The 72,089-nt window shown below is 30.1% G+C and overlaps 2 protein-coding genes across 7 annotated transcripts in view; one reads left to right on the top strand and one right to left on the bottom strand.

Annotated features, from left to right (window-relative positions):
- Positions 1-7,518, top strand: part of LOC107454330 (alpha-tocopherol transfer protein-like) — a 62,815-nt gene extending 55,297 nt beyond the window's left edge. For all 6 annotated transcript variants that reach the window (XM_016071516.4, XM_016071491.4, XM_016071499.4 and 3 more), the window contains exons 4-6: positions 1,672-1,865; positions 3,825-3,935; positions 7,189-7,518. In XM_016071516.4, the coding sequence (XP_015927002.1) occupies positions 1,672-1,865; positions 3,825-3,935; positions 7,189-7,362 (479 nt within the window). In that variant the 3' untranslated portion in view covers positions 7,363-7,518. The remainder of the gene's footprint in view (positions 1-1,671; positions 1,866-3,824; positions 3,936-7,188) is intronic.
- A 5,748-nt stretch (positions 7,519-13,266) lies between these two features.
- LOC107454352 (alpha-tocopherol transfer protein-like) lies at positions 13,267-47,961 on the bottom strand. The gene is made up of 6 exons (XM_016071528.4): positions 47,694-47,961; positions 26,361-26,543; positions 24,048-24,290; positions 22,301-22,491; positions 20,073-20,183; positions 13,267-14,844 (listed from the first exon to the last, which is right to left on the bottom strand). Exons 2-6 carry the CDS (start codon positions 26,539-26,541, stop codon positions 14,632-14,634), a joined length of 939 nt encoding a protein of 312 aa, XP_015927014.1. The 5' UTR covers positions 26,542-26,543; positions 47,694-47,961; the 3' UTR covers positions 13,267-14,631.
- Positions 47,962-72,089: the final 24,128 nt, after the last annotated feature.

Raw genomic sequence — 72,089 nt, 5'->3', positions numbered from 1 at the left:
AAAATAATATAAGTTTCAATAATATAATAAATAATTTATAATATAATATAATTTCAAATAATATAATAAAAACGATATAGTATAATAATATAAGTTAAAATAATATAATATATTTCAAAAATCCTTTTTTGATATAATCATGAAATTTTCTTTGTAGTAAACGATTCGAATAATTGACAGTATGACGTTTTCGATTTTCACAGTTTGTGAAAATATAACCGAAAAATGCAGAAAAATAATAATAAAAAAATATTTAATCCATTCAAATAAAAAAATATTTAATCCATTCAAATAAAAAAATACTTAATCCATTCAAATAAAAAAATATTTAATCCATTTAATCCATCCAAAATATATTGAGTTTTCTGTAATTACTGTAATTAAGTTTAGAATCCTTGTCGAAAAGTGGAGCAATAAAATATAATCATTAAGGGTCATAAATTAATATTTAAGCGAAAAAGAAACAATAGTGTGGAATGTTTGAGGAAAAATGTCAAAACCTGTTTGATTCTTTTATGAAACTTAAAATATTTCTAATAATAGCCTTTAAACACCAATCTGTTTTTCCACCAATATAACAGGTTTTCTTGTTTATTTTCTCCCCTTTCAGTAGAAATTTTTTTAGAGTTTAATAGCGTTTTAGTATTTTCCTAACCTAAATATAAATTTGTAAATCCATAATGTGTATATGCTTTTTGGCGGATTTTCCACAAGAGCTCTAAAAATATATATTAAGGGTGGTTATAATGGAACATTCTTTTTAAGATAAACCGCATTTTTCGTGTTTAGTTCGTAACTAAATTAATAATTAACACAATATTTTTAACTCTTCGTCGATGAGTTTTTAAATTTGGACAGAGCTCGACAATGGACAAAGCTCTAAAACGTGTGTTTAAGAAAATGGACAAAGTTCAAAATGCACGTTTGTAAAAATGTTCAAAGCTAATAATGCGTGTTTTAAAAAATAGATGCAGATATTTACGAAAATAAACATAGTGATTTTCAAACTTCTTTTTTGAGCATTTTTTTCTTTTGTTTAGGAATAAACTAATAAATCCAATTAGATTCGTAATGTAATCTCGTCCATTTGCTTAAATCTCTTGGTACACTTTCTAAAATTAGTCTTTTTTTTCTTCAAGATTTTTAAAGTCAACAGTTGTTTTAAAAAGGTTGTAACTTTATTATAATGATTATAAATATACGCTATAGGAATTAAGAATAGTAAGACTCACTTTTATCGTTTAGAATTTTGAATACAAGAACATCACCAGAAAAATTACATCCGTAATGTATGAAATAAGTAATGAATCAAGTATCATGTATGAAATAAGTAAGGAAAGGTAAACACGCAATTTCCTGTTTAGCTGTTAAATTTGAGTTAAAAACTTAAAAGGAGTAGTTTTTGCAGTATCCATTTTCATAAATACGTATTTCGAGAGTTGTCCATTCTCGTAAACACGCATTTCGAACTACGTCCAGATATAAAAAACTCATCGACTATATCCTACATGGACTTCTTGAACTATCACGATGGCAATTGAATACTTTGAAAAATCCAATCAGTAAATCAAAAGTTATTCGAATTGTATAATTTTTTTTTTCTCTTTCTAGTTTTGTAAATTATTTTTTTTATGTAATATTGTTATTTTATTTCTGATATTACTTTCTAAGGTTTATGGAATCCTGATTCTGATAACCTTGAACAACTATTTAGAGCTATTGCTGCTATTCTAATTCATTCCATACAGTTTCCCGCTTCACAAGTTTGTGGATATCGAATGATTTTTGATGCCCGGGGACTTTCTTGGTCGCAAATGAAAATGTGCACTCCAGCTAATATTCTTCTCCTTATCCATTCCACACAGGTAGAGTAAAACGAATATCATATGTTATGTATCAAGATATAGTAATTGTTATTGTATTATTGTAATTATTTTTTTTAAAGAATACGAACTGAAATTGAACAAAGGGGGTGCGCAAAATAAACCTACGACTTGAAAAATTAGTTTAAGAAAAATAGAAGAAGATAGAGATTTAAAATGCTTAGGAAGCCAACTATTTATTTTAACCTAGCATCAAAATTAGTTACAAATCTCTGCAATGCTTAGAAAAGTTGCAAATCTCTGCAATGTTTGAAAAATTAGTTTAAGAAAAGTAGTAGAAGACAGAGATTTAAAATGCGTAGGAAGCCAACTATTTATTTTAACCTAACATCAAAATTAATTACAAATCTCTGCAACAGATGGTGCTGTTAACTGAGAAAACTGTAAAACAATGTTTTAAAATAACCACCTTTTGCTGCAACAGCGTGGAACAGTCTGAATACAAAAACAACCAGCATTGTAAATATTTTCTAGTCAGTAGCCATTGGTTGACGAAATTCATAATTACTTATGAAATTCGAAAGAAATAGCAGTAGTACTTTATCTACGTTGTACTAGTACTGCATAATGGGCCACTGGCGACGTTCCACGAAATGATGATGATTCGAAGTTGAGGAAAATACAAACCTGACTTTCCTAAAACATGCATTTCTACATCTCTTTTCTAATCTGTGTTTCAAATCATTGGTGATATTTTGTGTAGCCGACATTTTACTTTGTTACTGTGATTTAATCGAGTTAGACTAGGACAATGTATTAACATTTAGTGTTAGTAATATATAAAAGGTCTTGCTCAAGAATGGGAAAGGTCGGGTGGATAGGGAATTTGTTTTTGGTGCAGATTGTTCTTTTTTGTACACGGCTGTCTACGGGTATACGGATTAAGGTTGAGTCCCAATAGTTTTTCTATCCATGTTACTTAAGTGTGGATTAGTTTTACTCAAAAAATCCTCTCATGAATATAATAAATATAAATTACGATTATAATAAGGATAAATATTTGATTGGCAGTCATCGTTGTATCGCGGCACCCTTCATCTAACCCGGTATTCCAACATCCCGGTACTCCAGGATTAGCAAATGGTGCACCAACTAATAATATATAAAATATTCAATGTTTATAATTTTAGCACACTTATTTTAATTGATTTTTGAGTATCTCAAAAATGAACCTAATTTATCTCAAGTTAAATTTTCCATTAGAAGCATAATATTTTTTCCGTTTATTGAGCTCTAAACTATTACTTAATTAAACTACTAAATATAAATTAATAAACTCGATGTTAGTTCGGTATGATACGAGCCGTTCCAAAATTCGACCGACAAATCCAGTGGAGTGATAAAAGGCATCAAGAGGTTGAAAATGCACCATTTAAAATGGGATCGCCAACTGCGCAAGTGCCAACTATTGTCATTGTACAGTCTACAACGACGTAAAAATAATTCCCCTGACTTGCTCGAAGATGCTAGTTGTGCTTTTGATGTTTACAAATGTCTTTCGATGACAATCCGAGCTGTGATCCGCAAGTGAAATGTAATCCTGATATGAGGTGACATTATGGGAAAAAGTCACACGGATTAAAATCCGGTGAGTGTGGAGACCGTGGAACAATTCTCACGCGTCTAACCAATGTGATTTTTTCCCGATATGTTTTTCTCGATTTTAAGCCCTCTAAGCATGGATTGCGACCCCATGTTCTTTGCTAAGTTTTAATATTTTTGATGCCATTTATTAATGCTCTAAATTAATTGGTCAAATTTTGAAACATCCTACATGAACTACTTTCTACCTTCTTATTCCTTCAATTCAGGAAGTGCAAACAGCTGTTATGAATCTCGTTAAAAAAATTTAAATGATAAAAGTTAGTATATTTTAACATGTTGTTTACTGTTTCTGATAATTTTTTTTATATGTCTAATTAATTTTTAATTTTTTTTCAGCACTGTTTTCCTGCAAGGTACAAAGGATTTCACATTCTATCAGAAAACAAGCTTTTTAATTTGGCATGGTCCATAATTTATCCTCTTTTAACATCAAAATTAAAACGTCGAGTAAGTATGCTAGGTTTGAATTTAAGAAATTTAAATTGAAGTTATATATTAAGCTTTATGTTTTTTCTTCTTCAGAATTTTGAATCAATAACAAACAGAGACGAATCATTAGGTACTAAAAAAAGTCTTTTTATTTAATTCCTAAGGATCAGTTTCAAGGAACTTTACAAAGCAACAAACCATAACACTCTATTCAGCAGTCTACCGTTAAACAGATGTTTTAACATTGTCAGAAAATAAAAATGGAACAGCTGTTTTTCCACTCTTAATTATTATTGGTTAAAAAATACCGTCACTTGTTTAAAACTTAAAAGACCAAACATTTCAATGATAAGTATCGTCAAGATGATATCACACCCACAACATAATATGCAATAATACTTAATACAATTAGCGCATTATTCATCTAAAATTCTTAAAATATTTTTGTGTTTTTCGAATTCTAAAGCAATATATCATTGACTTTTTCAATTTATTTTAGAGAATGGATAACTTGTCTATTTTATGCAAAATAACGAAATAATTGGTTTTGAGACATTTTTTTCTTCCTCCTGATCCTTACTTGACGCTTATTGGCGAGAAAATAACAATGGGACATTTTTGAAACACTTATTTTTCAATTTTTGCTCTGAAAATAATAACGAAACACATTTAGACGCTATGATTTCTTTCTTTATACTCTGTTGCAAGTTAAGAAAAAACCATTATCCTTATGGAGAAAGCCTATTTTCATCTAAGTGCACGCCAAATGGATGCCAAGCTCCCAGAGAACGTATATCAATATCGCCAACTTTTTAAACCAAGTTACATCTTTTCGCTTTCAACAGCTTCTTCTTCGCTTTCTTTCTTATTGATAAGAATATTGTTCTATTATCTGACTATTGACTACAATAATCAATTAACACGTAATAAGAATTAATAAAAATGATATCTAAAAGTCATAAAAAATATAAGTCTTTCAGTTCGCATTTACAGACACTGATGAAAGAATATTAAATATTGTTTCTTGCAGACGAATTTTTTTTTTACAGCGAAACAAAAGTAAAAATTCTTTATTTCGCATTTGATTAGTTAAAAGCATGTCAGAATAAGACGCTCTAGTTTTAGTGGTCCAATCAAATCCAATGTTCTTGCAACGTCATACAATCGTTTCTTTTTCAAGAGCGAATGTTCTCCTTATTTATCGAAATATGTCGCCAAGTCTAGGATTCCAGTAGACTACGAAACTATAACCTTTTTTAATAATAATATGGTATATATCGTAAATGATAGCACTTTTAAAAGCTTTTATACTGCTTTGAAAGCATATTTGTATAATTTGATAACGAAATAAAATAGTTTCGAAATAAAATAATACGCAGTTTCGGATGATTACTTAAATACTATACCGCAGATTCTGAACTTGCAACGGAGTATAATTCAAAAGTAAGACCAATTTTTTATGTTAGTTATATTTTTAAGAATTGTTACTGGAAATAAGTTTAAGTATGACATCAGGCACGTGACCATCCTGAATGATTTTAGAAGTTGACGTCATTATTTTCATACGCGGAATGCAGAATATTATCCGCGAATTTGAATGAAGAGCGTTAAATCAAAAAGGAAATATTATCAAACTTAGAGCATAATTTAGTATTCTTATCGCTAAAGTGTAGAAATCAGTTATTCTACTAATTAGATAAGCTGATCCGTTAAAGTGCCGAATATTGTTTCATTTTTCCAAATTATCAAGGAAATCTGAATATTACCTAGATAATATGCACATTGCCTACTATTCATTTGTTAAACTGAAAATAAGAATTTAGCTGGAACAGCAGCAACGTAATAGCAATGTCATTTATTTATTTTTCCCTATTCAAAAAAATCAAGTTACTACAGTTAAACAATCAACATATTAGCTGATAAAATCAACCATCAATCACTTTAAAAACTATAATATAAAAGATAAAACGGTTTAAAATATTATTACAATTAAGGGAATTATCATAGTGTTATTTATTTAGTTTTCTAAAGAATCAAGTCAATGGCTACAATCAACAATGAAATAGAACGAGAAAATCAAACTTTTTGAACTTTAATGATACGGTTCTGCACTTTAACTGATCATCCTCGTTATTCCTCAGATAAGCTAGATAATGTGCATATTTTATTTTATTTTATAACCGTCGTTGAATAGCCGACTCAATTTTTAGTTTTCAACTACCAATGTTCAACTCCATAGCCTTGAAATTTTGAACCTAATCCAGAAGACAAAGGAACTCCTAGATCAAGTATGGGGAGAAATTTGCCTTCGTAGTGGACTTTTGGATGGAACTAATCTGTAATTGCGTTACACGAAGAGGAAAACCATGAAAATCTGCCACGGTTAGATCGACGTCAAAGAAATTCTAACATAGGATCCGTATATTACTCAGGATATTTTGCGTCAGCACTGTCAGTCCGAGCCGGGTGCGGAATTCGTATTGACCAGCTATTGCTGGGATTCGAACCCGGTTCATCTCACTGGAAGGCGAACGCTTTATCCACTGAGCCATCAATGTGCATATTAACGGCTTTTGAGCTTCAGCGATATTAATATTTTTATGTTATACACAATTATTAATTTTGTTGTTGTTGATTCTAATGACACTTGTACAAGCTAAGATCGCCAGTCATTGACCATGTTGTGAATTAATTCAGGAAGGTGCGCCCTTCGTTTGATAAGAGTACACCGCAAAGGTGAAAGTGTGTATTATCTCAGAACCCCACGGATAGGTGGCAGTACCCCTCATTTGTGAGGTCTCTGCCTCAATTTAGAGATAGATCTGAAGGGGAAGAAAATTTTCTCCAGATTCCTGTACCCCTGATACTGCTCAGCGGAGTCGAGGATCGAACCACGGCACCTCCGGACAGGTGTGCGATTCTCGAACCACTGAGCAACTATAGTGCGGCTTTGAGGAGAACTCCTCCAGACTGAAAGTCTGGGGCTGTCTGCTGCTATGGTAACAAGCGAGAGCACATTTTTAATGGGGGTGAAATGGAGGAAAGAAGGTGTCGATTAATTTGTTCACGACGACCTACGCTAAGATTAAGACAAAACTATTCACCCCACACCCCTATTCGAAGTGACCTTTCCTCGTAACCATAGTACCAGCCATGACGCGAGACGGGTGTCTGGAGGAGTTCTCCAGAAAGTCGCACTATACGTTTTTTTTTGTTGTTTCAAACTGTATCACACATGAACTATTTTCAGTTGAAAGTTCTTCATTTGCAGGTAATGTTGCACGGTTCGGACTTGTCAGCTCTACTGGATTACATCAGTCCCTCTGTTCTTCCACTTGAATATGGAGGAGAAGCTGAATCACTCGATAACATCATATACAAGGATGTAATTAAAGAAAACACTGAAAAAGTTCTGGATCAATTGAATTATGGTTACAAAGATTAAGACAAATGCTATGATTAACTTAAAATAATGCCTTAGTGTGTGTGTGTTCTTCTTACTGGTATCATTTTCCTATTTTGTGTGAGAAAGATTTGCATTTAATACATATCAGTTGTATTGTTTTTCGATATAAATAAATGTTCTTTTTTGAATATTCAATGTATGAACATTTATGGGGGGGGGGATTTTCAGCAAAAAATATAATAGATCGGTAAGCAGAAACCGTCTGATATTTAAAAATAAAAAAAACCTGAACAAAAATGAAAAAGGTAAAAATTGCTAGCAGAAGAAAGAAGAACTAGTAAAAATTAAAGATTAAATGAAAGAGAAAGAATTTATTACAGAAGAAAGATATTAGGGAGATCGGAAATTAATATCGTTTCGGTGCATTTGATATTTGTTATCGAGATTTTATTTTTAATCAATAATTAACAACCTTTAAATGCCGGATCGAAAAAATGAATTGGTTTAAAAGACTAACGAATATTTAATGTTCTGAAACGACATTACTTTCCGGTTCCCCTAATATTTAATGATTATTTTTCCGTAATTATTTTAGTTGTCTGTGTAAAGTGTCTGTAATGGTATGATAATGAATTTATTCTTAGAAACTTTAAATGGGCATTGTTCAGAACATCATAAATTACAATTTCGTTTACTTCTAAAAATACTTTATTTTGATTGTCATCTGTAAGCTCATCCTTTCTATCTGATTTCTTTATTGAGCTTAATATATGCATCTGTTCTTTCACCTTTTTGCAAATAGTTAAAGTACGATATGCTAAAATTGAAATGAAATTTATAAATATAGTTTTTGTGTATCATTTTATTATGTTTAATAATTACAAATTGGGATAAATTAAGCTTAGAAAATTAAGACAAATTAAGCTGCTAAATTAAGCTAAATTTTTATAATAATCGCAGCCTGACTGTGATGAAGTCGTTGACAAATTTGAGTTTTTGAAGATGGTTGATGAGTTTTTGGTGCGTCAGAATGTCTCTGTAAATTCTGCTTAAAGATAGTTAGCAAATAATAATAGGATTGTTTTGATATCCAGTTATATAGGGCAAAATTAGGAAATTTCGCTATTGGTCAGTGGCCAGTAGTAACATTTTTTACACTGATCTTTTTTTAAAACATGTAGCAACTTTTTCAAAAATTGAAAGTTTTAAACGATTAAAAAATAATTAAAATCATGATTAATTTGTGAATATCAAGTTTATTTAATTGTTTAAAACTTTTCATTCCTGAAAAAGTGATTCAAAATTTACAATAAAAAAAGTATTTCTCTAGGAGAATCTCACAAAATATGGTAAACACTACAAGGAAACGAAGAAAAATTTTAAGACACAAGCAAGGAATAAAGAAATTTTCTGAATATTATTAAATGCTCATAACAATTCCATATTTATTTAAAAATATAAAATAAAGTACATATGCCTTTTTGGCGAAAAAGTGGCGTTCGGTTGGCGACAATTTTTTAATCACCACTTATTATATGTAGTTGCCCTGTGGTGGGTGGTGTCCATTATTTTTGCCCTATATCTTGTGTCGTGACTCTTTAAGAGCATGTTAATTTTATCAAAATTTTGTTATTATCAAGTAATTTAAAAAGGCATTAAACGAGTGTTGCCATACAAAGAAAAAAAAAAGAAGCGGGAAGCAAAATACTGATGTTGTCGTAAGTATAGATTTAATGTCAAGATCTTTTAATGTAAGTTTGATTACCTGGTATTCAAACTTACATTAATAACCTCGTGAATCATCAGCTTTTCTTTTATGAATGGATTATACACGTTATTGATTTGAGATCATGAATTTTCTTATCTTTTTTGTCATAATTTTGAAGCTGACTCACGAGGCGGGGATCTCTGAATAAGCCAATAAATAAACAAGGATTGGAATAATAAGGACTTTTCTCTCAGAGAGTGTTTTTTTAGGAAAGCACAAATCCTTCTACCTCTAAATATACTAGCTATATTTTCTCCTCTTTAATTCGTTTATTTGTTTTCTAGTTTTGTGTAAAACTTAGTTCAAATATCGTACGATTTGGTTACACTTTTTCAACAACTCATGTGTTTGGCGAAGAATACTGTTGCTGGTCCTTGTGCTATTAAACTTCACTTTCAATCTGCGAAGATTAGAGATAACAATATCGGTTACATAAAACTGAAAATAGCTATCTTTTTGCATAAAACTAAAGCGCATTTGCGTTACATATAAACAGACTGGTATTTTGTGATACTTATACTACAGCATAGTCTGGGAAAAGCCTAATCCAGGATCCAAATTTCGGTTACCTGTGCCAGAAAAGAATGTGCCATAGCTATTCTGATTCTTTGCTATCATTTATTGACTTTGTGGGGTTTTACAATCTATAAAGTTATTAAATCTCCAGTTTACAATATATTAGTTTTAACTCTTAAAATTATTTAGTGGGTAAATTTTCCCATTGCAGTAATTTTTGTGTAGAGAAACTTCAGTAATTAAAATTAATAATTCAGTACTCATTACTAAATTTAAAAATGATTTTTAGAATAAATATTGTAAAATTTATACATTTTATTTTATTCTATAACCGTCGTTGAACAGCCGACCCAATTTTTATGGGTTTACGACTACTAATGTTCAACTCCTCCGTAGCCTTGTAATTTTGAACCTAATCCGGAAGACAAGGATCGAGTATAAGGAGAAATTTGCCTTCATGGAGGACTTTTTGATGGAGCTAACCCGCATTTGCGTTACATGGAGAGGAAGGCCACGAGAGCCTCCCACGGTTAGCCTGAAGGCAAGGGGTTGGTGGTCGGTGCAAGCCGGTTGCGGAATTCGTATCGAGTGGGATTCGAACCCGGTTCGCAGCATTGGAAGGCAAACGCTCTATCCCCTGAGCCATCTCGGCTCAAAATGTATATATTGTTAAAAAGAAGATTAATTTACTTAACAAGTTATCAAATTAAATAAGTCGTAAAATGAACCCCAACGTAAGACAACAAGACTCCGGCACAACCGCAATATCTGTAGCATCGCAAAGTAGCAATTTTAAACACAAAAAGAATACAAGGAAAACCAAAATCACGTTTCGAGGCCAATATTTTTTCTTGAAGAGGATTTAGAATAAAATTAAATTGCATAATCGCATGCCAGAGAAAAAAAGGGTTTCTGATTGCGAGTAGATTGCTTTAATATATATTTTTAGAAACCTTTTCAAAAATGAAAAGAAAAAGCATTCATATTATGGGACGCAAACGATAACTTACGCGAGGAAAAAGAAAAGTTGAACAAAATTGTGCAACTCATTACTGAAGAAGACTAGAATAAAAATATCAAAACCAGTATGATTGCCTGTTCAAAGGTTTTTCTAATAGTTTCCTACTCGTCTTCGTTTCACTCAACAATTAAACATATATTTATTTTTTCCGACGCAACTTCCACGTCTTAAAAGTTTCTTGTCCGGTCTTCTCCTGAGTGATTCGTTAAATTCGAAAAGCATTTTTAACTTTTCTTACTAAAATTGTTTTGAGACTCCTAATGTGTATATTTTTTAAATTTAATTTTTGATAAAGATTAAAAAAATTTATAATGAGAATTGTTGTTTCGACATGGTAATAAACAACACAACTTGGTTGAAAACACACAGCAACATTCTCGAGTTTCCCGAAAGTTCCCAATTGTCTATAAATGAGTACCTAATTGTCTTGTATTTAAAGTATAGTTCCCTTCCGTTGTCTATGTTAATGTCTTGCAAGTTAATTATATGTTCTTAATTAAAAAAAATTTCTACAAAATCAATATCGTGGCAAACACACTTTCATGTCAGAACAATAAATAATTACCTCCTTCCATATTTTAGATAAAAGTAATAAACGAGAAAAGATTCCATTTTAAATATTTAACAAAAAGGAAAGTTTGAAAAAAATCGTTTTCACATTAATGTATTTCAAAATCCATGATAAAATCGAAATTAAGTTTAAAGCAAATGAAATCAAACGATTTTTTAAGAATCTTTAAATATCCAACCATTTTGCTAGTTTCTTCAATTCTGGTTGTTTGCTTATCGTTACTTTGATGGATGTATGTTTATTTTGAAGAACAGGGAATTTTAGATAGTTTTCTATTTTGCGTATTTTATTAGCCGTTGAAATAAAAGTGAATTCTTGAGTCAAATATGAAGAAGTTTTTCGAACACGTAAGTTTTTCTTTATGCTATTTCTCTCCATTTATATATAATTCACATTCCTCTAAATTTAAAATTAGATTTGTTGTGAACAAGTATTAGGTTCTATATTAACACTGATAACTTAAAATTTTTTTTTTAGAAATTAATAAACCGAAACTTATTTATGTAAGTTTTGGTATATGATTCGTTTCTTATATGAGGCATTGAACAATGAAAGTTTTATTTACATTAAGCTCTGTGTATATGCATTTTATTTGGAATATACAGGGTCTTTATAATTAAAGTTCCATTTTGAAATGGCTATAAAAATAAAACTACCCGACCAAATGTCATCAAACTTGGTAAATGTCTATAAGAGGTCATGGGATTTTAGTTCCCGCAAAAAAAAAAAAAAAAAAAGTTCAAAAATTCACCACCAGCGGAGAATGGCGCTGTATGCAATAGTGTTAAACAAATGTGAAATATGTAAATTTGTTTTACACGTCTTTTACCGTAAATTTGCCGTAAACCTTGCGGTGTCATTGGACCTCGGCGTTTTCCTCTTAGAGTACGGAACTTTTGTAAAGCCCTCCGTTCATTGCTGTCGCATTCATAGTAACATTTCACGAGCAAAGCACGGTCTTGCATGGTAACAGACATTGTCGACTCAGAACACTGACAGTTCAGACAAGGCGCCTCACTTTTATAACTGCAAAGTCACATGACGTGTAAAACAAATTTGCATATTTCACATTTGTTTAACACTATTGCATACAGCGCCATTCTCCGCTAGTGGTGAATTTTTGACTTTTTTTAAATTTTTTTTGTTGCAGGAACTAAAATCCCATGACCTTTTATAGACATTTACCAAGTTTGATGACATTTGGTCGGGTAGTTTTATTTTTATAGCCATTTCAAAATGGAACTTTAATTATAAAGACCCTGTATATAACATATCGAATACATTTCGAATATAATAACATTATATTTCTTAAAAATAAAGTCAAATTATATCCTAAAACGTGGAAATCAGAAATATTTCTCAAAACCTTGAATATTTTAATTGTAGCTAAATTAAGAAATCAAATTGCAAAATCTGAGAAAATTATATAAAACTTGTTTTTTTCTATTTCATGATAATATTTTTCTTGAAGTTAATATTAGCACAATAATGACTATTCTCTGACCTAAATTTGTAAGCAGTTTAACTAAATATTACATTTTAAATCCGTTTTTTTACCTATTAGAGCTATATTACAAATGTTTTCTTTTAACTCAAAAAGTTATTGTCTAGAATCCAAATTAAGATATATCTGTGCCCAAAATTTGAAAATTAGTTATTTTTCGAAGTCAGATTTTAAACTTTCAATAGCAATTGGTATGTACAGTTGTCAAAAAATAAAATTTTAGAAACCAAATTTAATGGTTTAAAAATTTCAAAAAACATAATTTTTTTCAAGTTTACGTATCTTTATATATACACGAAGTAGATTAAGTACCCCTAAAGCAATAGAAAATTTAAAAATACACATACAAAGTCAGATTTTTCAGAAACTTTTTGAATGGTTTTGTTCAAACTTTGGATTTTGCCATTTGAATTTACATTGTTTAAAAATATGCAACGATTTTTATACTGTACAATTACTGTTTTTCGATCTTCATTAAATTATTCTTTATATTCTCTAAATATAATTGAAAATTAACATTCAAAGTCTGATTTTTTTTCATAAAGCACTATGAGATAATCATATAATTATAATACATTTTTATTAACAAAGGATAAGCATAAATATTATAAAATAATAAATTACATGAGTAGTATTCATAAATATAAAAAAAGAGTTATGAACACCGACAATACAACTGGCACATTCCAATACAAATATTGACATACCAGAAATTAATCTTTATAGCGGCCGCATATAAAATCAAATTCCCCCCATGTGTTTCAACTGTATTAATTGATAGCTTATTGATTATTAATCATATTGAATATTTAAGTTCATCTATAGTTAAATGTTGCACATCTGTACGAAAATTTATAATTATTTAAAGACAAGCAAATTTAGAACAACATATAAAATAATATTAATTAAAAAATTTTATTTTTTGCGTAATATGTCGATTTGCTCGAAATTATGTCCGGTTTAATTTGAGATATTAAAGGCATATTTTACTGCAAATATTTCTATGTTTAAAAAAATTCGATATAACTCCAAATATTCTACCTTTAATAATCCGGAGAGCTGATTATCCGTATCCCCATTTAAAATAATAGATTCCAAAATAGGCTTTGGAAAAGTTTAAGATATAACATAAAATCTGTTCTAAGTTATCTCAGCAAACCGAAAGGCATCAAAAACATTGCACAAATATAAACAATATTGTTGTTTAATTATAGTTTTCAATGCAATTAGTTTCGATCGTTCTATTTTTTTAAAATTTTTAACATTGCGTCTTAGTACTCGATGAGATATAACTTTTTCAACTATCTAGACGTTGGGATCGGATCCCTTATTAACCTACCATTGTAATTCGATCTATATTGTTACTTTAAATTAAAAAAGAAATAGTTTTTTTTTATAAATAATAGTGATCAAATTTATATTGAATTTAAGTCCTCAATTAGCTTTTTTATTCTGAAAAATGGTGCTCTTCTTTAATACTGTTAAATTTTCAAAACGTTTTGAGGTTATTCTATAAGTTGAAACTAATTTGAATGAGAAAATTGCAGCGTTCTTTGCACTAACAGATGTATGGAGCTTTCGAAAACTTAAAATAGAATTTTTAGAAATAACTTCTTTTTACACTTCCTTTAATCTTTGTCCAATTGTTAACTTTACACAACTGTTGAAGTATTTGATACCATTTTTGTATAATATGGAAGAAGGGATTATGACGCTGTGTTCTTTTCAGAAGTTTCACTTCCAATGGTCTAGGGGTTATGTGACTGAAGAAATAAGTTCACGAACAATAACGTTTTAAAAAAATACAATTGTTCATTGGTCCAACTCTTAGTAAGTTCTTGTTCGAATATACTCTTGAGGAACTGCAGTGTCGTAAAATTGACTCAGCACAGTAAAGATTTGAAGGATATATGTACATCCTATTTGTATTACCTAGATGCCGCTGCCTTTTTTCTTTTGGATATAATGCCATTTGTGTTCAGTTGGTCATAATACTTTTTCTCCAATGCATCTATTTGGCTGTCTGAAGCCCAGTGGTCATTTGTGAAAGGTCCCAATTTGCCACCCAGCTCCGGAGGAAGTATATCAGGCGGTAAATGCTCGTATAGTGAATTGAGGTCCTGGCTCTTATGGAATATAAACTGAAAAACAAAAATTATATGGAATTGTAGTCGTTGGTATATTTGATATAATTATTGTGATGCTTATCGTCACCAAATTTAGTGTTACAAGAAAAGGGTTATGCAGTTAGAGTTGGTTAAGTTAAATTCTGAAATGGTTTATCTGACCAAAAAGAATATAAGGGAGTATAAGAGAAAAGTTTAAGCTGTTGGAGCTGCTTAATTTTTTAAGTTTAGCAATGGCTTATCACACACAAAAAGAAAAATCGTTGAATATAAGGGAGTGAAGGAGAAAGGGTTAAGTCAGCTTTTCCCAAAGTGTGGTACGCGTACCCCCAGGGGTACGGGAACAGTTTAGAGGGGGTAAGCGTTCGTATGTGAAATATCTTACAGCAAACGATAATTTCAAAATTTTTTATTTAGAAACAAAGCTAGTCATGAAAATTTCCGATTACGTATTTTTTCTATTGGGTATTTTTTCCAAAGTTAACAGTTAATAATTGGTGGTGTCAACAGCCAGTTATGATTTTTAACTTTTGTGCAATTTTTTTGTAGTAAAAAATACGTTAGTGTTTTTAATTAGTGGCACACAGCGTTACGAAAAATTTAGAAAGGGTACACAAAATTCATAAGTTCGGGAAACACTGGGTTAAGCAATTAGAGTTGGTTAATTAATTAGCAGAATAGTTGATTTAATTTCGTGGGATATTTTAATTTGGTTTATCAGACAAAAGAAAAAAAAAAGAATATAAGGAAGTGTAAGAAAAATGGTTAAGTAGTTAGAGTTGCTTAATTTCTTAAGTTAAGCAATGGCTTATCAGACTCAAAAAGAAAAATAGTGAAATATAAGGGAGTGTAAGAGAAAGAATTAAGCAGTTAGAGTTGGTTAATTATTAGCAAAGAAGTTGATTTAATTTTGAATTTTGTGGGATACTTCAATATGGAACGGATAATTGGTGAGCATTTTCCATCCACTTCTTTTTTGCAATTGACTATAATTAGTGTTAATTAATAATATGTTAAAGTAATAAATCCTCCATTGTTTATTAGCAATATTTTCACTTTTATGCACGCCAAGTGACACATTATTATGAATGCATTGATGATAAAAATATATGGAACTGGAGAATATTTGTTTTACAAACACAATTCTTAATCCATAAACCATAATAATAAAACATACTTGCAACAAATTTATGAAAGTTTTAAAATTCATATGGTTTAGACTGTAATAGTAATAAGTAGCAGATAATAATAAAAATAATTATAACTAAGAAATAGTTAGAAATAAAAATCAATTAGAAATAAAGGACATTACAATTTATTTATTTATAATTAAAAATACAAATCAATAAATTTTACCAAATGCATCCTATAATTAGATATTCAATACGGCTAAATATTAGAATGTTTATCATACTTACTAATAGAATATAATATTCTACAGGAATATCCAATTCATTTGTAAAATGAAGAATACATATTACAAATTAAATTAAACTGTGGCTTCTAAGCAACACAACTTTTAAAATAGGAGAATTCTCCTAAATTTTTTTATCTTTTGACAACACTGCTTTTCTATCACAAGTAAAAAAAAACGTAATATTATGTTGAAATGAGAAGAATTTTTTTATGGCTATAATATTGTATTTCGCATTTTTTTCATTAGTTTTTTATTTATGAGAAAGTCGTTCCAAGAGAAAATTAAGTCATTTATTTTCAAAAAATTAAACGGAATTACAATTTTATATATAAAAAATGTTTTTTTTTCTTCGCATGCTTACCTTAAACAAAACTGAAAAAGTTTAACTTAAAACAAAGTTTTAACTTAACAAAATTTATAAAATGTCCTTTTTCCCTTCAATATCAATAGATTAAAGTGAGAAAGAGTTAAAAATATTGAGCACATTGTATATTATCCCAAAAACCATTTTTTAAAGCAGTATGGTATTGTGTTGCTGGTAAACGTATTAATGCTGTTTAACACTTTCCATCTATTATAGTGTGGAAAATATCAAGTAATTTTCATAACCGTGCACTGTGGGACAGGAGACCATGATCTTGGGCCAAAAGACAAAAATTAAATTTCAACTAAAATATGTTTCGGCAGTTAACATTTAATGTAACCCAAATTAAGCATTCATAATCATTCCAAACATTATAATTTACTTTTTGGACCGACGAGAGTACAATGTTGTGAAAAATATGTTAATTTTTTTTAAAATGCAACTTTTAAATTTATATTTCAGAAATATACATAGGAATTTCACCTTTCTGTTACATTTTTATCAGAGTAATTAGTCTGAAATTATAGGGCAATTTTTCAATTTGTTCGATTAGTTAATACTCTTGACAAACTTATAGTTTATATCTTATCATTTGACATTTTGCAATGTTTGAATCACTTTCGAAACTTATCTCTAAAAAGTTCCACGAGGTAATTAGCTAAACTTTTTTTTGTTGTCTTCTTTGATGTTTCTTTTTTCGAAAAAAACCTGCCCCATTTTGCCCATATTGCAAAGGTGGACTAAATATACCGAAAAACAAAAATTATGTTTTTTTTTCATGTTTTCACGTTATTTTTTTTTTTGTAATATTACTTCAAAAATATAATTTGCTTTTCATTTTTAATATAAAATTATGAAAATTATTATATTTTCATTGCTATATTTAATTATTTAAACGTACTATATTATTTTATTTTTATTTTTGCTCGCCATATTTCAGCCGCCATTTTTTGTTGTTGTCATTTTTAGTGCATTTCAAAATTTCAACTATGAATTCAATTTAATAGCTCATAAATACCCCCAAATTTTGAAACAAATTTTATCGAAGTTCTAATTTTGACCGCGAAACCTTGGATGCTGGTCCACTGTGCCGTGTTGCGAAACAAACATTACAGTGGCACACGGAAGGAATATTAATGATGGCAAAGAAGCAATATTAATCACCATAACCGGTTAGATGATTTCTTTTTATTTTAAATAATTACAAGTCATGTCAATCTAAGAACATTTTCAAAAAAATAAGCATATTTATAAACCCCTACATTGTTGCTCTTTTCTTAACTGCTTTGGATATAAAAAAAAATTTAACCGGAACTTTTTCATTCCTATTTTCCATAATCATGAAAATAACATCGTATTCTAGAAATTTCTGAATGAAATTCTTTTCGAAAATAAATCACAATCATTAAAGAGTTAATTTACTATTGAACGTAAGTTTAAGTCTTTCTACTTCTATAACGAAAGCAGCATACACGAGTTATCCTTGAGAAAGTAAAAAAAAAAAAAAAAAAAAAAAAAAAAAAAAAAAATTGAGTAAATTAAGAAATGGGAAAAGAAACAACGCAATGAGAATATTAGATGTGTTCATCCTGTGGGGTTGTTGCGTCACAGGGGAAAAAAAGCGTTGTGATAAACAACACAGATGTTCACATGGTTTTTCTATCAAAATTAATTTTGTTACCTGAAAGTGCTAGGTCAACGTAACCTGGTACACCTTCCGAGGCAACAAAATTGCCTTCAGCGCTGTTTTACCCCATGTAGAAAAAAAAACAAAAACAAATTTATTATTTGTAAATAAAAAACTTGTTTGTTATTGCGGTTTGCATTTTCGAAAGAAGTAGAATATATTTTCCACATCTATTGGAATTTCGTCCAAACGGGGATTTTCCCATAATTAGTTGTGAAGGTTTGGAAATTTTTTAAAAATAAATAAATTTATGACCTACATTAAGACAGTTTAAAAAAAATGTTTTAAGACATAACACGGCATTGCTATTTCAAGGTAAAAAGAAATGGTTGGGTTGGTGCAACTAATTTGCCCATATTCTGTCTGTAAATAGTAAAAATAAATAAATAAATAAAATATTATTATAAAACTTTATTTTTTGAGCATTAATTAGAATAGGTATATTTTAAAGATAAAATATTTAGAATAAAAAAGCGAAAAAGTGAGGAAAGATAGATAAAATAAATTTTTAATTTGAACTGGATTGTTGAATATTGTTAACACTTAAAATTACTTCTATTTACTGCTTTTTATTGCGTCCCACATTCAGTATTTTTAAGTTTACGTACTTTTTTAAAGTACAGATGATTTTTTTAAAAATCCAAGTAGTTATTTATGTCATGATAATTAACAAATAAAGTATTCTAACATAAAAATATAATGACTATATGTTTAATAAAAACAAATAATCTTCGTATTCTTAGAATTAAAAAAAATACCTTGTTTTAATAATAAATGTGAAGTTGGCAAGGTTCATTTTATGGCGGGTTGAGTAAGAAATTATGAAAAAAATATACACCGAAGAGCTATTACACTATGACCATCCTCCATCTATAACAATGGGCTCGCCCAGGCTTTCATGGTTTCTCGCCCAGGAACAATGTTTTCATGGGGCACATTAGGACCCATAATCCTCATAGAACAATCCCTGACGTCTGTAAGCTACTTGAACATAGTTGCAGACCAGGTTCACCCATTCATGGCAACAGTTTTTCCTGCGGGGGATGGTGTTTACCAACAGGATAATGCACCATGTCATAAGGGTCGAATCGTCATGGATTGGTTCGAGGAACATTCCAGTGACTTTCAAGTCATGTCTTGGCCCCCAAATTCACCTGACCTTAATCCAATAGAGCATTTGTGGTCCTACTTGGAAAACCAAATTCGTGCTGCCACGCTACCACCTCGCAATGTGAGGGAATGGCAGGACCAGTTGGTGAGCGCTTGGTACCAGATACCCCAGACTACCAATCAGCACCTTGTGGAATCAATGCCACGGCGGGTGCTAGCAGATTTGAAGGCTAAAGATGGTCCTACATGTTATTAGCAGGGTGGTCATAATGTAATAGCTCTTCGGTGTATATTTAATAAGGAAAATAATAATCTTCGTATTCTTAGCATTTTTTAAAAAAAATATCGACATTTGAGGAGGGGAAAAAGTGAAAAACAATGATGAATGAAAAGCAATCACGGGAGTGGGAGGGTGGAAATAACAGGTGGCGGAATCTCCTTGTTCTAAAAATAAATGTGACGTTGCCGAGGTCCGTTTTATAGCGGGATGAGTAAGAAATTATGGAAAAAAATATACGCTTTAATATTTCAAATGCAAGAGAATCTTAAATCAGCTACCATCTAAAAAATCACAATAAAAATTGTTTTCAAATTTTGTGTGATGTTTGCTGTTTTATTTTTTAAGGACTTATATAACTATAGCATATATAGAGAAACTTTCTTACCCTTTTTCGTATTTTCTCACTAATGAGCGGCTTGACAATTTTCCAACCAATTTTGTAGAATGACGGAATATTGATGACATGAAAGGCTTTCATAAAACATGGACAAGCACGCTATTGGGATAAAATATACTTCAGTGACAGAATTGACAAAAAAAATATTAGAATCATTGAAAACATTAGAATCATTGAATAACAAAATATTATGAAAAGCAACTAAATGAAAATTATGACAGTGTTTTAAAGTTCATTAAATTTTAATGTAGAAAGGGTGTCAAGGAAATGCAAGATAACAAAAAATCAAAATTGCATTAGGCATATTAGTAAATAAATACATATGAACTTAAATTTGGTACAAAAATATTAGGAAAAGTACAAAAGTTTGTATACATGTCAACATATCTCGATATTTGCTCCATTAATCACTCGATAGACACTAAGACGATTATACAGTTTCAGTTACAAAATTACTTTTAAAATTATTTTAATGGATCTCTATTTCATTTGAAAAATTTGTTATGAAACTTATATAATACTTACTTATATTTATTATGAAACTTATTTAATATAAATTAGAGATAATCTCCCAAAGATATCATAATTTACTGGTTTTATACTTATTCATCATAACTAATACTATTCTACTAATACGATTTGACTTTATAATTGAATAATATCATTCAAACATTCAAAAATGAATATTTGAATAATGAAAATGAAAAATGAAAATGAATATTACACTATTTAAAGACTTTTTTCATTTCAAGTTTTTTCTTCCTTTTCTCGTACTTTCACTATTTAAGAGGACGCCATACAATGGGAGAAACTTTTCATCGCAAATTCTCTTTCACCTTCATACCAAATCTTCACCAAATTTAGAGTTAGTCATGAATTTGAAAATATCAATATTCAAACAAATTATTGGAAGACAACTTCCCCATTGCGTAATCCAAAGTTATCTTCTCATAATTTAATTTTCGTTTTGATCTTGAAGAAATAATTTTTTTTTTCAGCATTTGAAACTTCAATTATTACTCTAGGTTCTTCAGAACTCCCTTCTTCTATACTATAAATTTTAAACGACTTATGAAAGTGAAAGAGAATTTGCGATGGAAAGTTTCTCCCATAGTATGGCGTCCTTTTAAGTATCAAGCTTATTATCATGCATTAGCGACACATTTTCGCTTTGGTAAAAATATTAAATGCAAAAATAATGAATTGGTGGTTGGTTCTAATGCCGCTTGCCACACGGGCAAGCCAGCTTGGTGAAACCGATCAAATTTAAGGCAAAGTCTGCGATTCTTGTTTTTCAGTGGCGCCATCTATGGTCAAGAATTCGACTTCTGCCACATCGTACGTCACACCTGCTTATAAGGCGAACCCATTCATACATCCATTTATTCATCCACAGATCGTAATTTTGACCTGAATCAGAGAACGATCGATCTCCAATCCAGTACCCTCAGAGGTATTGATTTGTTATGGGAACATGGAGGACTTTGCGACTCGACAGAATTGTAACGTGCATCAGTCATCAACTACACCGTCTTTGTCCGGTGGGGTTCGAACCCACGAACTCTCGGACATGGGCCCAGCGCCCTACCGACCAGGCTATCCCGGCCTAATGAATTGGTAGATGTATAAAACGTGGAAAGCATTCAAATGTCTGAATCTCCGTATTATAATTAGATAATCACGAATTTGAATGTTACTAGATTTATAATACTAGATTACTAGAATGTTACTAGATTATAGTAGAAACATTTCAGAAAACCTACACGTTATGTTTAAACGAAAGAAATATTTTTAAAACGCAAATGCTGTTTTTAGTGCTACGTGGGCTAAAAAATGTAATTTAAAGTACGTATCTTAACTATAAAAACCTCTGTGTTGAATTTTTTTCTATTGTAGATGATATATTCAATTTAGCATTTGATTTTTAATCTTATTTTATATTATCCTGTAACGATTCTGTTCAGTTTTCGAGAATTTGTGACAACTTTTATGGTTTAAAATTATTTGCTAAAATTAAACATTCTCTATTCAGTCATTTAGAAATTGTACAATGGGTCGTTTTAAACGATAAGAAAGAAAAAATTATGGAACTGGAAGGAAAGCAACGAAAAAATTTCTAAATTTCCAAATGAGGAAAAATTTATTTAAACATCTAATTTGATGTAAAAAAAATTACTGAGTTTAGGAGCATGAAACTGAAAGAATAGAAACTTTACTTGAAGTGCAACGGTTCCAAAAAGCATCCATTTGCTCATTGCGATGATTTGTTGGATTCTTAACCCTTTTAGGTCTAGCAGGACCACGAATCCTGTCACTTGGTTGACTGGATTGTCGCCTGCTGATCTCACAGATATCAGTCCACCGAAAATACAATCTGCTGCTGCGATCTCATCTGGATCCCATAAATCTAAATAAATAAGACAAATGATGTTATTTTAAAAAAGAAACGTTTTTTGCGAAAGAAGTAAGTAACTATGAAATAAAAGAAAAAACTATTTTTTTTGTACGTTTGTTTTAAGACCCAACTAAATTTTTTTAAAGTTTTGTGTTTTACTGCATAAAATCTTTTTGATAAACGTCTATGACTATAACTAGCATGTTTCATTAATATTTAAGCGATATTTGCAATAGCAAATGCTATTAAATTTTTTTTTGTCAAACGTTTTAAATTATTCATTTTGTAAGAATAGTAAAATAGAAACGTGAACAAAAACATTTATATTGTTTTGCTAGATTAATAGTTTTTTTTCCATAAAACTTTCCTACTTCCTTTTTCTTTTGTTTCTTACTCGATTTTTAATTAGTACCCAATCAGTTCAAGAGGATATGCATTAATTTTTGAGTCAAGTGATCAAAGCTTGAATCAATCAAATTTAAATCACTTGAGTATTAGTATCAGATAGCACAAACATTAAATACCCTGAGTTGAGATCATGCTATATGGCTACAAGTAAGAAGTTTTCCTTCTTTTTCATCCTTTTTTTAACGAAGCATATTTGTTATTTAAATGTATTTATTATAATTTTTATTATGACTTATATAGGGTGAATTTTTTAATAAAACATCCATTATGTAAAGCTAGGCTTATGTTCGGAAATACTTATATACAGAAAATTGCCTACCATGTCGCTTTCATACCTCCTATATATCTTACAGAACTTTTAATTTAAACTTAACTCGTTAATACTTTAACGAGAAAAAAGGTTCTCGCAGCACTTTGTCACTAATATCTTAATTCAATAATTTTTATTATTTAAATACACTGTTAGAAATTTCTCGAAAAAAATGGTTAAATAGCAATTTATTTAAATTTTTTTGTTTACCGTATTCAGACAAAACAGTCAACTAACCGTAAATAAAATGGTATTCAAACTCTTAACTGTGAGAGAAACTATTCATTAACTGTTTTCCTCTAATACAGTTAAATAACCGGAATTTTGTTACTCCAACTAGGCCCATTTAATAAAGAATTTAGTTCCTCAGTTCTTTATAGACGAGAGGGCTAATGTCTCAATCTCATGATCCACAGAATAGGAGTTCGAGCCCCAGCGTTGATATCACAATATTTCTTCCATTCTATTCAGCACATGAAAAGTCTCCTGCACTCCCGGATTTCTAACCCATTTCCCAACAAAAAACCTAGCTTCAATGTCCTGTTAAACTTTTATTACAGTTTTGAAACCATGCTAGTTGTAAATGGTAGTTTCATATTCATGTTTCTAACCCTACTAGTTGTAAACGATTTAAAAAAAATAAAAGTAAAAAATGTTTTTTACAGTAAACTTTACAGCTAATTGGATGGATAGACTTCACCCGGTTATTTTACCGTAATTTAACAAATCAAATTATATTAATTTACAAGCACAATCGAAGATTATATTCTTGCATTTTTGGTCGGAGAGATATTTTTAAAAAATAATTTCTTAAACACTTTCATTTGCGCAGGTGTTAATGAATACTTACCGGCCCTTGCGTAAATGATCGCCCTTCCTTTACTGTCTCTGTAAGGAAGAAAGCCGAACGTATTTGTCCTAAGGAATTTCCTAAGTATAGCTGGATCTTTCCTCTGTAACAAGTAGCGGTAATTTTCTACATAATGTAAACCTGTTTTAAAAAATTCTGCCGCTCTCTCTCCGTCAAATTTTCTGGATCTCAGGAAAACGAGAAGAATGTCATCTTCGTCCGTGAACTCAATATCTGGATCACCTTTAAAAAAACAATATATTTTAAGAATAAATTGTGAAAAATTTGTTCGTATAATTGTTGTAGTTCCTATAATAATTGTAATTTGTTGTAGAATAATTTTAACAACATAAAAATTGCATTTAAAATATGATTATATACAACCCCTGGCCAAATTATTAGACGCACTATAAGATTCTATGTAGAATCTTAATTACCAGGTGATACTATACAGCTTTATTGTTTTTAGAAGACTGAAACCGGTTTGCACTTGTTTACGTTCGTGTATTCATTGGTTAAATTAGACGATATATAATATAAATATAGAATATTTATTATATCAGGCATTATATAAGTATATTATAATAATTTGACCAAATTATAGACGCACTGTAATTTTTTAATATTTACATGTCTTGAACGAGTTTATATGCAATACTTTTGTAATCAAACATACATGTAATGGGTTTTTATTCAGATTTTTTATAAGCTTCCTATTTGTATTTCTTTTTAATTGCATTACTATGTTAACCAATTAATACACGATTATATCAGATATAATAATTAATATTTATTATATCAGGTATTATATAATAAATATTAAATAGAGTATACTATAATAATTCGACCAAATTTCTAGACGCACTGTAATTTTTTAATATTTACATGTTTTGAACGAGTTTATATGTAATACTTTTATAATTAAACATACATGTAATGGGTTTTTATTCAAGAGATTTCTTATAAGCTTCCTATTTGTATTTATTTTTAATTGCATTTCTATGTTACCAATTTATACACGAACGTAAGCTAGTGGAAACCGGTTTCAGTTGTGCAAAAACAATAAAGCTGTATAGTATCACCTGGTAATTAAGATTTTACATAGAATCTTTAGTGCGTCTAATAATTTAATCAGGGACTGTATAATAGAGGATTAGACATTACAGATTGTAATCAATGATCTTAATATAAAGAGATACCATAATGATTGTTCGTAATACTTATTTTTAGATCCCTTTTCAAAAATGCAGTTTATGAAGTATGAATATTAGCATTTAAAAGTTAAAAACCAAAACGCTATCAAAATTGAACGAATTCCTACCGAAAAAGACATAAAGGAGAACATGAAAACTTTTTTGATTGCCACAGAAAACGATGAAGTGTTTAAAGGTAAAAAAAAGCATCAGACGATAGATCAGATCTCTAAAAAAGCATCAGACGATAATGGTTTGAATGTTTTCCTCACCATCATTTTAACTAGTGAATTGAATAATTGCTACAGCATTTTTATTTCTTTCTCGCTTAGTTATCAATTTATGACCTTAATGTGTATGCCTACTTTATTGATTTATTTTTCGATAAAGATTCTAAAAATAGACATCATGAGTAATAAATACACTGCACTCTAAAAAATTTCATAAAATTTGGAGGGTTGGCCGTTAATTTATACAGCTAGCTTATTTCTTAGACAAAAAAATCTTAGTGCCTATAATTGTGACGATCTTCAGCATAATTAGTAGAGTTGGCCGTTAATTAATACGGATCATAATAAAAAAATTTCATACCAGGGTGTACACCCTTTTCATGATAGTTGCAAACTAAGTGCTACGAACACAAAAATCCAAGGTTTGAAACCAGTCGGCGTCAAAAAAAGAGTCTTGCACTCCCTCATTACGGGTGTCCACGGACAATAAACAAGCAGTTCTCTCACTCCTCAATAGATGGCTGCACTATACATTATACTATTTTGTCTGGTTCTACGTTTCGCCTTACGACGATCAAAGAGACCATGTATCAAGGAATGCCAATATCTGAACTGAAAAAAAGCTTTTTTTACAAGGATACCGTTAATTTACGGCCATTGGCATATATTTTATGAGAAAAAAAAATTATGGCCATGTTTGTATTTTTATGGCTAGCTTTGTGAGCAATGTGATTACGGTCAGTCCTTAGAACATTTTTCGCCGGTCACTTTCTAGTCGTAATCTAGAGAGGCAAATGTTTTAGAATGCACAACCTGCGCACAAAATATATATATAAAAAAATTAAAATGACTGATAAAGAAACAAACAGAGTTAAATATCTATAAATTACTTCTGAGTATCTCTCTCATAACTTTCAACCCTTTGGTTCTAGTTTCTTCGGTTTCATTTATGTTTTTAGCAGCCGTTGCTGCCATAGCTGGTGTAATAACATTCCAATGATATGGAAGAAAACCATCTGGTGGAACTGTTGAAGATATTTGGACTTTCTTGTTTTGGCCTTTGTCCGTCATAGCTGGAATAAAAAGGAAAAAATAATATATTTATTTCGAAAAGATAGATATTAATTCATTCCAAATGGCAAAATTTATGAAAATTTGTAATTAGTAATCTAAAATTGCAACTTAATTTAAATAGTGTAATGCGTAACATACGAATTGTTATCATTATGTGAATAATTTGCACAGTAAATTAAATATAAGGGGCCGTTCAAAAAGTACGTACACAAAAATGGAGAAATTTTAACCACCTCCCCCCCTTTCGTACTTTACCGTACATAAGATCTTACTCCCCCTCCCCTTAGAGTACGTACATTTTATTAGTCTACCCCCCTTTTTCATAAAAATTAAAATAATTATGTTTTAAATAAAATTAAATATTTATTTAAGGAGTGTGTAGGAAAAAGTCAAATTTAAATTTGGTTTAAATGTACGTACTTTGTATAATACCTCCCCTTCTCCCCATCGTACAAAACCGTACAAAATAGTTCTATTTTATATTATTCTAAATCTGCCTTGAATCAAAATTTATCTTGGATTTAGTACTTTTTATATAGAAAGATAGATATAAAACTAAGAGGCTTGGTGCCAGAACAAAGTAAATCTAAATTCACAAGTTGTTGCTGAAAGTCAAATAAAATAAATCAAAACTATAATTTTATTGTTGTTTTTTTCCGGACTGTTTACGACACAGTATAAGACAGAAACATTCGTGAACAGTTTTGTATATATCGTCAATACTATATTTTCTACAATAAAATAAGCATTTAATTATGTACATTCCTATTTTATTATTAACATACATTATTTCTGCGCATGTTTCTCAATTCGAATTATTGCCACAGTAATATTTTGCTGCTACATTATTGAAAATAAAATTTTTTCTTAAGAAAGGGCAAAAGGCTACAAACTGCAACGTTTTTTTAGCGTTTTTAAGAATTATATAATAAATAAATTAATATTTATTTTTATATTAATCTGCATTCTTTAAATTTGATCTGAGCTTCTTAGTAAAATAAATTTTGTGAGACAATATGCCTTTGTAGCCGATAATGTAAAACTCCCCTGTAAAGATAGATACGAACACTTCATCAGTTTTAGCTTATATATCCAACAAAATTTATCAAGTTGAATAATACTGATGTAAATTTCGCTGTTTCAAATATTTTTTACCAAAATGGTAACATATTTAATAAAAAATTTAAAAAAATCAGGTTTTACAATGTAATTAATTATAAATGAAATTAAAAAAAAATAATACGTGAAACGTTGTGGAATTTTCAATCAAGTCGGATGTAAATTGAAGTTATCAAAAGTGTGCTCCTCATAAACGCTGTTTAAGTACTAACACCAATATTTAAGTTTGTGAAATCCATTTGCTTGTACCAAAAATCACTTATTTTTCTTATTTAGAGTTCAGAGCTTTTACGACAATGTTTTCACGTGTGTTGACTGTCGAATTATGTTAAAAACATAAAGTACTCTAAGAGTGTGTAGAATATGTTGTACAAAAACTACCTGTATATACAATCTATGTATTTATTTTTAAATTTTGGCTTACTTTCTTGCTTACATGTCTGATGAGTGCTGACATCTAGTTTAAAATAAATTAACAATCTTTTAACACATTACAAATAGTCTGGCACTGCCGATCTAGTGTATTGATTAAGAAATAAATATGATTCCAGGCACGAGAAATAGATAACTTTAACCGTATATATCATATATGTACCCGAAAATATCACGAGCACGAGAAATAGAGGGCGAAACTTCACCCCGTCATTTTCATGAAAGCTAGAAGGAAAGGGTTAAAATACATTTTGTTCTTCAAACATTGTTTACGACTTTATTAAATAGTAGATTATTTAGTAATAGAAGAACATGAGACTATTTTTTCTGTATTGTAACGTTATTTAGGGGTTCTGTGTTTTCTCGAATTTTGCTTAAATACAATAGAAATCTTAAATTTGAAAGTTATGTTTTTCTTTTCGCCTTTTTTATAGTTTATCGTAAGTGATAATAAAATCGTTGAATGTATCTGCAATGTTTCTTAATTTCAGGAAAAGTTCTTACATTTTACAACAATGTTGATTAAATAATATGTAAAATTGTTTAAATAGGAGACTGTAATAGGAATACTGTTTAAATAGGAGATCCTGTAAATGGACTTCATGTTATAATCTATTATTTAGCAATTGTTCAACTTTTTCATTCCTTCTCTTTGCCGACGCCCACGTGACATTTAACCTTTCATTCCTAACTATCAAATATTCACATCAAACCCGCTGTTTTATGAATGAAGACAAGAAAATAAATTTAATAAAGAGAAAAGTAGAACTGGTAGTAAAACAACTCTTTTATTGTTTCAAATCAATTGTTTAATGCTGGTGATGCAAATTTCTGGCTCAAACTTTTCAGTAGGTTGTGAACTTAATGCGCGTTCATATGATAAAGATTTAATGGCTTTTTTCTTTTTGAAATATCTATAATAAACAGCCTTTTTTTTAAATAATATATTTATATAACTAGTATTTTTCTTTTTCTCAAGTGCAATAGCTTTCAATTTCCAACCGTTTAACTAGAAAATTTCTAAGGGCATACAATCAACGTAGTTTTCATTGCGCTTAAGAGTTTTTGAAACTTAATTTATAGTTTTCGATTAAAAAAGTTTTAATCCTGTCTCTCACGGTATTTCTGTTCTACCTGTTTGCATTTAGTTAAGACATTAAGAAAAATTCTACATGCGACAGAAATTATTAAATTTTCAAGTATATTAGAGAAAATCGATGAATTTATCGCGTCTTTTCCTTTTCATATAGTTTTAAAATGATTTTTTTTTTAAACTTTGTTCGGCATTTTGTTACCGGTGACTAATTTTAAAAAGTAGTTTAAATTTAGATGAAAACATGTAGAATAATGCACAAATAAATACATTTGTTTTTATAAAATCGTAAAATTTACAAAGAAATTGTAAAATTTGCGGGATTTTTTTAATAACCATTGGTAGCGTCCTCTCTTAAAATTAAGCTTTTTTTAAATTATATAAACCCAATTGCAATTTTAAAGTTAAATACCTTTTCAATTATTTCATTCAATCATTGAAAATTCGCATTTCCTCCCTAGAATTATCATTAGTGTTAGAAACAGTAATAATTAATAAGAATATTAGTAAATTTTAATAATGGTTTTATAAAATAAAATAAATAAAATTTATTTAACTTTTTCCAGTATGATAAGAAAAGAGAAAGTTTATTTAAATCACTAAGCATATTGGGAACCCTTTGACTGTAGAATTTTTATTAAACATATTTTTTATAATTTTCTCCTTATTTTGTATGAACTTAATTATTGTATTAAATTTGGTATTTTGAAATTTACGGTTATGAAATATAGCATGAAACACTGGTGCCTTTTTCTGCGTTAAAGATCATCTGCCAAACACGGCTCACTTGAAAACCATTATTTTTCAATTTTGAACTTATTTGCAATTATTTAGATGTAACAGAAACAGTTATTCATCATTGAAATTTCTATAGTTTAAGAATTCAATTATAGATAAATTTTTGAATATGAATGAAAAATAATTCGAACTAATTTTTCGGTTTTATATTTTACAAATATAATTCGAATAATATAACAGATTTTTTTTATTAACTATTACAGTGTTTTTTACAATTAAGAAATACCAAAATATATTTCTACTTGTAATTAGAGAGTCAGAAAAAAAAATATATAAAAGGGGCACCGATGCCCCATCTGCGTTAAAGAGTTGACGCAATGATAACATAAAAATAGTTATTACTTATTAGAAGAAAGTCAAGTCTATAATAATAAAATAAATTTGAAATATTTATCACGTAGACCTTGAAAAGTTTCATTTCCCTTACGGACTTTCAGACGTAAACCTTCTGACGTTTCATTTTGAAAACAAATTTGAAAGGGCAAGCATGTCAGTTGAGTTTAAATACCTTGTAATAATTAATTCATCAAGTTTTCTTAATTTCAGGCGTAGCGAATATTGACAGAAGACAAGACTGTTATTTAGAAAAAAACAATTACAAAAAAACCCAGCTTAAAAGTGAACATTTTTTTTTGGAATTTTTTTGTTCATTTTTATTTGTGTCGTTAAAATATAAAATAATTTTGCAATTCTCGTTTCCAAAATGCTTTAAACATAGCTACTAATTAAAGAAGTTTTATAGCAGATTAGAAATATGACTTTGATTTTTCTTTCGAATAAAAAGGAGTCAACTTATTATAATGAGTCAGAACAATACACAGCCCAGAGAACTTCCAATTTAAACTTTAACTAAAATAAACAAAACATTCGAAATTCAAGACAAATTTTTCCCGTTATGATATATTTTAACCAAACAGTTATTTAGTATTTTTTCAGGATTTTATTATTATCAGGCACTTTCACGAGATAACAAAAAGATTTTTATAACTTACATAAAAAAAAATTTTTTTTTCAAAAGGAAAAAAAAACTGTATATGCTCTTTAAAAAGTTTTAATTGATTTCAAAATATTGTTCGAAACTTTTCCATTATACATTCTCATTAAATAAAAAAAAACTTGATTTATTATTCTTTTGTATTTCAGAGTTTGACCTCTTTAAGAAAAGAACTTATTTTTTGAACTTACATATACTTCCAGAAGCTCATAAAATAAACGAATTGCGATTAAAATCCTACCTGGAATAACATTTTTCCTTATGAAATAAACAATATCCATGATGATCAAACTTTCTGAACTTAACTGTTTACAAATCACACTCTTTTTATTCTCAGGAGTTGTTTTTTTCTCGAATATCTAAAAATAATTATGCTGAATATTGTTATTTGGGGAGACCTTTGGGGGATGTTTTTATGAATAGAAACGTCTGAGGGGGTGGAAAAGATGGGAAAAAAAGTCACGTAAAAAGTCATTAGAACCCTTGAAAGTTTAAGCGTGTTACAATTTCTAGTATTATTTAATTGAATTATTTCATTTCAAAACAAGCTCGATTTACAGCAATCAAAAATTGTGGCGTTAGGATTTTTAATTTAGGTTGCAAGAATTTCAAGAAAGTTTCTTTAAAAAAAAAACTAAATTGTATTCAAAACAATAACATTTACTTATCGAGTTTCCACTTTACAAAAAACCTAGCAAAATATTCTTATCTGTTAGAATGTTATACTCATGCACAATAGAATTTCATAAGTCTTCCTAACTGAAAGATTTAATTTATCGGTCTGAACTTTTACAGAGCTTAATTTGCCATGCATCTAAAAATATTATTAGTAATTAATATTATAAATATATAATTGGAATATATGACTTTTAGTGGTAATTAAATCAAAGCGTTTCAGAGAAAGCTCATCTCGATTCATATGTTTTATTAAAACTGTGAGTTGAAGGCAAATAAATTTCTTTTAGTATTAGATTTGATTTTAAAGTAATTAATTCAAGGAGTTTCATTTCAAAACTAGCTCCAACCCACAAATTATGAAGGAATTACAAATATTTGTAACATATTTGATTTAGTGATAACTTAATCAAAGCGTTTCTTTTTAAAACCATCTTGATCCACATATAATGTAAGCATTCAAAATAATTTGTGCGTTTGATGTAGTCTCACTTAATCGTGGCGTTTCATTTTAAAATTAGCTCCGATCCTCAAGTCATGAAGCTATTAAAATTTTATGTAATATATTTGATTTATTTATAACTTAATAGAAGCGTTTCTTTCTAAAACCATCTCGATCCACATATAATATGGGCATTAAAAATAATTTGTACGCTTGATGTAGTTTCATTTAATCGAGGTGTTTCATTTTAAAGCTAAATCTAAGTTCATATTTTTTAAAACTAAATTTTGTTTATCACCTCACTTTTTTCTAATAAATTGTTACCAAACCCACGCATTCTCTATTTTTCAAAAATATTTTAAAAACAAAAGATCTTTAACAAAAACTGAATTTTTTTGGTTCAATTTTTATTTGAATTTCCCGTAAATAAATAGGACAGCTATCTAAAAAAATGAACGATGTTCTTACTTAGAATAACACTTTACAGAAAATACACATCAGAAAAACGGATTGCTCTGTAAATAATAGTAAACATTAGACAAAGCTTATTTTTCATCAAATCTGTTACATAGTTATCAATTCATCACTCGCCTTGATATTCATGTACTACTTATTCTTCAAAAATATGCCTCCACAAGTATTTCAAACTTTAATCAAAGGATTAGTCAACCGTCAAGCATAACAGGCAACGCATATCACTAAATAACTATAGTTTGAAAGATAATGATAAACCTTAGATAAAAAAAGTTATTTTTTTTTATCAAATCTATAACGTAATTATCAATTCATCGCTCTCCTTAATAATTATTTAGTAATTTTTAAAAATATGCTCTCATAAGTTTTCGAAACTTTAATCATTGGATTCCCTAACCGTCAAGTATGACCGTCAACTCATATCACTAAGTAACATAGCTTTAAAGATAATGATAAACCTTAGACAAAAAAAGTTATTTTTTTATCAAATTTATAACATAGTTATCAATTCATCACTCTCCTTAATAGTTATTTAGTAATTTATAAAAATATGCTCTCATAAGTTTTCGAAACTTTAATCATTGGATTCCCTAACCGTCAAGCATAACCGTTAACTAGATCACTAAGTAGCATAGCTTTAAAGATAATGATAAACCTTAGACAAAAAGAGTTATTTTTTTAATCAAATCTATAACATAGTTATCAATTCATCACTCTCCTTAATAGTTATTTAGTAATTTATAAAAATATGCTCTCATAAGTTTTCGAAACTTTAATCATTGAATTCCCTAACCGTCAAGCATAACCGTCAACTCATATCACTAAGTAACAAAGCTTTAAAGACAATGATAAACCTTAGACAAAGAAAGCTATTTTTTTTTATCAAATCTATTACATAGTTATCAATTCATCACTCTCATTGATAGTTATTTTGTAATTTATAAAAATATACTGTCATAAGTATTCGAAACTTTAATCATTGGATTCCCTAACCGTCAAGCATAACCGTCAACTCATATCACTAAGTAACACAGCTTTAAAGATAATGATAAACCTTAGACGAAGAAAGTTATTTTTTTATCGAATTTATAACATAGTTATCAATTCATCACTCTCCTTAATAGTTATTTTGTAATTTATAAAAATATGCTGTCATAAGTTTTCGAAACTTTAATCATTGGATTCCCTAACCGTCAAGCATAACCGTCAACTCATATCACTAAGTAACATAGCTTTAAAGATAATGATAAACCTTAGACAAAAAAATTTATTTTTTTATCAAATTTATAACATAGTTATCAATTCATCACTCTCATTGATAGTTATTTAGTAATTTATAAAAATATACTGTCATAAGTATTCGAAACTTTAATCATTGGATTCCCTATCCGTCAAGCATAACCGTCAACTCATATCACTAAGTAACATAGCTTTAAAGATAATGATAAACCTTAGACAAAAAAAGTTATTTTTTTATCAAATCTATTTCATAGTTATCAATTCATCACTCTCATTGATAGTTATTTTGTAATTTATAAAAATATACTGTCATNGCCAACCTTGTAGCACAACAGGCAACGCATATCATTAAATAACATAGCTCTAAAGACAATCATAAACCTTAGACAAAGAATATTTTTTTATCAAATATATAACATAGTTATCAATTCATCACTCTCCTTGATAGTCATTTAATTATTCTTCAAAAATATGCTCTCAGAAGTTTTCGGAACTTTGATCATTGGATTAGCCAACCTTGTAGCACAACAGGCAACGCATATCATTAAATAACATAGCTCTAAAGACAATCATAAACCTTAGACAAAGAATATTTTTTTATCAAATATATAACATAGTTATCAATTCATCACTCTCCTTGATAGTCATTTAATTATTCTTCAAAAATATGCTCTCAGAAGTTTTCGGAACTTTGATCATTGGATTAGCCAACCTTGTAGCACAACAGGCAACGCATATCATTAAATAACATAGCTCTAAAGACAATCATAAACCTTAGACAAAGAATATTTTTTTATCAAATATATAACATAGTTATCAATTCATCACTCTCCTTGATAGTCATTTAATTATTCTTCAAAAATATGCTCTCAGAAGTTTTCGGAACTTTGATCATTGGATTAGCCAACCTTGTAGCACAACAGGCAACGCATATCATTAAATAACATAGCTCTAAAGACAATCATAAACCTTAGACAAAGAATATTTTTTTATCAAATATATAACATAGTTATCAATTCATCACTCTCCTTGATAGTCATTTAATTATTCTTCAAAAATATGCTCTCAGAAGTTTTCGGAACTTTGATCATTGGATTAGCCAACCTTGTAGCACAACAGGCAACGCATATCATTAAATAACATAGCTCTAAAGACAATCATAAACCTTAGACAAAGAATATTTTTTTATCAAATATATAACATAGTTATCAATTCATCACTCTCCTTGATAGTCATTTAATTATTCTTCAAAAATATGCTCTCAGAAGTTTTCGGAACTTTGATCATTGGATTAGCCAACCTTGTAGCACAACAGGCAACGCATATCATTAAATAACATAGCTCTAAAGACAATCATAAACCTTAGACAAAGAATATTTTTTTATCAAATATATAACATAGTTATCAATTCATCACTCTCCTTGATAGTCATTTAATTATTCTTCAAAAATATGCTCTCAGAAGTTTTCGGAACTTTGATCATTGGATTAGCCAACCTTGTAGCACAACAGGCAACGCATATCATTAAATAACATAGCTCTAAAGACAATCATAAACCTTAGACAAAGAATATTTTTTTATCAAATATATAACATAGTTATCAATTCATCACTCTCCTTGATAGTCATTTAATTATTCTTCAAAAATATGCTCTCAGAAGTTTTCGGAACTTTGATCATTGGATTAGCCAACCTTGTAGCACAACAGGCAACGCATATCATTAAATAACATAGCTCTAAAGACAATCATAAACCTTAGACAAAGAATATTTTTTTATCAAATATATAACATAGTTATCAATTCATCACTCTCCTTGATAGTCATTTAATTATTCTTCAAAAATATGCTCTCAGAATTTTTCGGAACTTTGATCATTGGATTAGCCAACCTTGTAGCACAACAGGCAAAGCATATCATTAAATAACATAGCTCTAAAGACAATCATAAACCTTAGACAAAGAATATTTTTTTATCAAATCTATGACATAGTTATCAATTCATCACTCTCCTTGATAGTCATTTAATTATTTTTCAAAAATATGCTCTCAGAAGTTTTCGGAACTTTGATCATTGGATTAGCCAACCTTGTAGCACAACAGGCAACACATATCACTAAATAACATAGCTCTAAAGACAATCATAAACCTTAGACAAAGAATATTTTTTTATCAAATATATAACATAGTTATCAATTCATCACTCTCTTTGATAGTCATTTAATTATTCTTCAAAAATATGCTCTCAGAAGTTTTAGTCATTGGATTCCCTAACCGTGAAACATAACAGGCAATACATATCACCAAATAACATAAAGCACTAAAGATAATAGTAAATCTTAAGACAGAGAAAGTTATTATTTTTTAACAAATAAAGAAATCAAATCATCACCGATGACCGTGTAAGTATTTTCAAAAATATGTTACGGTAAGTAATTAGGACTATAATCATTAGATAAGTCGATCGTCATACATGAAAAGTATCATTTTATCTCGAGCATGAGTATTTGACCTTTAAATAAAAACAAAAATCGTGTATTAATTTTTTTATAGGGTCATATTTAGTTATAACACAATTAAAAGAAAATTGATTTTTTTCCCTCATAGATTTAATATAATTTTACGTTAATAAAAAGCTTGAATGGCATTTTTTTCCATTATGCCTTCGGACTTCTTGCAATTCTGAATTGGATTACCTTCAGAATAACTCGTTTAATGACACTGGGGAAAAAATTTTTTGTTGCATTTATACAAATACTTGATCTTACCTAATTCGAGTGTGCGTATTTCAAAGTTGGTAATTTTAACAGACTTCTATAATTTGAAATCACGCAAAAATGTTCAGTTTGATAACATCTATTTTATTTCGTAAACACGTGTTAACTTTGTTTTTCGTCGGTTAGTTGCTGTTTTTTTCTATATAAGCTATAGGACAGCATCTACCAACCTTTAAAATTATAAAATATGTGTATTTGTAAGTAAAATGCCTGGAATAGGATAAAATAAATCAGTAGCTTAGGCTTTATGCATGAGCGCAATTTTAATATCGTAAAATGCAATGAAAGCATCCTAGCAAAGCAAGCAAGGTAATGGGTTTGAATCCCACTACAAACCTGGAAGTATCTTAATTTATATTTATTCCTCTATTGTTATGATCTATATACACATAAACATGCAGGTTCAAAGATCAGCGGAAAAGCCTTTATCAGTTCAAAAATACAGATTGGCAAGATAGACAAAGCCATCACAAACATATATTCAGAGATACTCGATTTTAATCTGCTCCCTCCATGCTGAAATAGATGCGTCTTTGAAAAAAGCCTATGTCTGACTTGTGCTATCTACTCAAATTGACAAGAATTTATAATAAATCGTATTTTGTAATGAGACCACAAACCTGCACATACTGCAAATACTAGAAATAGTAGCATTTTTTTAAAATTATTCTTTCTTACTGAGGTCTCCCTGGCCAAGTAGTCTCACATTTCCGCCGCCTACACCTTACTTACACCATACCTGATGTAAACAGTTTATAACTATTCTGGTTTTGAAAAAGCATAGACCTCAAAATGTTAAAATTACTAAATAAATGGTAAAATAAATGACAGTTCTGAAGAATTTTTCGATAATGCATGACAAGTGTGACTGGTAACAAGCGCTATAATTTTTAATATATGTGTGCGTGCGTGCGTGCGTGCGTGCGTGCGTGCGAGAGAGAGAGAGAGAGAGAGAGAGAGAGAGAGATCAAACTTAAACGGAACGAAATCAAAATCAAGCTAATAGATCTAATAATTCAAAAGTCATCAGGATTTTGAAAAAAAATATAATTTTTAAGTTTTACCTATTTGCGCATGTGATATTTCGATCTAAAGGTATTATTTTCAAAAACTTTTTTATTCTGAATCGAAGGTAGATAGAAGCTGATATTTTCGAATTCATAATAGTCTTCTGATGCGTAAATAAGTTTAAGTCAATAATTATGATTTTTATTTTTTTATCCGTGAAATTCTTCTGAAACCAGTTTGGATTGATTTAAATCTAATTACGACTTAGGGGTTTGTTATGTCTTAAATTCTATTTTTATTTCTATGTCTTACATTTCAACTAATTTTCCTGTCTGAGAAGGTAAAATGCAATTGAAATTTCGACACTCTCTTACTAGTTATGACATTTAAATATCTACAGGATCTCCGTTTCTGACAGCAATGAAGGTTTAAATTTTTTTTGACAGTTTGTTTTAACTTTGCCATTACATAGTCAAATGGTATTTTTTGACATTAAATTATTTGACAACAACCTGACAAGTTGGAGTGCTACAATTTCAACTGAAGCAGCCGAGCTTAACGCTTATGCAAGCTATTGTTTCCTGAATTTTACAAGCAAAATTAATCGCTGATCAAATTTTTTTCACTTTCTGATTTTAAAAACTAAAAGACACAAAACAAAAAAGAGGTGAATAATAATAAAAAATGAAAAAGTTTTAAACTCTGGAGAAAATTCTGTTGGTTAATCGTTTGTTATAGCCGCTATGATGGTTAATTTTTTTAAAAAATATTTCTAAAAATTGAAGCACTGCTTTTGTCGCTTATGCAAGTTATTATTTCTTAAATTTTTCGAGAGAAAGTTATTGGTAATGGAAGTTTCCACCATTTTACGATATTGAAAACTTACAGACACAAAACTAAAAATAAAAACAAAAATTTAAAAAGAAAAGGAAAAAAAAAACTACGTTTTTCGAGTGTAATAAAATGGAAAAAATTCTATTAATCAATCGTTAGTTATACCTTCTATGTAGGTTAAATTTTTTTTTAACGTTTCTAAAAATTGAATACTTGGTTTGACGCTAATGCAAGTTATTTCCTAAATGCGTAGATAAAAATTTGCTTATTGAAGTTTTGCTCACTTTCCGACATTGAAAGCTGACAGACAGAAAACAGAAAAGAAAATTTTTTTTTCAATAAAAAACTATGTTTTTCAAGTTTACTAAAATAGAAAAAAAATTCTATTATGCAATCGTTTGTTATGGCCACTATGTAGGTTGTAAACGTATTTTCTGAAACTTTACTAGAAACTAAAGTATTGTGCTTGGTACTCATGTAAGTTATAGTTTCAAAAAACTTTACGAGAAAAGTTTAGACCACTTTTGGATCGAAGTTTACACCACTTTCGGACATTGAAAATAAACAGACTAAAAATATATTTAAAAAAAAACTACATCTTTTAAATGTACTAAAATGAGGAAACTGTATGAATAATTTATTATACAAATTATAAGTTTGTTCCTCACATTTTTAAACACTGAAGCACTGCAATCTCCGCTAATACAAGTTGTTGTTTCCTAAATTTTACAGGCAAAATCAATTACTAATCGAAATTTTGACCGCTGTTCGACATTAAGAACTAATAGACATAAAATGAAAAATAAAATAATAAAAATAAAATAAAAGTTTTAAAAACTACGTTAATTGACTAAAATAGAAAAAATTTAAATTATTGATCTTTTGTTATACCCGCCATGTAATATAAAGTTCCTTTTTTTCACATTTCCGAAAACTTAAACACAAAACCCAAAAAAGAGAAAGTAATCTATAAAAAAATTCATTAAGAGAGCACAGTGTATAAAAAATATTCTACACAATCAGAGCACAAAGATATTGTGTTCCATAATGCCATCGGTTATCCAAACTTTTTATAATCATTTACTCGTGATGCCAACTTTTATCTTGATTATATGCTAGAACTGTCTGATGCTAGTTTTCTTTCCTTCTCAGAAAAAAAAGTACATACTTTCACTAGTTCAAAGTCATCGAAATTGAAACGAAAAAATAAGTAAATAAATAAAATTAAAAAAAAAAGCTGTCTACCTTCAAAATAACTCGTTCACTAATAGTTACGAAAAAAAAAGTAGATTGGCCTTCTTGTTGACCCATTAGAAACGAAAAAGACAGGCAATAATGTGAAAAGAAAAAAGAACCTTAACCTTTCAAGTTTTTCAGAATCTTCAGATAGACTTACATTAATAAGATACTCTTCAGACGTCAAGAGCTATTTCTTTGAGCAAACCAATATCAAGGAAAAAGTTAATTTTTTCAAGTCAGATAAAATGCAATTTGATTGATAACTTCCAGTTTATAAACAACAATTTCAATTATAATTCTTTTTTAAAATTACTTTATTTTTAAATTGATGGAAGTAGTAAAAAGTAGCTATGTATTTATATTATTCCTATGTTTTTTTAACATGCTTTTCAGTTGTGCCCGTAAAGTATCGTTCATTAAAATATCTATACATAAATATAAATAAAGTATGGGATGGGCCGAAAATACCTTTCTAAATTTAAAAAAGATGCAAAACTGAAAATGAATAATAAAGATAGAGAGCGTTTTTTTTAAAAATCTGTCACAGGAATATGTGGATTTTTATTTAAAAACGTTTTTTTAATGTTAGTTCTTTAATGTCACTCTTAACACATTGCTGACCGGTCACGAGTTAACTTGTGTTTTCGTGGCCAAACGTTGGTGACCGGTCACGAGTTAACTCTTGTTTTCGTTAGCGATTCGTTTTTGTTATTGATTATTAAAGATTGTTTTTGTTAGCGATCTCGTGGCGACTATTTTAAAAAGTGGGCGTAATTTTCCTTACTTTTCAAGTTTTACTTTTTAATTCTCTACCAATTTATTATAACTTCACGAGACCCGATTTATTTTCAAAACTTGTGGTGTACCATTACGCGTAAGTGAGTGTTATACTTTTTATCATACGGCATTAAAAATAGTTAAAGTTTATTTATCTTGTTTTACTTCCACATCCGCTTTCAAAACAATAGCCGGGCACATAGGGTAATTTTCAGAAAAGTTGCCGGTCAGTAATGCGTTAAAATAAATTTTAAAATCCGGATGAAAAGGTAGGTACTTTATTTACGTCGCTCTGAGCTGGGGCTATTGGCGGCGGTCTGGGAAACATACCTGAGGATGATTCAAAGACATGCCTTCTCAATTTTGGTACTTTATTTACGTCGCTCTTATCTGGGGTTTGGCGACTGTCTGGGAAACATGCCTGAGGATGATTCAAAGACATGCCTTCTCAATTTTGGTACTTTATTTACATCGCTCTGATCTGGGGTTTGGCGACTGTCTGGGAAACATACCTGAGGATGATTCAAAGACATGTCTTCACAATTTTGGTACTTTATTTACATCGCTCTGATCTGGGGTTTGGCGACTGTCTAGGAAACATACCTGAGGATGATTCAAAGACATGCCTTCACAATTTTGGTACTTTATTTACGTCGCTCTGATCTGGGGTTTGGCGACTGTCTGGGAAACATACCCGAGGATGATTTGAAGAATTGATTGTGAAGACATGTGTTCACAATTTTGACCCTCAGCAGAGGTGATAGCTCCCCTGTTTTGATAGCCCGACGACTTGTGCTCGAAGACGAACACTTTACGATCGAACAGTTTAAAGAGGACCAATACAGAGCGCATCCTCGGTGCCTACGCATCCACCCGTTTACTGACAGCAGTCAGTGATACTTGACATCGGTGTTCTATTGGGAGCCGTGTTTTTACGATCAGTCTACTGCGGGTCCCGGATGAAAAAGACATTCGTGAGTGGCACTTTACTTACAAATAATATAATATTTAACATAAACGCATCCACTCATGAGTAATATATTCAAGCGACAGTCTGTGTTCTAAAGAAAAAACAAACTATGAAGGAATAAAATTCTAGATGTCAGAGCTATAACTCTCTGATTCGTCGATTCATCGATTCTCCGATTTTTTGATAAACTTTCTGTTTTCTTCTCCCTATTCGTTTTCATTTACCGACTTTATCAAAAATAAATTCATTGGCTTCTATGGTATGGCGACGCTAGCTTGTAATAATATACATTCTAAAATAAGCTAATTAAACAAACACTTAAAATGGAAAATCTACAGTGCTTCGAGGAAATACTAAATAAAATGCGGGTTCATTTTAAAAGAAAATGATGAACAATTTACGATATTAATGATGTTGACATAAGTCAATATAATAACTTATAAAACAGATAGGTTAATAAACTGTTAAAAAAACAAAAAACAATTATTTTGTTCAAAAGTAATTAGGTCGTAATTGTTTCAATTTTGGACACATATAGAAGTTTGATATGATTATGAATATCGAAGTTCTGAGGAAGCAAATATGGTTAAATGGTTGACCATAATTTTTGAATAATAGCAATGCACGATTTATTATCCATTCTGAAACTGGCATGCATGTAAATACAAATTTTTTCAGAAACATATAAAAAAAACTGAAGATCATAGTCAGCTAATTTTTAGCTATGAGCTGAAATTAGTTCACGACATGACTACGATATTGTACTTAATTTTTGTGACAGTGAAACTAAGAACAATTCGTCCCAACTCGCATGTTCCTCGCAGAGTTTTCGCCACCGGACATTCAGTTCCTAATAAATATGTAGTAAGGCACAATTGTAGTAATAGTGAGTAATTATTATACTATAGTAGAATGTGTGCCTTACACTTTTTATTAACAATAAGAAGCTGTTTTAAATAATTATTTCCAGGGTACTCTTAAATATTTTTTTTCTTCAAAATTTAAATTTATACTCGTGAAATTACGCATATTAATTTGAAAAAAAAATTATGCGTAATAATTAATAAAAAATGTTAGTTCTTATGACGCTAAGGCGTAGAAAACAACAATATTCTAGACTGATACTTAGTTCGTGAAATCCCGATTATTAGAGCAAAAGTTATTTAGAGTGACATATTTTCTTCGATTCACTGCACTAAAAAAATTAAAAAAATCAAAAGTGTGGTGCTAAAACTAACTTTTTACTGTTACGAAAATTTAAATAAACGAAATCTTATAGAATTTAGAATGAGATAAATAGAACGTTTAATTAAAAATTAAACAAATAAAGTAATTGTGATAACGGAATGTCAACTAATAATTAATAATTTAAACATAAAGTATTTAAGTTGAGCTTCCAGCTAAATTCTCAAATTGTTAGTGGGTTTAAAATATGCATAATTATAATTCAAAATGCATAATAGTAACTGAAAATTAATTAAATTTCTATTTTGAGAGGAAAACTGCCATTCTAATGTTGAGGGAAGGACCCTAACTTTACACATATGTTAACTGCATGCAAACATATGTGTAACTACATGCAAACATGGAACATATATGAACATATTACAATAAATGAATCATATAAACAAGCTTACCTAATAACCACTCTATCTGTAAAGGATTTCTGCACTTATGATAGCTAGTGCAACATTTCACGAAAGTTGTATTTGACTTCTTAATCTGCACTGCCATTATGAATAAATCGATTACCGCAGACGCTAATTGCAATTAATGTTATAAGTATTGGTTAATATGTTTTAGCAAACCATTTTTTTTTTTACAAAAACATTACTTTGATACGTTTCTATGCGGATCTATTATTCATTGTTTTGTAGCTTAAAAGACACGCGTTAAATGACTCAAAACCGTATATACATAATATGTTCTTTAGTAAAATATTTCAAAAATAATATTTTGAAAGAATCAACAGTTTTAAAGAATGTTTGCAAACGTTATGTCTTCTTCATCTCGGTATATCCACAAATAAGTCATCCTTCCTCGACATCAAATGAATTGAAGCTCTAGAAACAGCACAATAGACTAGGCAGTGAGAAAAAAATCCGTTATGCTTTAGTTACGCAGATAAGTAGCCGAAAGAAAAATTACATAATGAGCTGATTTATTTCAAATGATGCGTTTTACAATGGGTTTGTGGCACGGAATCGTTTGCGTTTCCTTTAACGTGAAAAGAACAATGACTTAGCTTATTGAGTTCCACCGTGTAAACGAAACACAGAAAACAATGCTTTACAGCATAATGTTTTAAAGCTCATTAATCTTTAAAAATTAATTTTAATTTTTAATTTAATGGTATTTTTTTAATAAAATATTGAGAAAGCGGATTTCACTTTAAATAACATAATTTTAAAGGTAAAAGTTCGATTTTTTTAAAACGAAACTTTAAAGATATTATGATAGCGAAAGATCTGCGTGAGATTATCAATATGCTGTATTCATTTCAATAAAAAATAAAACAAATTACAAAAGTCCAATAAACTTTTTTTCCCAGTAAATTCTGTTAAACTGTAATATTCTAAATTTATGCTTAACTTCGCAAGAAGTTTTACTTTTAGAGATGCAATAAACTTACTACAATATAATGAATAATTTTGCTAAGTGATAAAACTAATAATTTTCTTATTATATAAATTTGTTCTTTATGACAAAAAACTTAACTACACTTTCAAAAGATTGGTTCAATATTAAAACAATATGTATCCTAATATCGTTAGAATTAACTGTAACTTTAATAAGTAGTTAAATTGAACCGTATTCTGGTTCGTTTTGAAAAATAGTATAGCGTTCAAATGAAGAAGAGTTATACTTTAAGCTGCATAAGAATAATGGGCGACTTAAAAAACAAAATGCCACAAAAACAGAAAACCTTTAGTTTCGATTCATAATCAAAATTTAACAAAGAAGGAAAAATGAGCCTTTTACATCTGTTTTTCGACACTGATGATGGTTTTTGATTATATAATCGAAACTATAGTATTGCCTATTTTTGTGTCACACTATGTGCTTTATTCATTTAGTATTTATAATCGGCGTTGGACTACCGGTCCAATTCTGTGTTTACGACTACCAACGTTCAACTCCACAGCCTTGTAATTTTGAACCCAATCCAGAAGACAAGGGCATTTATCAAGCATTGGGACAAACTAGGATCTTCTAACTGCATGGAGGGAAACCACCAAAACCTCCCACAATGATCTGAAGGCAAGAGGATTCGTAATCCATGATCCTCCTGCCACTGAGGATATTTCAGGTCAGCACTGTGGTCGGTGCGATCCGAAAGCAGAATTTGCATCAACTAGTCACCGCTGGGATTTAAAACAGGCTGCCTCATTAGGATGTGAACGCTTTATCACCTGAGCTACCACGGCTCTTATCACTTTGTATAATTTTATCAGGTTTTAAATGATATGGTTCGAATCGGGACTATATTAAACTTGTCGAGCCGCAATGGCTCAGAAGATAAAGCGTTCGCCTTTCAACGATTTGAACCGGGCTCGAATCCCAGTAATGATTGGTCGATACGAATTCCGCATCCGGCTAGCACCGATCACAGCGCTGATGTAAAATATCCTCAGTGGCAGGAGGATCATGAATTACGAATCCTCTTGCCGTCTGATCATTGTGGGAGGTTTTGGTGGTTTCCTTCTATGGAGTTTGATGATCCTAGTTTGTCTCAATGCTTGATGAATGGCTTTGTCTTCTGGGTTAGGTATATCGTCAGGTTGTTTTTTTATATATTATTACTTTTGTGCGAGTACAGAATATTTTTGTATTTAGGGATACATTTAGCAGTTTTATCAAAATGTAATTAGTTCATTAGCTTAAAAAAATATTACATCTTTTCAGCAGCTGGTACAGCATTTGCAGGGCAGTATTCGAACTTAGTAGATATGTTTGTTTTTCAAGTTATACCTGTGATTCATTTTATATCTGAAATTACGAGTAGATTTCTTTTAATTAAATGCACTTTGAAAGCTGGATTGTATAAATGTAAAAAGCAACGTATTTATAGATATTTATACATGTAGCAACTTATTTACACACGTGTATAAATATAAAAAGCAACAAATAACTGAAAACAAGAGTCTTAATTATAAATTTTTTAATGTATCTTTAAATTGCTTTGTAGACAGATAAAATTATATTTGAGCAAATTATATTGAGTACATTCTTATTTTTTAACATACCATCCTAAATTTAACATTATCAACGAATCTATTGATCTTTGTTATTCTCGCTTATCAAGTACTTCTTATTTAAAATTAAAATAAATTGGCATTTTTTTTAAAAATAAAATGTTTGCCCATTCATTACTAAAATTATAAATGCGAACAGTGAAAATCAATATAGTAACTAAATTTCTTAAATACGTATATACATAAGACCAAATTTTTCATTTATTCGCATACATTTTCAGATGTTTCGCTTTTCCATTTAATATAAATGCATTTAGGCGAATAAGTAATAAAGAAGTAAAAGGCAATAAAAATCTAACAGGAGGTATTTTGAGTCTGATTATTAGTGAACAACTGATTCAAATACTATAAAAACTTTTAAACGAAAATTTCAGACCGTAATAAAAATTAACGTACAGTACGCAAAATAAATAAACAAATAAGTAAGTAAGTAAGTAAATAAATAAATAAATATAAAACGGATTATCTTGAATAATTTTTGATCTTATGATCGGATTTTCACGTTCTAGAACTCAATCTAATTAATGTTTCAAGGGAATGAGCTCAAATGTGCAGACGATATTTTAAGTTACGAAATCAGATAAAAAATGTACTGTCTCTGAATAAATACCTTTTTTTCCCAATGGATTCGGATTTCAGACGCCCAAAATAAAGGGGGTAGCAGCAATCTGGGAAATATGGTCCCATTACTTTGGCCAGGTCTAAGTTTGAGACACTGAACATTAAATTTACTTTTTGCGTATTTCGCTATATTTCACGAGCTTTTTAGCGAATCGAAAATTTTTTGCACACAATTATAAAATTCATTTATCCAACGATAATTTCATGCAAAAAATATCTTTTGCTCAATATTTTTTTTTAAATTTAAGAATGGTCAAGAAATTTTGAATTGTAAGGTATACAATTTTTTGCATAATTTTAAAGAATGTATTTTTATATGGCAAAATGCAAAATTTGAGCGATGTCGATTGAATAATTAATAAGAGATTTAACTTTTAAGAACTTTTAAAAGATTAAGAAAAATTTTTTTCAATGAAATATCTTAATAAAATTTTTGAAATTTTTCAGCAAATTTTTTCAGTTTTTAATATTTTTAAAATTAATTTAATTCTTTAATTTAAAATTTTTATTTCATTGTTAGGAATAATTGTTTCTGATTCTTTTTTAAACATTTGTTAATCATTTATCATTTGTTCATTATTATTACATACATTATCATTTACATTTGTCATACATTATCATATCATCTTACATTATCATATCATAATATGTGGAAACGGATATCATGATATAAAAAACGGATAATAATACATTATCATATCAGCATACATTACATTATCATTTGTTCAATAGTTAAGTAATAGGGTTATGAATGTCTCCTGTTCCTCCTGGATCCCTTGGTAGATATTTCCGACTAATTTATTTTTAATAAATAACGTAATGCTAATATTATTATTAACGATATAATATTTTTATTCATAAAATAAATGCTGAGTAATTTTTAAACTATAATGTTACTTTATAGTTTTAGAATTTTCATACATTGGCTTTTAAATAAAAAATCACAAATTATATCTGAAGTAAAACTTTTCAAATAGTATCTGCAGGCATACTATTTGAAAAGTGTACATTTGTCATACATTATCATTTCGTCTTACATTATCATATCATGATATGTAAAAACGGATATCATGATATCAAAAATGGATCATGATACATTATCATATCAGCATACATTAGATTATCATTTGTTCAATAGTTAAATAATAGGGTTATGATTGTCCCCTGTTCTTTCTGGATCCCTTGGTGGATATTTCCGACTAATATATTTTTAATAAATAACGTAATGCTTACATTATTATTAATGATATAATATTTTCATTTATAAAAAAAAATGACTAATTTTCAAACTATAATGTTACTTCATAGTTTTAGCTCAAATTTCCTACATCGTGTATTAGATATAAAAATCACAAATTATATCTAAAGTAAAACATTTCAAATAGTATCTGCAAACATATCTTACCTGCTAATTTTCCGAATTAATCTGTTACACCAAAAACTGAACACACAAATTTATATTGTATAAAAATGAGGTGCTGATTACATCCCCTCTCGAAATAATTGAGGATGAAGATTCCAGATGAGAAAAAAAACAGGTAAATTATTTCAATTAAAGATTATGTACGCGAACCTACTCCACTATCCATTGCAAAACTAAAATGAACGAAAATTTCAATTTCTAAGAAACCTTCACTCGTTTATTATAATGATATCTGTGGCCACTTAACGACCTTGTGGGGAATATTTGATCCACAACCGGTTCATAACATGTTGTTTTGACGTAGGGTAATGACGATCAAAAATTGTATAATTGTTTCATTTCCCTTTTTTTTTTCTTCACCGATTGTTCCCCCTACTGATTAGTGGTATCCACAGATCTTCGTTTTCAGGTTTAATAACAATTTCAAAACTGATATTCGACAGCTTATTTGGCAACTTACCTGTTACGAGGAAAATTTTGAACCCTCTAAATTTTTAGTTACTTATTGAAATCATTATTGCTTGTCAGTTTTTGTTACCTAACTGAGCGTCAATGCTTTTAAATATCAGATAGCTACTTAATTCAAATCTGACAGCCATTATGACAATCATAACAATTTTTTATGGTATAAATTTTAAGTGACAAACCTTAACCTTCAGCAATAATTGCTTGTCCTTCTTGGTTTTCTTCTTGTAACGGTAATTGCATTGGAATAACAAAGGCTATTGGAATATTAGCAGTATGAACCATGGTGGCTCAGGGGATAAAATGATCGCCACCCAATGTGGTGACGGAGTTGAAATCCCAACAATGGTTGGTCGATACGAATTATATATCAGGCTCGCATCGACCTCAGTGCTAACGTAAAATATTCTAGGGAATAGACTGATCATGGGTTAGACTCCCCTTGACGTCAGGCTAACCCTGGGAAGTTTTTATGTAACATAAATGCGGATTAGTTCCATCAAAAAGTCCTCCACGAAGGCAAATTTCTCCTCATATTGGATGCTTTGTCTTCTGGATTGAGTTCGAAATTACAAGGCTATGGAGTTGTTGCACATTAGTTGTAAATTCAAAACTTGGGTTGGTTCTTCAAAGACGGTTATAAAATAAAATAAAAATATTGGAATAGCTGTAAAAACACAGGAATATTGCGGTAAACGTATCTATGAAGAATTGCGTTTCGTAAATTAGTTTAAGTGAAAGAAGAAACAAGCTGATTTTGCATAGGCATGCAACTTTTAAAATAATCATAAATTTAATAATTATTTTTAGATTTTCTGGATTCACATTTTGCTTGTTGCGTTATTTTCCATGTGTTAGAAAGCGTAGCGGGCAAATATTTTTCTCCTTTTCTTCCCCACATACTAGTAGAGTCATCACGCGAGCTAAGAGTTATCACGCGAGTTAGGTGTTGGAAAAATTGACAATTAGTCACGTGCAATTAGGATTTCCATTGAATTCTAAGCTTTAGTAAAAATATATTGTTAAATTTTATTCTGAAGTGTAATTATATATATTAAAAAAATTCTGTATGAATCTATTCCTAAAGTCAATATGAAAATATTTTATTTATAATTTTTTTGTTGTTGCTTCATTTGCAATTCTTTTCGAGTAAAGAACTACTGTTAGTCAATAAATGTGTTCTTCTTCAGATTATTCTTCAAGTAATTCTTCAGAGGTGTGATATGTTTAAAAGATAACACTCGCAACTCTACGAAATGAAGTGTTCTGCTTTGATTTTTGTCTTCCAGAAATTTATTTTTTGGTTATTGGCGGGCACTTGGGTCTATTTCCCATTGATCTCAAAAATGCCAGAATTGCTACTCTCTTATCGTTACCCAGTGAGCACCTATGGCTAAGTGGCCTCGGCCACCTGGTCGGCTGTCTTCTAGAAATTCCTAACAGAAAATTAATGCTGCAATTTCTCGATCATTTTTAAAAAATGTAACAAGAAAATTGAAAATTATAATGCGAAATCTGCCATTTTTGCTAAATAAGCGCGCATTATCGCTCAAAATTAACAGACGCATAAATTTTTTAACCAATAACTATTAATTTAGTTTATTTTAAAGTTTTGTGCAACTGCGATATTTTTTAACAATAACAGGCCTTTCAAAACGTGTTTTGTGAAATTTCATTATTTTAAGTCACGTCACCAAGAAAACTTATAAAAAAATCAAGTAAACAGAAATTGTGAAATATGTGTCAATCAAATGTGGTAGAATGTATCAAGACTAAAAAGTGATGCTTACGAAAATAAAAATACAGAAAATTACGGTATAAGTGTCAAATCACCGGAAAGAATTGGATGGAAAAAAATGGCAAGAGCAATTAATGCTAGAAAAGCAAACAAATAAATAAATGAATAAGTAAATAAAATTGCATGTACTAAGTGCCAGTTGAGTGAGAAAATTTGTAGCAAGGCAAAAAAAAGTATATAATAATCATAAACTTACTATTGTAAGTTCGAATTGTCCAGGATAATTTGTAACAAGGCTAAAAATAGTATATAATAATCATTAATTTACTATTGCAAGTGCCGATTAACCAGGATAGTTTGTAACAAGGCAAAAAAAAGTATATAATAATCATAAACTTCTGTTGTAAGTTCGAATTGTCCAGGATAATTTGTAACAAGGCTAAAAATAGTATATAATAATCATTAATTTACTATTGCAAGTGCCGATTAATCAGGATAGTTTGTAACAAGGCAAAAAAAAGTATATAATAATCATAAACTTACTGTTGTAAGTTCGAATTGTCCAGGATAATTTGTAACAAGGCTAAAAATAGTATATAATAATCATTAATTTACTATTGTAAGTGCCGATTAACCAGGATAGTTTGTAACAAGGCAAAAAAAAGTATATAATAATCATAAACTTACTATTGCAAGTTCGAATTATCCAGTATAATTTGTAACAAGGCTAAAAATAGTATATAATAATCTCTAATTTACTACTGTAAGTGCCGATTAACCAGGATAGTTTGTAGTAAGGCTAAAAAAGTATATAATAATTATAAACTTTGATAATGCTAGTGCCAATTAAGCAGAATAATTTTTTAGCAAGGCTTGAAAGGTTCCACATCGTTTTACTCTCTAAAATTGATTCTAAATAGCAATACAATATAAGAATTTATTTTCAAATGTTATATACCATTTATAACACTTATTTACCTCGACCATCTTTTTTATCCGAGATGCGCGGTGTTCTACTAGCAATAAATAAAATAAATTAAAAATGGATAAAGGTTCGAAGAGAGATTTTATTGAATTCGAGAAAATAGCTTTAAAAGAGCATGTTGTAAAACGTAAAAAGATTAAATTCTGAGAGACGACTTCATATCCCTTTTAACATAATATATAATTCAAAAAAAAAGAAGAAAAAAATGCAGAATTAATTAGTAAATCAAGTAAATAGAAATTAATCAAGTAAATAGAATTAATCAAATTTTAATATTTAATTACAACATATTAGTAGTTACTGACTGGTATTCTTTAGTCACACCTACGAGCTAATAATTAAATGGCACTAAACTACAAAAATTTATAGATCACTATTAGAATTAAAAAATGCGTCCTCATCATGCAAACTGTCTTAAATTTAGTGCAATAATTTAGAGTAAAATAAATTTATTTAATAGTTTCAAATCTAGAAAATTATAATTGAAATCATTATTTCCAGTTTTCTTAAAAGTGAGAGTAATGCATCGTCATTTCCATTTTAAACCGCTAATAACTTTGTTTTTATACATTTTATCGGAATTGTCCTTCGAATTCCATGCATTTATTAAAGCTCTCAAAATTTGCTAAGGAATTCTTGACCCATATTTTGATTAAAGTTTGTTTAGTTCCGATTTCAATTTGTTGATATATGATCTAATTCGGGTTTTGGCTGTAGCGATTTTCAATTTGATTAGCGCTATGTAGATTTGTTATCTTCGATTTCAAATTGCTAACAAAATAATTCAGTTAATGCATGTAATCAGAGATCATAATAAGTAAAATATACTAAACAAGTGGGCTGCGCCCATTGCTCGCTAACGCTCGCCAACCCCCGAAAATTGGTACGCAATCTTATATGTTTTGCTTCGCAAACCAAGCTCGCTTCGCTCGATATTAACTTAGGTACATTGCAAATGCACAAAATTCTAAGAATTCAAAACAATCATTCAAATCCATATAGAAACTTTTTTTTTAAAAAAATTATCTTTTTAGTAATTACTAAGTCATTAAAATAAATTTGAATTCAAATAAATGACAAGTAATTCGTTAAACCTATTAGAAATGTGCTATAGTATAATTCGTGATATAAATCAAAAATCGTCAAATAAATTCATAATATATAAATTCGTGAAAAAAGCGCTTTAGACGAAATACTAAAATAGAGATCTATCGACAAAGACTACTCTCTTCTGCCTAGCGCTATATGTTGAGCCACCTCAGCTGGATTTGGCACGTGAAATTATTAGCTGCAATCATTGGTCGATTCGTCGTGTAAGAGAAATAGTAACGTAAACGAAACAACGCAAACGTTGCCACCGGCGGAAAAGAAATACAGCCAAAATTTGGGAGCCACGTAAGAGAATTATATATATTAGATTGTTTTTAGCTACCATCAAAATGTTATTTCGTTTAATGTCCTTAATTAAATGTTTATTATTTGATAAATGGATTAGACCCAGGGCTAAAGAGAATAGAAGGGCTGGTTCACTCCTTTGAAGAAACTCGCCGCGCCAAACCTCGGATTTTTGCCTGTGACGTCACGGTGGCGCAAAGCTCGAACTTTTATTTCAAGAACGGAGCGTTCGGTCTTACTGGCTCTAACTTAAACGCTTGTTAATTGCAAATAAGCTATCTAATCTTTCGTTAAAAGTAAAAGTATGTATAGAAATAAAAAAATTCAGAAATAGGTTGTTATTTAACTGCGGAATTACTAGAAAAAGCGTTTAAAAAGTACACAACAAAAAACATAGTTTCCGAAAATAATGATATTCTAGACAACATTTAAGATATAATGCATGACTTAACTAACTTCTTTCCCATGTCTTGGGATATTGACCTTAATTTGAGAAACAATATGATCAATTCACATGAAAAAGAAGGACTGAATTATATTGCTGCATAGCATTTCGCCTAAAAAATATTGATTCAAAATTAGAAATAGCATCTTCTCAGTACATCCAACAACAGGGGAGCAATACGGAATGGAAAAATGTTTCTAAGGTAGGACTAATAGCTCCGTCAGCAGCATGGATGGCAATGTGTCAGGAAAAGTGTCATCAAGGAACTTTTAAATGAATTAGAGGGACGATATTCCGCAGTGAATAAAACAGCAATACGCTCATTTTGTCGTCTAAGAACTTTCATAAGAATTCGCCATCTAAGTAGAAATCATCCCGTTACATCAAAAAGAAAGGCAGGCGAAAAAAATAAATAATGCATAAAGTCAAAGAAAATAAAAACTTAAATGAAAAGTATAAATAATTAATTGTTAAAATTCTCCAAATTTCCTAACATAGTTTTTAATGCACTTATTCTAAATTTTTATGATTTTTTAAAAAATTAAATTGTTTTAAATTTAAAAACCTATAAGCAATTGCAAAATTTTTATTATTATTATGAGCCTAAATTATTTTGTTTCAGTAATTGGCGTTTAAGGTTGTTGTTTCTTAATGATTAAGCATAACGAATTACCATAAACAGTATATTTTAAAATCAGGACTCTAAATTTAAGTCAGTTGCACAAAATATTGTTATCGAACAATATGTAGATAAAAACAAGTCGATATATGCTTTAATTTCTTCTAATAAAAAAATTAAAACTGAAAATTTTGAAAAAAATATTCATAGCGTCATTTGCGACAACTAGTAAAATATTTTTACTAGTTTAAAATAGTATTTACTTTAATATTACGACCAAGAAAATTTTTTGAACTATGTTTCTGAATGGAAATAATGTGTTTATTGTGCAAAGTTTGAAATCTAATATCAAGAAAAAGTTGAACTTATTTTTACAGAGAGAATGACGCAAAGTTTTCATATCTTTGCTTGCGATCTCCGAGATCTGTGTGCGGCGTGACGTCATGAGGAAATCGTAGCTTCAGCTCTAAGAGAGGAATGTTCTAGCCCTTCTCTATAGCCCTGGATTAGACCACTCTATGAAGAAAAGACTATTTTTCGTACATAAACGGTATCTTGTCTCAACAATAAAATTTCCTAAAATATTAAGCTTGGCGACTCAAGTCTCCTAACATAACATAACGGCACATAACCGAAGAAGAGCTGTAATTGAGTAAAATAAATATTGAAAAGTCAAAATTCTGGAATTTCACAATCGCATTTTGATAATAAAACATCAGTAATTATGTTACAATCATGAAATTGATATTTTTTTCAAGATTAAGGAAAGAATGAAATTAAAGATGGAATGATAAAGAGATTATAAACTATGTTTTGTTTACAGATGCGAAAAGGATTATAGTTGTCCAGCAATTATTAAAAAAAATAAAACAATTGGTTGTATCGAAAATTCTCTAAAAACTTTGACAACTTATTAAACGTACTGAAAGCATTCGAGAATAAGAATTTCTGTCATCATAACAATAACATAGTATTTTAGTAGGTTTCAAATCAGTATTTATCAAAAATGTCGCGTTAAGATTAGGATCGAAACTGATTTCGACAACAATAGAATTTATAATTTTTTTTTCATTGCACGGACATTGCATCATTGTATTCGGATTATTATTCTTTTTAATACACGTAGAGAAATCTGGAAATTTGAAAGCAATCAGAGGAAACTTATCCAAATTACGAGAAAAAAAATTATTATCGAAGTTAAACAAATGAAATTGTGGTTGTTTTTGTGGTTAGGTATAATCGCTTAAACTGTATAGCTATTAAATATTGCGAATACCAGAAAAATAAACTAAGCTTTAAATTTTTTAAACCATAAGTTTCATGATGATTATAGCCACTTCCAAAAAAGTTTGAAATTGAAATAAGTTAAGAGTGTAATAAAATAACAGCGTAACCATTGCCAAATCAGAAATGTAATTGTCACAACTATAGTAAAAGTCATTAGAAAAACTATCCACTATAGCTTATGGTATTGTTATACCGAGCTCGTCGTTATTAGCAGAGGCATATATTTAATGTTAAAGAATCCGAATACCTTTAGAGGCAAAATTTTGAAATTTTGAAAATTGTTGAGTTTTTTTTTATTTCGATTTATATGTACATTATGCACTAAAATATAGTATGAATATAAAAAATTCTGAAATTTTTTTTCTTCTAGAAAATATGGGCAAACTGGTCAAAAAACGATAAAATATCAACCACTTTTCAAAATCACATAACTTTGTTGCAATTTCTTACTTTTTTTATAATTGCTTTACAATACCTATAGGAACTCAACTTAAACTACGCCTTAGACGCAGCATTAATATTTAGATATTTTACATTAAAAATCGAAACTTAATTGACGAAAAAAAATTAATTGGTTCATTGGCAATTAGTTCATTTTATTTTGGCGGTGAAATTTAAAATAATAGTTTAATCAACTAGTTCGTAATCTATTCCTCTAGACACGTGTGTAAGAAACGTTCAGGCGAAATTTTAAGTAATTCGAACAAAGATATTGCTTTTAAAATGAAGGAAAATAACTGAAAAATTAGTTTCGAGGCAAACTACAGAAAAGGCACAATTATTAATGAAATAATCAAAATAAATGATTTTTTTAAATCATCATAATTCTGTATATATATATATATATATATACNATATATATATTAATATATATATACGTTCTGGGACTCAATCTTAATGGCTCGAGGGGTGACCTCGATTGCCTATTAATTAATGCAGGTGATATTTTAAGTTACAAAAATCAGACGCAAAACGTACTTTCTCAGAATAAACATACCTGTTTTTAGACCAAAAATTTTTCAAGATAATGATCGTTAATTGTTATAGTCCGACATTTTCGTTTAAATGTTTTTATTTTATTTGATTCTGTTGTCCACAAATAATCAGACTCGAAACACCTCCTGTTAGATTATTATTTCATTTTACTTCTTTATTACTTAAACTGAAAAACTAAACTCAGTGGCGCGACAGCCCATAGAGTGCCAAGGCCTACTGTGCCCATCTCAGTTTTCTTAACCTTGGGCTCTGGGGTACAGGGGCAGATGTTCCGGTCAGGTGGTCAGCCGAACGCGGAACCCCCAGTGCTTAGTTCCCAAGCATGCTTGGTACTCATTTATCGACCCACTGAAGGGATGAAAGGCTGAGTCAACCTTGCCCGGCCCGAGTCTTTATTACTTACTTGCCTAAATACATTAATATTAAATATTTCCCCTAGTTTGGTCAGGAGAGTGATTCAAATTCGGACTCTTAGCCCATTATATAATGGGCTATTGGCGACGGTCTGGGAAACATCCCTGAATATGATCCGAAGACATGCAGGGGATGGCACCCCCGCTTCGGTAGCTCGACGACCTGCACGCGAAGTCGAGCACCTTGGATCTTTAGAATCATAGTTCTATTAATATTGTAAACCCCAGACTTTGATGACCTAAACAATCTTTACAAATGCCCATAAAAACACCGAAAAAAACTATAGAAAAAATATTTCTTTAAAAACTAAACAAAAATTTCAATTTAAAACATCACTTCTTTCCAAAAATTTCATATAACATATGAAATTTTATACATTGCATTAAAACATGTATGTTGAGAAAAATTGAGAAGTAGCTTTCATTAAAATATGAAATTAATGGCAACTGCAAACGACAAAATTGTTTCATTGTTTCGTCAATTGATATAAACTATTTTTTTTCTCTTGCTTGATCTCTAATTTTTTTCAGAGTTTCTGTAAAGCAATCATCAATGTAGATTTTGTGTAGAGTGGATTCATCAGGCACAGAGTGTTTTTCTAAAATCTGTCATAGTTAAAAACTATTCAGCTTATCTAGGGAAATAATTACAATCACAAAAGCTTAACACAATTCTTTGGAAAATCTTGATTTCTTGGGCATTAATTACTTGCATATAAATTACCTATCAAGCTTTGGGGTGCTTGTTTTCCCGTTTAAACGAAGCTGAACAGTTGTATATTTATCATATATAGTTATATTTTATTATATAAGTAAATAATAAAATATCCTAATATCTCTCATGAAAAAAAAATTCTATAATCGCAAGAAATGTATATGTTATCAAATTCCGAACCTTAGTAATTAAATTACGAAATTAGCCTGAAATGTTGTTTCTCTGAATAAATGTAACTGTTTTTGAACTGACTATTAAACGTGGGATAGGAAGAGTCTTTCTCTGGATAATATAACCCAAAATATAAAGAAAATAAATAATAAAACATCCTAATATCTCTCAAGAAAATATTAAAAAGCATCCTAATCCGATTCCGAACCTTAGTAATTAAGTTACGAAATCAGACTGAAATGTTGTTTCTCTGAATAAATGTAATTGTTTTTGAACAGACCATTAAACCAGGGGCAGGAAGATTCGCTCTCTGGAAAATATAGCCTAAGATATAAAATAATAAATAATAAAACATCCTAATTTCTCTCATGAAAATATAAAAAAGCATCGTAATACCTCAAAAAATACAAAGGTTATCAAATTCCGGACCTTAGTAATTAAGTTACGAAATCAGACTGGAATGTTTCTCTGAATAAACATAACTGTTTTTGAATAGACTATTAAACCTTGGGTAAGAAGAGTTGCTCTTTGGAAAATATAAAATATAACCTAAAATATAAAAAAATCCTATCCTATTATTAAAAAAAATGTATTATGTTATCAAATTCCGAACCTTACTAAATTAAGTTACGAAATCAGACGGAAATTTTATTTCCCGTTTAAAGAAAACTATTTCTTAACTGACCATTAAACCTCAGAGGAAGGAGAAGTTGCTCTCTGGAAAATATGGTTTAAATAGTTAAGTCAGGAAAGTGATTAAAAGTTTACTGCTAGTGGTTTAATAGTGGTTTCAGTGTTAATTTCACTTTTTGTTTACTTCACCGTATGTCGGAAAATTTTTAAGCGCTCCGAAAACTTTAATAAAAAAAAAAATTGTCCACAGATAATATCCATGTAAAAAATTATTATTAGCAATTAATAAATTTTTTATTACTTTATTTAGTAAAATAAAAAAAAAATCTGAAGGGTATTACCGACAATTTGGACTAGGTTTACGTGATTTTAAACTATGTATATTTTAGTACCAAAACAAAGAATAAGAGCGAAATCAATCGCACCCGATCCTAGATATGAATTTCTAAAAAAGTTGCATTTTTAAATTTTCATGACTCTCAGGAACTATTCGACCGATTTTGTTCAAATTTTTTCTTTTGTCACATATTTCACAATGGAGTAAAAATTTCTATATCTTACTTTTCAAAAATTTTTGGACCTTTGTTAAATAAAATAATATATAATTATTAAAAATTATATTTTGCATTGAATTATTTTTATTGAATTTTTCAAGATTTAATTACTTGTGCAATGTAAAACAATAATTGATAATCTTGAAATTTTTTAACATGATTGAGATTTTTTACATTTCTTAAGAATAAATAAACGACCTCTTTTAAATGAAAAAAAAAACAAAAACATAATTTTCTTTAAACTTTGGTTGATTTGCCAATGTTAGGGTTTCCAAATTGCGAGAAAAGAAAAGAAATAAATATGTAAATAAATAAATAATCAAACTAAAACATTATTTTTAATTTGCGTAATTTTCACTTATACTAATGTTATATTCAAGGCATTTCCAGATATGAACCTTGAACCTTCCTATCTCGAAATACGACGACGCGGAAAAATAAGAGATTCAGTTTCCAAGGATACACCCAATCACCGTAAAGATGGTTTGTAAATAACTTCATAAATGTAGCGTGGCAGTACAATTAAATTATATGTCTCCTTAAAATTAAATGTCTCCTTTTACTTATTTTTCTTTAACTAGCAAGAATGATGCAATTTTAAAAACTATAGACTATAATTGCAAATTCAGGTTAAATATCATAATGGTTTTCATTTACACAAAATAATGGTTTTTATTTGGCAGGGAAAAAATTGCCATAGAAATATAAGAAATTAGAAACTATTTTATTTAGCAAAATTTAATTTAAAATTTCACAATATTGTTAAGAATATGAACGAAAAATTATTCCATTTAGCTCATTTTAATAATTAAGGTAAATATGCACATGCAATCAGCTGTAGCTGTGAATTATCCTTGGAAATAAATAAAAATTCTTTAAACCGGTGTGAAAAAATTGAAGTCAAATATATAATTTGACTATCCCAATTCCATTGTAATTTTATTTACACGTGAAATTATACTAAACAATACATTGCACAATGCAATAATTCTACTTCGCTCTAAGGAATAGTGACGTCACGTTCAGTAATTTTATTTACGTTTTATTAAACAGTTTAATTATTTTTCAAACTTTATTTTTTTTAACCGTTTCAACGGCCTTAACAGATAACGTCTAAAGCTGTTATGTCGTCAGCTATCATGGGGTATGTTAAATGACAAAAATTTTTTGGGACCTGCTCCAAATTCTTCATTTTTTTAAGATATTTATCTTTTAACGGTTGTTAATCGTTTAACGGTTCATTTTGGAATTGATTCAATTCATAATTTTCACGCGAATCAATATTTTAAACGTTTCTTTCAGAAAATTAAACTGCAATAACAAGTTAAAATCTTTAGAATAATAAATAAAATTTATGATTTTGAGAACAAATGGCTGCTAAGTTCTTAGATCGGCGTTGCTAAGCCAAAATCACGTGATTCACGTGATATGAAATACTCTATATAAAGTTAAATGAGTTACTTAAAACCAAAAAGAATCTCACATAATTCTAATAATTGGAATTGGTTTTCGGTCAAGTAATCTGAAATTTTTATATGCTGTAGTTTATTCAAATCTAACTAAAGACGTCACGGGCATACGATTAAAAAACGTACCAAAATAAATTTTTGAATTGCAACATTTTCTTTTCATTTACTCAGAAAAATTAAAATCAATTTTTTTAAACATTTCACAACTTTACCTAAAAATTATTATTGTAACTTCGTTTTATACTAATTGTCAAAATACGTCAATATATGAAATAATTTTTAAGATTTATGTATTACAAAAACATGTTATTGGTATTATAATTAATGTGTCATTTTGTTTTTAATGTCTTGATTGTGTCTTTGTTTTGATTAAAGGTCAGTTCTATCTTTCGAATGCTTATATTATAAATAGGTATTGTCCATTTATTGTGGACACAAAAGGAAGTTTTTAAAAAATGAGGGGCACTTTGATTGAGATTATATTCTTTTAAAACATGTTCGAAAGTAAATATGATTTTCCTTATTATGTCAAACGTTTTTTGAATAATTAATTGACGTAATAACGTGTTTTCTAGTACATTTCATTTGATTCAAAATGTGATTACATGCTCTATTGCAAAGTTGTCATGAATATATTAGTTTAAAATTTGAATAGATCTGCTTGTAAAAATAACAGAAAAACGTGCTTCTCATATTGATAAATTTAAATCTGCTGAACAAAGATGTTTTTTTCGATTGCAACACTTTTTTATCTAACTTTTTTTATAACTTTATTTTAATATTCTTTGAACACCAATCGTAAAGGGTGCAGCAAGTTTTTTTAAGAACCCTCCATTTGCTTTGTGTTTAAACAAAAAGAAAAAAAAATCAGAAAAAAATTAGTGCCTAGCTTAAAGTAACAATTATTAAATTAGATAAAATTATTATATTCCATTAGAAATACAAAAAAGTAATTTGATAACTAGGATTAATAACTACAGTGCACTCCCGATTATCCGGGTTAATCACCGGGACAGGTCGCACGGACAATCGAAAAACACGGATAATCCGAAAACTCCTTTTATTAAAGAAAAATTCAATATCAGTACAAAAAATATAAAAATTACTGACATTTGCATGCATAACATCAAACTAGGAATTTTCCTTATTAAAAAATGTGTGATGCGTCTTCGCCATATATCAATACACATATTTTACGAACCGCATTAATGTCACCGTAATCAAATCCTCCCATATAATCTAATAAAGTTTCCACAGAGCAGCAGAATGAGAAATTGTATTTCATTCATTTACTACATCTTCTGCATCAGTTACTATCATCACTATTTGATTTAACAACATAACGATGTCTTCATCAGTCAAATACTGGAAGCCAGACTCACATGCATCACTTTGAAACCAATCTTCTAAATTTTCTTCATCAAGAATTTCGAAACCTTAGATTTCTTTTGCTTGTTCGAAAATACTGTTATCATATTTTTCTTGAACATCTGAAGAAGATTGTTCATCAAGCGGTATGATCTTTCTCCAAGATCGTGATAACGTAGACGATTTTAATTTTGACCAGGCTGCTGACATTCCATATACTTCAATCCAATAACGAATATTGCTTCCAAAAATTTGGTAGTGTTATAACTTCATGAATCAAAATTTTTTAATCCTGAAAATGTTTCTCTTTATATTTTTTGTGTGACTCCGGAATGAGCGCGGGTAATCCGCAAACCGGACAATCCGCGCACGGATAATCGAGAGTGTACTGTATATATATAAAAAGTTGGGTCGACTGTTCAACGACGGTTATAAAATATAAAATAAAAATGGTGTTGAGTTCAACCAGAAACGCAACTAGAGCTTAGGGCTCTCAGGAATAAATTCAGACAGCTTTCTTTTTTTAATATGAAGTCAGTTAAAAGGGATCAAACTTTTCAGGAGCATTTTAAGATTTATAAATGCAAAAACGGAAATCCATTACACGTGGCAATGAATTATAAGATATACAGTGCGCCAAATAAAAAACTGATCATCCTGAATAACTTTTGATCTAATAATCGGATTTTCACGTTCTCATTCTTAACCATTCCAACTCATTCTTAATGGCTTGACGGGGTGACCTTAAATATGCTAATTAATATGCTATTTCGTTACGAAATCAGACAAAAAAACGTACATTCTCTGAATAAACGTATCTTTTTTTCAGTGGATTCAGATTTCTGACCCTAAAGTACAGGGGGTAGCCGCAATCTGGGAAATATGGTCCTAATAGTTTGGTCAGGAGAGCGTTCTAAAGTTTGGACCCTTTGATGCTAATTTTACTTTTTACGTATTTCGCTATATCTCGAGAGCTTTTTGAACAAATCGAAAATTTTTTGCACGCAGTTGTAAAATTCGTTTATCCAAAGATAATTCCATTAAAAAAATAGCTTTTAATAAATATTTATTGTCTTTTATTATTTCATTTTAAAATGGCCGAAAAAAAATTGAATAGTTTTTTTTGCATAATTTTAAAGAATATAGTTTAACACGAAAAAATTCAACATTTAGCAAAATACAACATTTTAGAAAATGAATTTCAAAAAAGACAGATGTTTAAAATTCGATTTCTCAGTAACTATTCGATCGATTTTACTGACATTTTGTATTTTGCCATGTAAAATTACATTCAAGGTGACGTAAAAAATTTTATACCTTACAATTCAAAAAAATTTCGACTAATACTGAATAAAATAATAAAAAATGATAAATATTTATTAGAAGGCATTTTTGCAGGGAATTTTCTTTTGATAAACGCATTTTGTAACTGGTTGCAAAAATTTTTCAATTCACTTTGTAATTTCTCGAGATATGGCAAAATACGCAAAAAGTAAAATTAACATTCAGGGGTCCACACTTTGGACAGCTCTCCTGACCAAACTATTGAGACATATTTCCCAGATTGCGGCTACCCCTATATTTTGTGGGTCAAAAATCTTAATTCATCGAAAAAAGGTATGTTTATTCAGAGAAAGTACATTTTTGTGTCTGATTTCGTTGCTTAAAATATCGTCTGCACTATTTGATAAGTATATTTGAGGTCACCCCTTGAACCATTAAGATTGAGTTCTAGAACACGAATTTCCAATTATTAGATCGGAAGTTATTCATGATGGTCCGTTTTTTAATGTGCGCACTGTACACTGAATGAGCTTCTGCAAACTTTAAATGGTGTTTTTTTAAATTGCGTTTTATAAATTTTCTTTCAATTTGGTTAAAAATGCCATAATTTGTATGTTACTATTGTAGTTTCCATTACAATAAGAATATTTTTATTACGCTTAATATTTCCTGTTTTTTGAATATAAAGGGTCCTTTCTAAGCGAATTTATTATTCAATATATAATCATTTTGATAGAAATAAATAAAAATAACCTACATTAAATAAAAACTATTGCAAATTCTTATTAATTTTTCAGTGAATCGCCTAGAAAAAAATTATAGAAGTGATAGGTCCGGAAAATAGAAAATGAACCAGGCGTTATTTAAAAGAGAAAAACATTTAATTCTGTGATTTTATTCAGAGAAACATATTTTATTCTGCATTTCGAATTTTGTGACACGAGCTTAGTCCCTTCTGATGTTTTTGTGGATTAGATGAGCCTTCTCTAACTCCGCCTTTGAGTTGAACATCAAATTTGTCGGAAAAGGACAGTAGAAATTATAAGTTAAGGATGAAAATATAATTGAATTTCAGTGTTAAAAAATGCACTTTAGGTATTAATTAAAACACAACGCTACTCGACATTCAGAAGTTTTGGGAAGTGAAGGCATGTTGATTTTTCCCCCGCTTCTATTATGAATCAAAAGAAAAAAAAGGGAAAATAAGTAGTTGTTGTTGTTGTTAATTTGCGTCGCACTAGAGCTGCACAATGGGCTATTGGCAACGGTCTGGGAAACATCCCGGAGGATGATCCGAAGACATGCCATCACAATTTTGATCCTCTGCGGAGGGAATGGCACCCCCGCTTCGGTAGCTCGACGACCTGCGCGCGAAGTCGAGCACTTTACGGTAACACAGTTTAACGAGGACCAATACCGCACACCCTCGGTCCCTACGCAGACTGATCCAAGTGGTCACCCACCCGCACACTGACCGTAGCCAGTGATGCTTGACTTTGGTGATCTGCTGGGAACCGTGTCTTAACGATCAGTCCACTGCGGGACGAAAATAAGTAAAATAGTAAAGCAGTATAACACAAATAGAGATTAATTTTGTTTAGAAAATATAAAAGGGGAAAAAAACAACTCCTGAGGAAGGCTTTTAATTAAATTTATAGAGACGTAAGGATTTTTGACTGACTTAAAATTGTAACAAATGTTTTTTTTTCTGTGTGTGTATAAATTAGTAGGGAAAAAATGGCATATAAAATTGTTCGACAAGAGGCACTTTAAAGGAAACACTTGATAGATTTTAATTAATATTCTTAACCAATTATAAAAACAGCTTATGTCAAGTTGTATGACTGCATTTTAAATATTATTTCCGCTTCACGCACCTATTAACTATCGAAAGGGAAACTTTTAATACTTAATTATTCATTTTATTCATGACATTGACTGACATTTTTTTTTTCTTCTACAAATGCGCTTTTTCAATATATGAGTTTTTTTTCTATATTAACGTTTCTTTTCTATAATGAATTTTTTTTCTACATATAGAATAAATTGTGTAATTCCATGCTTATATTTAGAAACCAAAAATGAAATATAACGATCTATTGAGTTTATTTTTTATTTTATAACCAGAGTTGAACAGCCGACCCAATTCTGTGTTAACCACTATCAATGTTCAATTCCGTAGCCTTTTAATTTTGAACCCAACAAAGAAGACAAGGGAACTTCGCATTGGGAAAAACTAGCCTTCGTGAAGGACTTTTTGATGGTATTAACCCGCATTTGCATTACACAGAGAGGAAAATCACGAACCGATCACGAGTTGCTACAGTGCTTCAGAGGTCGAGACTTAGGTTATTCTCAACGTAATTGCTCTGTTTCTCCGCGCTGCGTAAAGTGCTACTCCTTCCAGTGCATGAAAAGTAGAGACCACGGTGCAAAGTGTTGTATCTGCCATCAATTCCTCAGTGCAAATTTCTCTGGATGCGAGACCCCCCCCCCTCCTTAAAAAAAGTGAAGGAAATTTCAAAAGCCAAGATTTCCCTAGACAATCATGAAACAAAAAGATCTTTTCAAGAACCAAGAAATCTTAACACCTTTGTGCCTAACGCCCTTTTATTGGGACGGTTTCTTTGTCCAAAAAGAAAAAAAGTGGTATCACCCGTTGTCACAGTGATTAGTAACAATTATTTATTTTTGGTTTACTATATTTTATTTTGGGTAAATTTTGTTATTATTATTATTTTCGAGTATTTAATTTTTCCTTTTAGGTTTTCATTTCCTTTTACGAGATTTTTCCTCGTAGATTTTTACTAAATTTTCCCCTCAATTTATCTGTTTGATTGTTTTCACGTCTTCACTTTGAGTAACTACTATTTTTGAACAACGCCGTTTTCATGAAGAGAAAAATTTAGTTTCTTTTTTTCAATCGAAAAATGATTCTTTCCCGCAAGTGGATGATTCACTCAAGCGAATGCTTTTCTTTCTCTTTCGCCCTCTTAGTAGCCGGGATAGCTTGGTTGGTAGAGCGATGGATCCATGTCCGTGAGGTCAATGGTTTGATTCTCGAACGTCGAAAACTCCCCGTGAACAAAATGGTGACAGGGTCTCTTTAAATCTGTCGGGGTCATAAAGTAGTTCCCTTAACAGATCAATGCTTCTGGGAAAACTGGATTGGAGATTGATCGTGTTCTGGTTCAGGACAAAATTACGATCTGCGTATGGATGGTGTATGATTGTGTCTTCTCTGTTAAATTGGATGTAACGTATGTATGTTGTCTCTAGATCATCCTCAGTTATGTTTCCCAAGTAAGTTATGTTTCTAGTAAGACGTCAGTAAGACGATTTCTAATAAGACTCAGTTATGTTTCTAGTAAGACGTAAATAGAAGCACCGTACATTTTCCCCTCTTAAATTTTGTTGTTGTTTTGTTTTGTTTATTATTTCCACGGGGATCTCAAATCTTAACTAGTTGTGGTGCGTAATGAATGGTCGGGTTTCAGATCTCATCCCTTCGAGGTGTAATTTTTTCACACTGTTGATTCCTAGATCCTGTCAGAGGTGGCTGAGCCTTTCGGGCTCACATTTCTCTTCCTTCTCTTAATGGCGGACGATTTTCTACCTTTATTATCTACATTTTCTTAGAAAGTCATCTGCACTATCCGACCTTTTTATTTAAAGATTTTTTTTATTTCTGTTGTCAAACAATTTTCCTTCATGATGTCTTAAGAGACCAAATGCTTATTTTGAAAAAAAATTTCTGATGCCACACAAAATTATACGTCATGATTTTATTCCAATATCTATTTCTGTTCCGTCATATTGGTTTTATAATCAACCACATAAAAACTCCGGTTGATAGTAGCCTCCAAAATTTTCCGGCTAATTCATTACCATTCAAACTATCTAGTTTTTTGTGATCCTGAGAGAATTGAACTTCACACATTGCTTCCTAAGCATAACATAAGCGGAATAATGCACCCAAAGGTTTCTAAATTTCTTCCTCTTTTAGGAAACTTGTTATTATTTTCCCTCAATCATTATCATTTACAGTCAACCATCTATAACAGTGATTCCCAAACTCTTTTGATCCATGGACCCCTTTTTATAGTCAAAACTTCCCCTCGGACCCCCAAGTGAAAAACTACATATATGTAGGGTATAAAAATTGCAAATTAAAAAAAAAACATTTTGCTGAAGAGCTATTTATTGAAATTAGTTTTGATTAAATTTAATTGGTCATCTTGTAGTTTCAAATTAGTTTCGTTAAGTTTGGCAAATGTACTGAAAATACATTAGCTTCAGCTTGATTTAAGTTGGCCAGAAAACCTCGGTATCTTCCTACCATTGCCGGAGCACCGTCAGTAGCTACAGAAATGATATTAGTCAAGGGTACAGCTTTTAATTTAGTCAATAGCGTTTCACTTTTCGTATCGCTTTCCAAACATTTATCAAATGACAATTCTTGGTAAAATTTTTATTCTCTTACAAATCTTACATAAGCTGAAAGTAAAAACTTTGTTTCCTAGATAAGTGGACTCGTCAAGATGTATAGAAAATTCAGATATTTTTAAGTACTTGCATAAAAAATTTTCTACGCACTGAGATATTTTGTCAATCCTTCTTTGTATAAATTACTCCGTGGAATTCTTTTTACAATGTCAAAAGCTGGTTTGTGCAACCCGGTGAGTATTACCTCACTTACAGCTAGAAAAATAAGTTCTTTAACACTAGAAAGACGGAAACTTAGTGTACACCTATATTGCCCGAAAGCAGTCAAAATGACTGCATTGTGAAAGAATAACTATTATGTAAAGAAATTTGCTTAAAATTAATTTTCAATATTATTTACAGTCATACAACAAGCTATTAATAGGTATTAACAAAAAAAAAAAAAAGAAACTTACTTCACTCGGAAAAAAATAATTTATTCATTATTTGAACATTTTAAGTAAATGAAAGTGGAAATCTTCTTATGTGTATGTACATCTTCCGCAAACATACTTTTGACATTTTTCACATATATTATTTGTTTTGTTGGGTAGACTATACTTGAGGGTGCCCCCGCCAAGTTGTGATTGGGATTGATCGCCAAGCTGGCCGATGTTGAAAACCAATCGTGATTCTGATAGGTTTAGATTTTAATCGTGATTCTGATTAGTTTAGAAGTTAGCGTTGTTTTTAAATGAATTTTTAAATGTAATTTCAGAGATCCGTTAGTTCTACTTTGGATACTGGCTGGTAAGGTTATTTTTGCTTCTGGTACTGAAAATGAATACTGTCAATAAAATAAATCTTAAGTTTCTGTGCGATTTTAATAACAATGAAAGAAAAACAGTGACTGACTGGTGTATGAATGAAGGTTTAATTAGTAATAGATATAAATGTCCTGTTTGTTGGTTACCACGGCGTTCCGGGCAAAAAAGTATGGCGCCAAACATAAGTCGCCAATTTCGCCAAGGGGCACCCTCAAGTATATTTTTCCCGTTTTGTTTTTGTGGCAAAGTCGTACTTGACAAATTTTGCGTTTGTTAGAATATGTTGTATTTGATGATGTTGCAGTTGATCTTTGTGGATCTTCATGTTCTGATGGATTTTTCTGCCTTGCAGCTCTGTAATCGGTGGAAAGTTGTTCTGCTAATTGAAACAAGAAGTGTTTTCGTTGCATTTGTATTCCTGTCGCTTCTTTGTAAAGGATCCAAGCATTTATAGCAGCCAAATCTAAAATATTGAAAAATATTTGGAGGGGCCATCTATGAGAAATAGATTTTACTGTATATTTTCTGGCCATTTGATCCGCCATATCAACTCCAAATTTTGTTTTGTTATAAAATTTAACAGAGTCCGGTAACATTTTTTTATTACTTTTATCAATTTTCACAAATTTATGCCTGGAACTTAGAACAGCTACTCTCTTATTCGGTTTGCTTTTATATATTGTAAGGACACAATTTTGTGATTTATATAGGAGAGTGGAAAAACGAGGCATGCTATCCTTCGTTTGTTTGGCTGCTTTGTGTAGTTCTCTTTTATTTCCTCTAATAGTTCCAACCAGTGTTGTTTTTTTGGCCAATAATTTAGTCGCGAGTGACATGCTAGTGAAAAAGTTATCGGTCGTGATATTCCTTCCGCAGCTTGTATATGGCTCGACAAGTTTCAGAACAACGTGTTCACTGAGAAGCATTGACGACGGTCGTTGTTCATCTTTCCCCAAGTAAGGAAAACCATTCAAAACGTACTTGCTACTAACATCTGATGCAAGCCAGAATTTGATGCCAAATTTGTTGGGTTTATTAGGCATACACTGTATAAACTTGCACCTGGCTTTTGTCGGAAATAATTGCTCGTCAACTGTTATATTTTGCCCTGGTTGATAGCAAGATTGACTATTTTCAATGAATTTGTCCCATATTTCCGAAACCAAGGCAAATTTATTTGTTTGGAAACGTTTACTTCTTTCGGTTTTTTTTGTCAAAACGAATAAATCGTAGGATTTGCTTGAACTTATCTCTGGTCATAGTTCTTCTAAAAAATTCGGGACCCCACTTTGCTGACCATAAATAACTCAGTTTTAAATTTTTTGCCTCGTAGGCTCCGCGAGCATATAAAATCCCAATAAATGCACGGATTTCCGGTAATGTTGTTGTCCAATCGTTCCCCAAAATTCGGCGACCTTCTTCTTCTGTGCAGTTTTTTATATGTTCGATAATATAGTTATCTATTATCAACGAGAATGCACTGACAAGATTATCTGCCATAATGTTTCTTTTTGTGTAGCCTGTTGGACCTTTCCCACCCTTGAAAACACAAGTAGATGGTTACCTTCCAGGAATTCCACCTTCGTCAAATTTTAACCACACAGTACCATCGGCAGCTGTTTCGGTCTCTTGAAAGGTGTTATCAGTTTCTTCATCAGAGTCTGAACTACTTAGCACCCTACACCTTTTCCTGGACACATTGATGATACTTTCATTTTCATCGTTGGTGATCGCCTCCTCATCGCTATCTTCAACATCAGATGTCTCACTTTGAATGTAATCAGATTCATCTTCAGATGATAGTTCCCAATTTGTTGTATCTGATTCTATATCGGAACACTCTTCACCTATGTTCTTTAGCTTTTCCAATAATTCTCTTCTATTCGACATTTCTTTCATGAATTTAGAGCGCAAAAGAAATCAACTGAACAACGTGTCAGAACGACTATCACTGCATAAAGCAGGCCTATCATAAGTCGACACGTGTGCAGCTCACGGTTATTACGTTGAAGCGCGTACAAGGGGAACGAGGCGCGTGGGCAATAATCAGTCACCATTTACAACACGGGAAGTCTTCGGCCGGCGAAGATCGAACCCACGACCCCTTGGACTTGTGCCCAGTGCCCTATAAACCAGGCTATCCCGCCTTTCCCAAGTAGTCAAAATGGCTGCTTTTAGGCAATATAGGTATAACACAAATTTTTTTACCGGAAATGAGGGAGGGTGTGCCAATTAGAATGATTAACGCTTCTATATGTTGTACAAGAAGTCACAAAATTCTAAAAAGCTGTGTCATTATATACATAATTGTTTTTCAAATTGAAATTGAAAAGCAGTCAAAATGACTTCCTTAGGCAATCTAGTGTTAATAGTGTGAGGCTTTCCGGACTTTGGAATCATGTAATATATAGAAACATGCGAAACTATAAGAAACATGCAATCCATCGTCACCTTGCTTAGATGTTGTCCCTATAAGTTGTTGCAGTGACGGTGTTTTCAGACATTTTTCTTTGACTGTTTGAAAAATAGTTAAATCCTTATCTTTTTTGTCACTATGGATTTTTATAAATTGCTCGTTAAGCTTGGAATGTTTCATTGAATCACTTGTTATAGTTTTATTACATAGAAGACACATAGGTAAAACTATTTCCTGGTGAAGAAATTAAGACATACTTCAAAACGTATTCATACTTCAAACACTGTATTTTCGGCGTTTTTTCTTCGACTCATTCATACTGTTATCTTTTAAAAAAGGAACAAAAGATATAAGAAAATTTGTAAATCAACTGTTTAATTTGTAACAAACCACTGTTATTAATTATGAGCACCCACCTTTATTTATAGTTTACTTTAGGACGTAAAAACTGCTACTATTTTATTTATCTTAATTCCATAATAATAAAAACCAATCACAATTTTATTATTTTATATTAAACCTCACGCAGACCCCCTAACGTTGTTCTGGGACCCCTAAATCAGTTTTTATTTTTCACTGACCCCCTGAATGGTACCACGGACCCCTGGGGGTCCATATGGACCACTTTGGGAAACACTGATCTATGAGAATTGAGCAAGGCGATTAAACTCCGATTTCAATGTTATTCAATAAATTAGAATGATATTAGCTTTATTAAGAATTTATGCAAGGGATAATTAGAAATATAACGAACAAAGCATTTCAACTAAAAATTAAATACAAAATTTTGCTTTAAATATCTAATATAGTTACTTACCAACAAAAAAAATCTTTGTTCGTGAGGTTTCGAAGTTATGGAATTCCATTTTGCATTAGTCATTTCCACAAATTCTATGTTTCTTTGTAATCTTCTAAACTTCGAGCGTCCTGCAGTAAACTGATCGTAAAGACACGCAGTAGAACAACGATGTCAAGCATCACTGGCTGCGGTCAGTTAGCGGATGGGTGATCACTTCGATCAGTTTGCGTAGGAACTGTGGGTGCAGGGTATAGGTCTTCGTTAAACTGTTCTACCTTAAAGTTCTCGATTTCGGGTCGTTGGGCTACTAAAACAGGGGAGCCATCCCCTCTGCAGAGGATCAAAATTGTGATGTCATGTCTTCGGATCATCTGTGGCATCAGCCAGATTAACTGTAACTGTGTATCAACTGTTAAGTTTTAGTTTCAGTTTACATTTATGTTTAGTTTCAGTTTGTGTTTGTGTATCTCGCTAAGTTGTTATTAAATGTGTTTGCGAGATGCTAGATCCTGCTCATTTATTTAATATGTACTGAAATAATACATAACAACATATGGTGGCAGCGGTAAAAGAAAACAAATTAACGCAGTAAGTTTTGACTCTCCTTCGATATTCCAAAATTGCATCATGACATCAGCTCCTGCATATCACATAACGCCGCCAGAATCATTTCCTTTTTCGATTCCCTCGGAATGGCCTAAATGGAAACAAAGATTTTTACGTTTCCGAACTGCTTCTGGACTAATAACAAAAACAGATGAGGAACAAGTGGATGCTCTCATATACGTCATGGGTGATAAAGCCGAGGACATATTTCTTTCGCTCAGTATATCGGAAGAGGATAAAAAGAAATTCCAGGAGGTTTTGAATAGTTTCGACACTCACTTTGTTGTTAAACGAAACATAATATTCGAACGAGCTCAGTTCAATCGGCGAATTCAAAAAGAAGGTGAGTCTGTCAATGATTTTATTACTGCTTTATATGCTCTTGCTGACAAGTGTGAATATGGTAATTTACATGACGAATTGCTTCGTGACCGTATAGTTGTTGGTATTAAAGATCAAACTTTAAGCGAAAAATTACAACTTGATTCTGAACTTACCCTGCAAACTGCAATTGACAAAGTACGTCTTTCGGAATCAGTTAAGAAACAACAATCACTACTAGTTGAAAATTCTACAGTTAATGCTATTAGTCAAAAGAAGAAATATAATAAAACAACTAATGCAGACAAAAGTAATTTTCATGATTCGAAAAGTAAATATCAAGATTCGAAAACTAATTATCAGCGAAAAAATTGCAAATGGTGCGGTAAACAGCCACATGAAAAAAGAAACTGCCCAGCAAAGGACTCAAATTGCAGAAAATGCAAG

The sequence above is a fragment of the Parasteatoda tepidariorum genome, chromosome 9, assembly GCF_043381705.1.
Source record: "Parasteatoda tepidariorum isolate YZ-2023 chromosome 9, CAS_Ptep_4.0, whole genome shotgun sequence".
NCBI classification, from domain to species: domain Eukaryota; kingdom Metazoa; phylum Arthropoda; class Arachnida; order Araneae; family Theridiidae; genus Parasteatoda; species Parasteatoda tepidariorum.
This window is presented reverse-complemented; position numbering and strand designations above follow the sequence as displayed.

Excerpts from the sequence above, each read along its gene's own strand:
- LOC107454352 (XM_016071528.4), bottom strand. The coding sequence starts at position 26,541 with ATGACGGACAAAGGCCAAAACAAGAAAGTCCAAATATCTTCAACAGTT. Across the intron at positions 22,492-24,047 it reads GATCATTTACGCAAGGGCCG|ATTTATGGGATCCAGATGAG; the intron begins GTAAGTATTCAT and ends TTATTTATTTAG. Across the intron at positions 14,845-20,072 it reads GTGAGAAAATACGAAAAAGG|TTTATATTCCATAAGAGCCA; the intron begins GTAAGAAAGTTT and ends TTTGTTTTTCAG.